The 68680-nt window shown below is 36.4% G+C and overlaps 1 protein-coding gene across 1 annotated transcript; it reads left to right on the forward strand.

Annotated features, from left to right (window-relative positions):
* The first annotated feature begins 10177 nt into the window (after positions 1-10177).
* Positions 10178-53725, forward strand: LOC106054768 (uncharacterized). The gene is made up of 3 exons (XM_013210780.2): positions 10178-11498; positions 40033-43064; positions 44909-53725. The coding sequence occupies exons 2-3, from the start codon at positions 40048-40050 to the stop codon at positions 47028-47030; spliced, it is 5139 nt and encodes a 1712-aa protein (XP_013066234.2). The 5' UTR covers positions 10178-11498; positions 40033-40047; the 3' UTR covers positions 47031-53725.
* Positions 53726-68680: the final 14955 nt, after the last annotated feature.

Raw genomic sequence — 68680 nt, forward strand, 5'->3', positions numbered from 1 at the left:
AAACAACCAGAAGAAAGAAAAGACTTGATGGGAAGTTGAGTTCTAATGTAGGACTGTCAATAGAACTGCAATTCAAACGTGTTGCGACAGAAGTGCTGGACAGATTTCATATGGAGATGAAGGGCAGATTTCAAAGGCTGGAAAGAAAATGGATACCTTTGGGTTTCTTCTTGAACCAAGACACCTGTTAGATGAAGACCCTCTTATGACAAACTGTGCTACTTTTCCTGTTTGTATGATAAAATAAATGGCAAATCGCTTTTTCAATGATGTCATTGATGCACGAGCACTCTTCATCAACAAACCAGTAATACAATCACCAATAGACATATTGAGGAAACAGGCTTTATACGGTAATTACGTGTGCTCAAACTTTGCAACCTCCTCCGAATACTGCTAGCTCAGGCCACTTCCATTAAGTCATGTGAGAGATCATTCTCAAAGCTCAAGTTCATCAAAAGCTATCTCAGTAGCAAAATGACACAAGAAAGGCTTATCATGGCTATAATGTCAGTGAAGTCACACATACTAGAAAGTATCGATGTAGTTGATGTTATAGATGTCTTTGCTGCACACAATGCACGACGTGAAGCGATATCAATTTAGATTTGTTACTTGTGCATTATTTAACTAATAAACAACGGTATTATTCATTAAAAGAGTCTTGATTACTTTTTGTTAAGTTTACTGATATACTGAACCAATTTGATTTGGGGGTTATATATCTTTGCGTACATTATCCCATGTCATATGTCGAATGTCAAAATGCAAGGGGCCCCCAAAGAGGTCAATCCCCCCGGGCCCCCTAATCCCTAGTTACGCCCCTGGGAACATTTCGCGCATCATCTTTTAAGTCTAGATAGAAAGGCCTATCTTTGGAATATTATAAAGTCTAGTCAGGGCCGGCTTTAGATAACTGGAGGTCGCGGCCCTTGGCGAAGTGAATTTGGTGGTCCTAAATCAAAAAATAAACAGCGAAAAAATAACATAACGCTATTTCTTTCAAACCTAGTGTATTCTAACAACTATAACATTGGGCAAAAGTCTCGCTATTTCTTCTCTTAAAAAAATGAATAGTTATGTATTGTTTGTTTCAAACTTACTTTAAAGCGTCGACCTAAAAAGGAAACTAATTCAGCTTATGCCACCATTTCATTTTTTTCACTTGTTCGAGATACCAAACAAAATAATTAATTACCAAGAGTTAATTAAATAATTGGATTTTTTTAAAAAATTCCTATGTTGTCAGGTAGAAAAAATAGTTGTGCAAATGTCAGATTGTTCCGAGATTGGGTGTGGGAGAAATAACGTGTACAAACTTTTTACCAGACAAACAGACAGACTGAGTTGATATAAACTTTGTATCTAGATGCAACTCTAAATGTGCATATTGTAAAATCTTTAAAGAAGTCTATTGCTAGTTGGTCTGTTGGTTTATTTTCCCTCAGTTTTGTATTCAGTTGTTTTTTCTCCAAGGACACCAGAATAGACTAAATTAACTAGATTTAGTCTTTTTTACAAAATTGCAGATGGTAAAAGCTGGTTGAGAGAGACATACAAGGACAACACATATTTATTATTACTACACTAGTTGATCCACAGCGTAGCATACGCCGCTATATAGTGACGGGTGAACATTTCCTGAAAGACACAGTTGTCCAAATGGGGTGGATTTGGGCAAACTCCTGTGAGTGAATGAAAAGAAGGAACTCTGGAGAGAGCAACATACAATTGTCCATGACTGAAAACAGGTTTTGGAAGATACAGGCATATCTTTTTGAACGTTTGGCCTTGTGCTTTATTAATTGACATGGCAAAGGCTAAACTAACAGGGAATTGGCAAATTTGAATCTGATGGAGTCAGGGATATCCTGGGAATAAGGACAGTTTGTGAGGTAGCAGATGCGATAGTTTTACCCAGTACGTTGCTGTGGATGCAACCGCTAAATAGCAGGGATATGGAGAGACGTTGACCCGGATAGTAAACTCGAGGAGGGTCATGCGGACGTTCTTGGAAGTGACTAGTGATAGTAGCGGGAAGTATTTGAGACATCGCCACAATTTCAGCCTCGCCACCATAAACGCGGAAGTATTCATGTAGGCAGCAAATTGTCGAGCAGAGTGTATGACTGTGCTTCCGTAAGAACAACGGACAGGGCATTGCCATAGTTATCCCAATGTTCGCAAACACAGCTTACAGCCATCTTGCGAAGTTTGAGAGCTTCAGTTTCGTCGATGACATTATTACGCTATACTTTTGTGGTAAAAAAAAAAAGGGGAATGTTAATGTATTAATGCTTTCAAAGATCATGAGTTTTTCTGTGCAAGAAGAGTGAAAACTCACACTATTTTTGTGTGTCCTATTATTCAGACACATTTTTTTTTGAAAAAAAAAAGCTATGACCATATTTTTATTTAAAATTCAAACAAAACAAAAACTCTCCACTATCTGATTTTTTTAAGCGTCTGCTCCTGGTTCTTTGAGATCACAGTTATGAAGATAATTCGTTTAGACAAGTGTGCTTACGTAATAGTAGGAAGTGGGTGTGAGTCTGGCTTGTGTGGAGTGTGTGTGAGTCTGGCTTGTGGGCAGTGTGTGTGAGTCTGGCTTGTGGGGAGTGTGTGTGAGTCTGACTTGTGGGGAGTGTGTGTGAGTCTGGCTTGTGGGGAGTGTGTTTGAAACTGGTTGTGGGAGTGAGTGTGTGAAACTGAGAGAGTAGCTTTTGGGGAGTGTGTATGTGAGTCTGGCTTGTGAGGATTGTGTGTAAGACTGGCTTGTGGGGGAGTGTGTGTGTGTTTGGATTGTGGGGAGTGTGTGTGAAACTGGCTTGCACTGGCGATCGCCCCCCCCCCCCGCTCCCACTCAGCATATACCTCATTCGTTCTGTCGGGGATTTCTTTAGTATCCCCATTCTCTAGAAATCAATCATTAATAGATTGATAATTGTCTGAAATTATGACCATTTTTTTTTCATCAGGTTATACAAGAACTGAACTTTGCGTGTGCGTGAGTGTGTGTGTGTGTGTGTATGCGTGAGTGTGTGTGTGTGTCAATAGCTGTAGAAGTACGTGACCTGAATAGTTCAGTCTGGAAGTTCAAGTCATTCTTAGCATCCATGCAGTGTGTCTGCTTTTAGTTTCAGCTGACGTAGCTATTTCTTGTGCACTTAACTTTGGTTTCGTTCTCTTTGAAACATGTCTGCAATGTTTCGGTAATTAGCTTTAACTGATAAGTGTTTCATCTTGCTATTGTTTTGTTGTTATTATTATTATTTTTTCAGAATTAGTTTTTGAGTTTTAAAGTTGATACATTACTTTTAAGATAATTGTCTGTATTCTGAGTTGAAGTCCTAGAGTTGAAAAAAAATTCCTGGATTAAAAAAAAAAAAAGGGGGGGGGGATATTGAAATTAGAGATTCCGTAAAAGAAAAAAGGACTAAAATGTTAACCATTATTTCCCGTAAGGACCTAAAGGTGAACAAGTTGGCTCAAGCTCTCTTTTAGAAGAACTCGAGAAACCCTATGCAGAGCAGGGACTTGACCACTTAATGAGATTGTGACGGGGGCGTTGAATGAGGAGTGTGTGACATGTCCTCCCGACTAAATGAGTCGTGCGACCCAAGGGTAGCAATAAATAGGGAGGCTAAAAAGAGTAAACGCAAACAAGGACGTCCTCGTATAACTTGACGCCACAGCTTTATGTGGGATCTCAGGGCAGTGGGCACCAGTTAGGAAAGAGGCTGCGAATATTAGAGACCTATTTCCGATGCGCGGACGGAGCAGGAAGACCCACGTGAAATTATGTAAAGTCTTCCTACTCTTACTTATAGGCCGTTAATAATCAAATTGTTGTTCGGCTTGGGGTGGGATAAAAGTCTCCAACAAGCAGGTCAAGGGTCGTGGAAATACATTTTCTTCCCTTTAAAAGAAAGAAAAAAAAAACATGCCGATTTTATACAGTGTGGTCAAAAGTTTCTAAGGGGCCGGATTGCTGAGCATCACTACTGTTAGCTATCTGTGTTTAATTTGTTTATGATAGAATATAGTTACATGTTTTAGTTGATTTTTTACAAAGGTTATATCAACTCTCTCTGTCTGTCTGTCTGTGGTAAAAACAAATGTGTAGGCTACACATTTTTTCTCCCAGCTTCAATATTGCACAATTATTTTTTTTTTACCTGACAACACAAGAATCAATAAGTCAAATTAACAAATTAGCTATTGGTAATTAGTTATTTTGTTTGGTATCTCAAACAAAGGAAAGAAACTGTACTTGACTGAAGTGGTGAATTAGTCCCCTTTATATGTCGTCTTCTAAGGCTTAGTTAACCCAAACAAATAGAAACAATAGATAACTATACAATCTTCCATGTTCATATGCTCTTTGCTAGCAGAGTGGTTACCGTGTTGGCTGTAGAAGCCTGAGAAAGCTATAGCCCACGTGTTCGAATTTAGGACGTTCACTTTTTTTGATAAATTCATTTAAAAACGATCACCCAGATACCCCGTTCTTTCTTATTCACCCCTTTCCAACTGGCCCAGGGAAGTGATAGGATCAGAGCGTTTTGAGAAAGCTAAAAGCATGAAATTGCACTAAACAAAAACAACTGTTTATTCAAGATATATTACAAATTTAACTACAATACTGATCCAAACTAATTGATATACTTAATATAAGCTTTATTGTTGTTTTTTTTTTAGTTTTTATTTTTTTTATTTTGCTTGTCTTATATTGCTGTGCATCCATGCTGTTAGCTATCTATGTTTATGTTAGAATATAGTTACATGTTTGAGTTGATTTTTTTTTTCCAGCTTTTCCTTGTGACGTGGAGAAATTGTTGAGATTCTAGAAGCTTCCAGTTTCTACACAAAAAGAGTAAATTAATGAAAAGGAGATAACTCTTTTATGTAGGAGAATATTTTTTAACTGAGGTTTGAAAAACTATGTATAAAGGAGACAAGCTTATTTCAGAGTCAAAAAAATTTAGTCTTGTAATTTTATAAGTTTCAAGCTTCATGTTAAATCCACTACTGTGAATTACTGAATTCGAAATATAAAGAGATTAAGTGTGTTTCATTTTTAGCGGCCCCCGAAAGGGTGAAAGACACTATTAGTTTTGTGTGGAATTTCTGTCAGTCCGTCCGTCCGTCCGTCCCGTTTAGATCTCGTAAACTAGAAAATATAGTGAAAATCCGACATCATGATATTTTAGACTTTTCAAAGTTCTGATGCAATGGCTACTTTTTTTCTTTTCTGAAAGTGAAAAATCTAATTTTTAAAATTAACTATGCAAACATTTTTTTCATAAAAATGCACCATTTTTACAACTATTCACTATTAATAATAACAAACACAGGAAGCTATTTATTAAAGGAGACGGTAACGTACCATATTTCTAACACATTTAGGCAAACGGTTTTAGGTTTTTTGTCAAAAATTTTTTTAGAAATGTATTGCTAAGTTATGTAAGTTCTGTCATACTAACTACTAAATTTACACACAAAAAAAAATGGTTACTATTTTTGTCATACAGAAAAAATCTATTTAATATGCATGTAAGTGAAACATAATTTAAAACAACAGTTAATAAGTAGTTTTTCACATTAATGCATGAACTACAAAGCCACTTTTGAACTAGAAGAACCTAACTAAGGATTTTTAGCGGCCCTGAAAGGAGGATGGACACTATTAGTTTTGTGTCCGTCCCGTTTAGATCTCGTAAACTAGCAAAGATAGTGCAAATCCGACATCACAATATTTTAGACCATTCAAAGTTCTGATGCAACGGCTACTTTTTTCTTTTCTGAAAGCGAAAAATCTAATTTTTAAATCCCTTATGCAAGCATTTTTTTTCATAAAAATACACCACTTTTACAACTATTCACTATTAATAGTAACAAACACTGAAGGCTCTTTCGAAGGGAAGACCAATCTCTACCATATTTTTAACACATTTATGCAAATGCTTTTAGATTTGATTTTTTGTTAAAAAAATATTTTGTTTAACATTTGTATTGCTAAGTTAAGTAAGTTCTTTCATACTAATTACTACACTTACACACAAAAAACTTTTTTTGAAATAGAAGACATCTATTTAGTATGCATATAAGTTGGACATAATATAAAAACCTGCCTGGGTGGACCACTGAGTTTGGTTTGTATCACTTAAACTTAGTCGTATTCACTTGAGGCCTTGAATAAGAGATTGACCTATAACATAACATTTAGATCAATTAGATAATCATTATGGGACATCAGTTAGGCCAGGTACACAGCTAATAAGCGTTCTGAAAATACAAAGGCATAGGAACCGTTGAGTTCCATTGGAAATGATATGTTTCTACAAAATTGTCTAACCCCCCCCCCCTCTCCTTTTTACAGTTAAAATGCGACGAACAGGAAGCTGCTCGGACCACGTTGGCAAGGGCTTAAAGTTTAAGAGCTTATTGCTCTTTTCATCTCTGGTACCTTTCCCAGCTGGTGCGCGGCCACCTAATTAATATTCACGTCGTACAACCCGCATATTTAATCGTCACGTGTTCTCAAGCGCCACCTGGGAAGGGACACGCTCAGCGGATGTCTACACCACTACATTCTCACTCCATAAATCGGAGAAAGAATGTCCACTTATGCATTTTTTTAAACAACTTAAAACCGCTGAGTTAACGGAACGAGACGTTTGCATTACGTTCATTTGTAGACAATGAACAATACATTCACTAGGTTCAAACTTGGCCATTTTTAATATCCGCCCCCCCCCTCGTGACCAAAAATATACAAAAAACGAGAAGAAATTGACTTGAAGTATAAGAAACACGTGGATCTAGTACTTATATTAATTAATGAGAAATTTGAAGCATTTTTTTAAGCGTCGGGAAAAGGCTTTATTTTTCTACTTAGAATGTGAGCAGCAATGTAGCTAGCTTTACCACCGACTCACATTTGTTTTTTTTTGTTTTTTTTTTGGGGGGGGGGGTAAATATTCTCATAAATCCTCCAATCTCTAGGCGTAACAATCTTTTATTCTCAGCACAAACAAAGAATGTCACCATATTGGTTTCCTAATGACGTAAATTTTTTTTTTTTTTTAAAGCCACAATTTCCTTATAAAAGAAATATCATGTTCCACCAAAAAAGTAAAGATCCGTTCAACTTTTCCAGGAAAAGTCTACATTCAGAGTTCCATTTTATAAACGCACAAATGTTAAATCCAATATATGTTTTCTTTGCAATGTCCTTCTAAATAGGACAAATCTTCACATACCGTTGTTGTTTTACAATTCGTGCTAACTTCCAGACCAAACAAAACGAGATCTATGAATTTTTTGTTTTTGTTTTACATATTTCGGGTAGTGAATGTTAGTACAAGCTATCCAAACCTCCCGCATGACTGCGAGGGGTGGCAACGGATAGACTTCGAACCTGGGACCATCAAAACCGTTAAGACGATGTCCAGAGAACATACCACTTGACAATCCAAATAAATTAGATTAAAAGTGTGATTGGTAAATAAGCTTATTCATTTGAATTCGTGTGCGCGAGGTATGTTACCTAATCTAGATTTAACGCGGGCCTGTTCATATGCTAATGGGCCAAGCTTATAAATATGTATAAATGAGTATAGTGCGAAATTTGTTTATATTGAGTACATGAACCAAGGTAACACAGATATGTTATAGATATGCATTAATGTTATTAAAAGTACGTTGTAGATGTTATATATAACTAGTTGTGTAAATTTGCGCATTGGCGCGATTGTGCAGCGTCGCATGAGTGACGTCAAGCATCGACGTTCCAAAGATATATTCCTTTACTAATTCTGGCAGAGTGGTTCAGCGCTTGGCTTCCGAACCTAGGGTCCTGGGTTTGAATATCGGTGAAGACTGGTATTTTGAATTCGGGGATTTTTTATGGAACCCCTGAGTCCAACCAACTCTAATGGGAACCTGAAAGTAAAGACGGTAGGTCATTGTGCTGGCTACATGACACCCTGCTCGTTAAACGTTGGCCAAAGAAACAGATAACCTTAACAATACTTAACATCACCTGCCCTAACATCATGTTTTGTTTGGTGTAATGCACAAATTGGAGGACAAATTTCCTTATGGATATTAAAGTTGTTTATTATTATTTTTGTTATTATTATTATAGATCGCAAATATTCGCAAGGTCTGAAAGGGGAACTTTACTTTTACTGTTTAATTCTGATCAACTGCGCCCCCTCCCCTCATTTTTATAACATCCTTGCACATAACGCAAATGTTTCTATGTCCATTTTGTGGTACCATTTCGTCGAACGCGGGACTTCTAGTCTGGTAGTAATTCCTAGTCTGGTATTAATTCAACACGACTGCGCTAATCTTAGCTCGCTGTCTACCAACAACTGATATATCTTAGAAGGCCAATTTGTGTATGTAAAATGCTATTTTTAACAAACTTGTAGCCTAGTTTTGAGACAGAAAAAAAAACAACACTAGGTATTCATCAACTCCACCGCCCTTCCCCCAAAATCTCATGTAGAGCTAGCAAAAAGTAAACGAAAACATAATTTTTTCCCCCTAAATTACGTGCCTTGTTATTTTGCGTGCTAATCTAAATGAAAGACACTACCAGACATTAACAACAGCTGCTATGTTAAGCCTTTCTATTCAGTGAAGAGTCTCTTATTGGAGCGCCTCCCTTTTTTTCTGTCACTTTCCTTTTCTCTCCTCTATTTCTAGTCTAAATAGCCAGCCTAACTCATATCACACTCATACTCGCCGGCTCCTCACCCATCTCCACACACTGTATTTCCGGTGGTTGAATTTTTTTTTCCTTACCAGAGTAAAAAAAAAATGGCAGACCGCCACATAACAATTTTTTAAAGTCCAGTCCATATGGCGGGCTCGTATATATATTATTCTGACACGTTAAAACGATTAAATAGTTGAAATGTACACACAATGTAATAAAAGAGAAGTATGAATGTATTTATATTTGGTCTAACAGTAAGTGCAAGCATACGATAGAAAGTAGGACAAGACTGTTATTAAAAAGGATATAAAGAACTAAAGTGGTGGCATGAAAAAAAAAAAATTCGGCCTAGAGCAACCGATGAAGTGTTTGTATGTGGCGATGCTCCTGTTAGCCGGCAAGCAATTATTTACTTAGTTCACGTCCTGGTAGAAATCTGGGTCATATGAATGTCAAGTTTTGTTAATGCTTTTATTTTGAATTGATATTTAAATGTTGATGTTGCCTGATGCATTATTATTATAAATAAGTGTTCCTTTACAATTAAGAAACAATTATAGACGTAATTATAGACGTATATTCTTTATAAATTAGATACGAATATACAAGAAAAAAATAATACAAAATGCAATTTAACTAATAATTAATAATGTGTGAAATCTATATTTTTCTTTTTACAAAAGATATTAAAAGGAAATATTTATGGAAAGTTGTTCAGGTTATAATTTCTGTTATGACTGTTGATTTTTTTTTCCATTGATAAATTGGGATCAAATAAAGAATGAATAATGGTCAAATTATTTGAAAGTTTAAAAGTTTTGAAAATTAAAAAAAATCTTATCAAAATAGGTTTTTAGGGATTTAAAAAAAATCAGTACCTTGTTAAAACTGAATTATTGTATTTTTATAATTAACAGTAAAATTGCACGCTAGATTTAATTTCTTAACAATAAAAATGTATAATTAAATTGAACAGCAAGCTAAGTTTAAAAAGCGTAGCATTTATAACATGTACAAAACAAACTGCCTCTGTAAAAAATAACACATGTCTATATAGATATACACTGTATTAACAATCGATAACTTGCGCTACGGCGAACTACAGCCTCGCCGTAACCTTTTGTGTCCTTATTAAGGTGAAGGACGTTGGCGCGAGAAAGAAAACAGATTACTCCGTCCCCAGAGAAGTTCAAACGTTTTTTATGGCTCTGCTTTTCAAGCGGTAGACGCTGCAAACAGAATTTTAGCAAGGTCGAGGACGAACGGTTACAAAAAAAAAAAAAAAAGTTTACATCGCCTGATAGAAGCCGACTGCGTGACTCGCAGTGGCAGTCTTTTTTTTTTCTCTCCCTCTCTCTCCCTAACCTCCATTCCCTTTTTGTTTATAATGAGAGGCGGGGACTGCTAGTTGACGTGAATGAAGAGAGAAAAGGGGGACCAGGGTAGAGGTTGGGGAAAAAAGTGCACGAAGAATGAGGACAAGGGCTAATATTCGCCCCGTCAATTTTGGCAGGCTATTTATTACGAGCAATGCGGGCTGCGGTGCACGGAAGGCAAAACTGAGTTAAAGCAGGTCATCTGTGTGTGTGTGCTAGTTCGTGTTAAGCCTTCGTGTCGCAGCAGTGTGTTGTAGGAATACTCGGCATACTAGGATTATTTTCCTGGGCCGGATAGTAGACGCCAGTAGCAGTTGAAATAAAAAAAAAAAAGGATTTCCTATGCGTAGTATGCAAGAAGATGAGAAAGTCCTGGCATTTAGATATAGATCTAGAAAATCTATATGATTTAGATTAATAGATCTTGATTAATCTTTTAGATTACAGGACTCTTCGATACATAGTGACGCAGATCTAGTCCAGATCCATTTTCTAAATGTTATTTATTGCCAGTAAAAGGAAATTTGAGACTTGTGACATTTGTGTGTGTACATAGAAACTTGATGTCAGTTCTTTATCAATACCATGGATTATTGCTCAGCCTGCTGGAAGACTATGTGTGTATATTGTGATCTAAGTGGAAAGAAATCAACTTAGATTTCAGTGGCATGAAGATCAAAGTCCTGGCATAGGTCTCGACTAGCCTATATTCTAGATGTACAAAAGTGTCGTGGCTAGACTTTAAAGAGATATACCTAGATATGTTTTTAGTGTGAAATATATATATATATTGTAAAACTAGAATCTAGATGTAATCATAATTTAGATTAACTAGATCTACTCTAGGTCTAGGTATCAGAAACAAGTTTGAAAAATCTAATGGCACGTGTCAAATGTGTTATCAATCGTATATGTTGACGTCTTAAGCCCATCATGCGTCAGATTAACATAAAAGGTTAAAAAGAGGATTATTTCGCATGGGATAAGCTGTGGATCATATCTTGACTAGATCTATATCTGTTATGTAGGCATGCTTTGCTCAATTCTGCTGTTGGATTATAAATCGGATTTTCCGAGTATTTGACACGATTTATTACATTCTTTCAACGACAGCATTTATCATTTATTGATGTTGTGAAAATGTGTAGCTGTAATATCTAGATTTCTAGATAGATCTATATAGCTAGTAACAATCTGGATAACTTAGCATTCAGTTGTTGAATATTGAGGATATCTACCAAACTGGCAACTTAGTGATATAGCACAGATCTACATCTAGCATACGCATCAGAAGCCATAATGTGCTAGATCTAGCATTTGTCGGTTCCAGAACCAGTGGCTCAAAGCTTACATATCTCTAGAAGTAGTAATGGCTACCTTGTTTCTAGGTAGGTAGAATAAAAAGCTAGAATCCAGATAATCTAGATCTATAGACATTACTTAATTTAATTCTTGCTATACTATTATTAGACTCTAGTATTATTTACTAGAATCGATGTAGATGGTAGATCTGGCATTCTTGGACTATCACTAGTATCACACACACATATATATATATATATATATATATATATAGAGAGAGAGAGAGAGAGAGAGAGACTATCCCTATATATAAAATAATATATATATATATATATATATATAAAGATATATAGAGACTATATATATATATAGAGAGAGAGACTATATAGAGAGAGATAGAGAGAGATCTATATATATAATATATATCTATATATATATATATAGAGAGAGAGAAATCTATATATAATATAGATCTAGAGACAGAGAGATATTATTATTATTATACATGTTATTAGAGAGAGAGAGATCTAGATCTATATTTCTATTATATATATATATATAGATCTATATTTCTAGATGGATACAGAGAGATAGAGGTCTAGGTTAGTAAGCCTAAAAAGTCTAAACGTTAGACTCTAAAGTATATGAAACATCTAGAAATATAGAATAATATATCTTCTAGATCTAGTCTACTTTAGATCTAGTACTTATGTAGATTCTCTAGATTTAGATTTAATGATTTAATGAAGATAACAGTTTAATTCTACAATCTAGATCTATATTAACTAGATCTATATATAGATATCTAGTTAATCTACCTATTTAGTTTGTGTTTGTTTTTTTTTAGTTTTACATTCTAAATCTAGATCTACATTTCCGTGTAGCCAAACTGGCATAATTGCACAAGTGGCATATAAAAAAAAACATCGACAATGTAGATTATACTATCATACATACAGACGTTACTTCAAAAAAGATGATGATTACTAGATCTAGATCTATAGTTATACTTGTGACAGACTTGTCTATGACTATGATACTCTAGTGACACTCTAGTCTATAGTAGTATGTCTATAGTACTATACAACTACAAATAGACTACACCTAGATAATAATTAAGATTGATATCTATACTTAATACTGTTACTATAGACACTATAGTATAACTGCAGAAAGTAAGGCGTTTGTAGATCTAGATCTATGTATGTCCCACATAGAAATCAAAACCGTTTAACAAATCTTGACATGAATGGTCCTTGGATACCCTACAGTGGCTACAGTAACGTATAGGCCTAATACAAGCTTAAGGCCCTAGGCCTAGTTGTAGAGTTTTGATGATGATCTAGTATCTAGAAATACTATAATAGATTTATAATCATAAAATGATTACCCATCTCATCTGTGTAGATCTACTATATCTACATCATAGATGATAGATCTAGAGTCTTCTAAATCTTATTCAGGATCTAGATCTTATTCTAGTAGTGTCTTGTCTCTAGATAATCATAATATTTTTAATCATAATGTGTGTGTGTGTGTGTATCTAAGGAACAAACCAACTTCACTATCTATAGACTAAATTCTACTAGTGAATTGATCTACTAATAAGCATTTCATTCTGTGCTGTCTCTGTAGTCTCACTCAGCATTAGGCTCAACCATTCTTTTATGTTGTCTTTCTTCCCATCATATTTTGCTTTTTTTTTTTTCTCCTTGTGTTGTATGTTGCACTTCATTACCACTCATGAGGATCTTGTGGCCATGAAAATGATTAGTAGGTCTGGTTTAATATTTTGTTAAGTCATGCATGCCTTCATTTGAGATTTACTCACTGTAGATCTATATGATGTCATGTAATTTCTTAAAGCATCTTAAATCTCATAGTCTATTACTTTTCTTTCCAACTGTGCCATTGAGTCCTATTTCTTATACATACAATCAGATTGTTATAGCCATAGTTTCTTCAGTAGAGCTATATTTTTATAAAGCTTATATCAATTCACTCTGTCTGTCTGGTACAAATCTGCTATACATTATTTCTCCCATTTACACATAATCGAATCAAGTTGAAACTTTGCACAATTATTCATTGTTGATGACACATGAATCAACAAAAATTAAACCAATTAGTTAATTAATTAGTAGTGATGAATCAATTTTGTTTTATAAATAAATAAATCTATAGAAATAGGGGAGATAAATCTTGCAGTAATGATATATATATATATACCCTGACAGTCTGTGAATTGATATGTATGTGTGTATTTAGACCTCTATATGGAAGTAATTATGCAGCTCTTTCCGTTATATAAGCTTTGTTTTGCTTTGTAAAGTATTTATTTCTATATCTAGTTGTGCCGATAATTCCATTGTCTTTTAAAGTATTTATTTCTATATCTAGTTTTAATTCCAAATAGTCATAAGGTTTTCAGTACCACTCCGATTATAGAAATCATTTCAGGTCAGGATTTATCATTTAAGATTGCCTTTGAAAATGTAATGAAAAAATATAGTAAAGTTCCCCTTTCAGGCCATGGGATCTATAGGGCAGATGATGTAAAGGTAAAAAAAAAAAAAAAACTTAATTATTAGATCATTTTAGTGAAATGTTCAGTCTTAAATACTCTGTTGTATTAGACAAAAAATATAAATTTACTTTACACAACTTCATATTTGTGCAATATCTACCTTCATAATGATTGGTATGAAAAATAAAATAAAATATTCATTTATCATAGTATTCTTTCATCAGTGTCATACAATAATGAGTAATGATTTCAGGTAATTTTTTTTGAAGCTGAAAGTCATAGTGCTTCCAGGACATTAGGTCCAGGCAGTTTTTGAATTCCGGCCAACTGTCAGGAGTACTGAGATATTCGCTGGTAAACAAATCTGGTAACTCATCTTTATTAACTATTTACCACAAAAGCAGATTCTTAACATCATCTTCTTTTGAACCATTAGCTTCTATGCAGAAATCAGTTGCATATGAAGTTATTACTACAAAAAATTCATACTAAATTCATTCAGTGTTAGAGTTCTTAATATTAGCCATGATTCATTTATTTGCCTCTTTTCACCAAAATTAATGAGTAATTAATATGCATCTTAGTGAACACATTGACAAGTCTATCTAAATAGTAAAATTTCAAGTTAGATATACATCCTTTTTTCGTTTGGTCTGATTCTTAGTTTGTGATTTCAGTTGATTTTCTGCTTAAATGATGTTTGTGTTTCAAAATACTTAGTAGTCACTGGCCTACATTACGCATGTATTCTTATAATACAATTAGTGCTTGTATATCAGTACTTACCAAGACCTCATCATAAATGTAATCTGCAGTGTTTAATCTTTTTATAGTCATTCTAACGTACAAAGGTTTAATCAACATGTACTTTTCAAACTTGATGAGACACTTAAGAGTCAGAGATAATGCTTATAAGATTACACAACACTGGCAGATGACATTTGTTGTTTTTTTTTTTGCTGGCTATTTAGAACCTCCAGATTAAAGTGCATTGTAAATGAGAGCCAGCTATTTCTGCTCCACGTCCACTTTTTCTCTTTGCTTGTTGGTGTTTTTTTTTTGTTTAAATATTAGAATATTTAAGCTTTTTAATAAAATTCATATACTTTGTATATATATAATAATAATAATAATAATATATATATCAGATGCCCTCTCTTCTTAATTTATTACATTGTTAAATTTAAAAAAAATATGGTTTATAATGTGACCCAGTGCAAAATGTGATATATGTTTTATATAATATATTTTTTTTTAATGATTTAGACATCCCTTTAATTTTCATGTCAGTCTTTATGTGTACTTATGTTGTTAAGACTAAATAATATGTATGGTCAACATGGTGATACATATATTTTTTCTACCTGCTGAACATGTTAATTTACCTTTTTTTTTTATCCTCTTTTGTTTCTATTTTTTGTTTTCAAGCATAAAAGTTGTTATTATTTTATTCCTTTTAAAGGTTTTAACTTCTGGTGAATTTTGATTCTCATAATTCATAGCTTCTTACTTTAATCTAAGAAATTAAATATTGATCTCATGATAAAAAAGTTTGCAAACCAAAAAAAAACAATATAAATATTAAAGCACCTCTAGTGATATTCAGTAGTAGAAAAAGTTGGGCTTTTCTTCTCTTCTTTTTTTTTTTTTTTCGATGACCTGTAGAAAAGAAAATCCTAGTATATCATGATATAAAAAATATTCAAGCCATATAAAAACTATTCAAGCTCTATCTTAAATAGCAAGTGTCGTTAAGCCTCCTGTTGTTATTTTATCTTGACTTTGATGTTTTTTTGAGTCTCACAATATGCATATTGTGCTGATAAGCCTCGTTCATCTGTTAGCTCTCTCTATTTTGTTGTTTTTCAGCTTTAGTAGCAATTTTTTCCCCCTGTCCACTGGTCTAGCTCTATTGTTGACATATTTCTTGAAGATTTGTCAAAAGAAGTCTTTATTCCATTTAACTTAGTTGCAGTGTGATTCTTGAAGTTGGGTGTTTGAAGTAAGAAATTTTCCTTTCAAGTCCTCAAATCTAAGGTCAACAGCTAACAAGGGTGTTTTGTGGCCAGTTTAATGACCGATAGCCTTTACTTTCCCCAACTAATTTTGGATACCCTTTAGAGTTGGGTGGATTTGGGTGTCCTAGAATTCTTGAAGTTCAAATTACTAATCTTGGAGACCCCTCGTTGGGAAATCAAGTGCTTCAGTTCCGCCACCAGGCCCCTAAATTTGGATGTGTATGAGATCTGAATTTTTTAGACATTATTGGTTGGGGGGGGGGGGGGGGCGAATATTAAACTTTTAAAAAAAAAATTGTGTGTGCTAATTAAAACTTGTGCTTCTTTTTGGTTTGTGGTAAGTGATTCACAAATTGTAGAAAACTAAATTAAAATTTTAGCAAGTACTGCACAGCTTTTACAATGTCATAGGACAATTTTGTTATATTTTGTCAGAGACTCTTTCTCCCAGTCTGTCTATCAAACCATTGCAGTTTGTGACATCATTTGACAATCTGTAAATTGTACATTAAAATATTTTTATTACAAACCTATTCAGTAGTTTCAACTGCTACACTACTAAACTTAACTGTGTTTAACAAAAACAACAGCAGCAGCAAATACTTTTGGTTTATAAAAGGCTTTGACTTAAATGCTCATTGCTTCTTAAAGCTTAACATGTAGCACACTGGTCTATAATGGTATGGTGCACTTCTAGCCTTTCATTGGAGAGCCCATATTGGGAGAAGATTGTGATATTCTGTTCTCGACAAATGAAGTGTAGCCTCTAAGCCCTCTAAAAACTAAGTCTACAATATAGTCATTAGTATCTAAGCCCTCTAAAAACTAAGTCTACAATATAGTCATTAGTATCTAAGCCCTCTAAAAACTAAGTCTACAATATAGTCATTAGTATCTAAGCCACCTAAAAACCAAGTCTACAATATAGTCATTAGTATCTGAGCCCTCTGAAAACTAAGTCTACAATATAGTCATTAGTATCTGAGCCCTCTGAAAACTAAGTCTACAATATAGTCATTAGTATCTGAGCCCTCTGAAAACTAAGTCTACAATATAGTCATTAGTATCTGAGCCCTCTGAAAACTAAGTCTACAATATAGTCATTAGTATCTGAGCCCTCTGAAAACTAAGTCTACAATATAGTCATTAGTATCTGAGCCCTCTGAAAACTAAGTCTACAATATAGTCATTAGTATCTGAGCCCTCTGAAAACTAAGTCTACAATATAGTCATTAGTATCTGAGCCCTCTGAAAACTAAGTCTACAATATAGTCATTAGTATCTGAGCCCTCTGAAAAGTCTACAGTAAAGTCATTAGCAAATAAGCCGTCTAAAAACTAAGTCTATGGAAAGCAGTTGTGATGATAAATTTAAAAGTAAAGTTCCCATTTCAGACCTTGCGATCTAGATCTATAGGGCAGATGATGTTAAGATCATCTATTGATAAATTGGGTAATAAATAAACTTTTCTAAAAGGCACGTGTTAAGTGTGATATATTTTTTTTATCAGATCTATTTTTACACATGCAAGCGACTTGCGGAAACAGTGTTGACAGTTTGTGCTTTGAAGTACTAGACAAAAAAAAAAGCTTCAATATGTGACATTTAAAATTGTTAAACCATATGAATGCAAGTCACCAGCACACTATTATCGGGCTATGCATTATGTTCATTATAGTCTCATATCGTTTGTAGATCATGTGACATTGTAAATAGTGCTGACTAATGTTGATATGAATGTTCAAGGCAGCCTCTATTACATACATTGCTTGGTTGATTGTTTTAACTAATGTGCTGAAGCTTTAAAAAAAGGAAAGAAAAAACTTTATTTTTATTTCTTTATTTCCCTTAATTGCTGAGCTAAAAAAAAAATGCCGAGTACTGAAAGGTATTTTTAATAACATGTGTTTTAGCGTAATTAGTGCGATTTAGCTAAACCCTAACACCCAACTCACCAAGGATATAGGCCTATTTATAGCAGCAAACATTTTGTTCCGGGAAGGATTGATCAATTTTAATCTGAAAACTTAAGCCATTAAACGTCTATGGTTGCCCTTATGGCTAACATTTCGATCATTCTCTCCTCCCATGACCTATACAGTGGAACAAGTGACCTATTAAATACTTTTTAAAAAACGCAAATGTTTTTGAGTGCTCTTTCCCTAATTTTTGTTTTCATAAATCAAGTTGCCTTAAGAATGATAAGTCCAACTAAACGACTATATAAAGTTTATTACGTACTATATGTATATATACTAATATATAGTATAATATGTACTATATAAAGTATGATTATAAAGTATTTATGTTTATCCTCATGTTTGTAACATTACTACATTAACTTAACACTCTGGAGTGAACTTTTCTCTGTTCATGCTAGATACTTTACATAAAGATTGTATTTTTGGCTTGTCCTGTCTATCAGTGTCATCAAAGAAGAAGAAAAAAAAGTAGATTTATTAGTTTGTAGTGACTGGTCACACTTGTTCTTGGGCTCGGTATGTACTAATAGCACTAAGTCGTGACCCGGTATGTTATCTCCCCACTCACATATGTAGGCTGTGACATATCAAGATAATATTATGTTGACATTTGTTACCAGTGAAAGTCTGACTTTGCACTGATAGCTGTATATTTTGAACTCTAGACCTTAAGCTGGAAAGCAGTCAGCCCTTTGTTTGAACAGAAACTGTTTCCTCGGCATCACCCGCCTCTAGCCTTCCCTCCCCCCCTATTCTGATCTATTTATTATGTATCCTCACTTTCTTGTAATGGGTTAGATAAACCGGCTTCATTGATTTCACTGGTGGTAGGGGCAAAGGTCATATGTGGGAGGGAATCGAGGAAGAAGTATGTCATTAGTTATTTATACGTCTACAGCAAAATCGATTCTTTAGGGCTTAAAGGTCAGATGGTGGCATGAGAAATACTTGGGGGGTGGCAATCATGGTTTGTTTTGTACATAATTGTGACATATATTTTGAACGGTGATATTGTCAGGAGTTGACAATAGTTTCGGCAAATAAAATATTTATCAAAAATAATGCTTAACCCTGACTTGCATTGGGCTGAAAATTGTGTGGTAAAAAAACCCTCATCATTTCAACTTTGTAAAAGACAAAAAGGGTTGTTGTTTTTTTTTTTAACAGCCTTTCTTAGTATTCTAAGAACTATCGACTAGGCTACACCAGAACTAGATAGGAAAAGCAATAAATAACACATTATTTAAATAAGCGTCTTTGAGAAGTGCAGCGTTAATCAATATCTGTCCATATATTTACTAGGCGTCAACAACCACGTCCTCCTTCCCACATTGAGTCATCGGGTATAAGCATGCATGATTCAACTTAACCCTATTCGTTTTCAGACATACGAAATATATAGATTTATAAATCATTGCCCGTCATTACCGAAGGTTGTTACTATAGTTTATCTTTTCCCGGTCTGCTTAGCATTCTCTTCCCACAACGAAGTACACAGGAAAACGCTAACACGATGTTTTTTGGAAGCTGTGCGTGAAACTATTTAAATTAGGTTCAAGGGTCAACGCAGTAGATGGGTTAGTCTGCGTATGTGTGTTTGCGTAGGATTTGTATCCGTTGATCTCATATTAATTTGTATATATTTACATAAAGTGTGTGTGGGGGGGGATAAACCATCTGTTTTTTTTTTATTCAAATAAAATGTTCATACTCTTTGTAGCATTTTATCACATGAATGAATTAAATAGCCTTTATATGGCAGTGTTAGTAAGCAACATTGATATTACTAATCATTTAAAAGGCGCTAATCTTTGAGGTACAGTACCAGGTTATGATATTAGAATGGTCATTTTGGCTTAAGGTTTCTAAATACTTGTTTTTTTTTGTTGTTTTTTTTATTTATTTATTTTTTACAAAGCCTATATCAACTCTCTCTCTCTCTCTTTCTGTCTGTCTGGGATAAAGCTGAACGTTTGTACAATTATCTCTTTTACCTGACAACACAAAAAATCAATTTAAAAAAAAAATTAGTTAACTATCTATTGGTAATTTATTATTTTGTTTGGTATCTCGGACAAGGGAAAGAAATCGTACTTGACTGAAGTGGTGGTACGAGCTGAATTAGTCCCCTTTACAAGTCGTCGTCTGAGTCCTTGTGAACACAGACACGAAGTACGCCTAGAGTATGGAAACAATACATAACTCTACAATCTTCTGTGTTCATAAGAACTTCACTAGCAGAGTGGTCACAATGTCGTCTTGAGCCACGAGTTCGAATTCAGGTCGCCCCCCCACCCCTTTTTTTTTTTTTTTTACAAATGCTTTTTTTTTTCTATTGTTAGTCTAAATCTATTACAAATTTACTTACATGACTGATCTAAACTTTTTTAAAAGTATTCTTAACTGTTATTTTCTTGTTAAACCACTATTATTTAAGTCATTGAAATAACTGTCCTTGTTTCCTTTTTTTTTTAAATACCTTCTTTAAAGAAAACTTTACGGTAGGGATTTGTGTTTCCCCGTCTCCCAATCTCATTTGCTTGTTAGGGCAACCAGCATAAATGAAACGACAAAGTTATTTCTCTTGATAGAAATTCATAGATTTTTCAACATTTCGTTTCTTTATTTTAAAATATACACTAAACCTAACAAGACGGTAAAAGGAAATTGAAAAAAAAATAAATCTTTCCTAAGTTGTTGTCAGTGACACCCGATAGTCTTCATAAACTAAGCGGCGTCCACTCCTCCAGAAACAGTCGCCCACCTGTGTCACTGTAGGGGCATTGAGCAATGAGTGCGTGTCAGGTGGTGTGACAGTGAAATAGCGGCTAGTCTTCACATTCTGGTGGTACACAACACGATGCTCATTGGTTTAGTATGTATTCTAATTTATATCCAAAGTGTCATTCTCAGGGCTGTTTTTATGTCTATTATTAGCATGGGTGCATCCCACGAGAGTAAATAACAAGAGAGGGGAAACTTGAGCTCCATAACCTTGAGCTCCATAACCTTGCGTCATCCTTACCAACTCATAGTAAGTTGCTCACATACATGAATGTGTTAGCAAGGTCAAGGTCTGTCGTTCACGTATAGCATGGAATTGCCAGTACAACTAAACCGTTGTCTAACATGTTTATTATACAACTTGAGATGACTTGAACAATCTTTTTCAATAGCAAAACTAAATATATTTTTTTTATTAACAATATTGACCAATTCAACTAGAGATGAGATATAGATCTAATAGTAATAAAATAAAATGATATTGAAACAAAATATAACTCAGTACAAAAAAACAACAACACGTCGTTACACTTTAGAATTCTGGAGTCGTTTGGTGTACTTAACACAGCCTACGACAGAGCCGCGTACAAGTCTAATTTAATGCTTTCTCTCTCTCTACAACTAACAGTAAATATTCTATTTCACACACACACACACACATTCATAACAACATTACTGGAAAGTTTCGTGTTTGCTTTTGAAACGTGCAGTCGGGTCATGGGCGACCGTAGACCAAATGGAATAGTGAACCACATTTTGGGACAGTGTAGCCTGGTTAAATTGCTTTCCCTCCACGGTCTCTTAGCTCTTTGAAGCTGTTGACTGCTCAGAGTACATTCTGTATGTAACACAAGACCCTGGCTAACCACTGCCTCCTTCTCCTCGCTATTGTCATCCTGGCTTCATGCAGACGTGACCAATCATCTGTCAACTTCGTTCTTGTATGTTTTTTTTTTTTAAATTCGAGACCACATGCGCTTTCACTAATACACACACGCGCATGGCACCAAATCTGCCTGGACAACAAGATCTAGTCAGATAAAGTGCACGAATGTATTCTAATGAAAATTGCTGTAAAAAAAAATATTGGGAAGTTTCTTTATGCGTGTGAAGATTTCATGTGATCACCTCCTCCGTATTATTGACTGGGTTATTTGCCATATTGGTCGGTATAAGAGAGAGAGAAAGTGAGGGAATCTGAATGGTGGTGACGACTGGTTGGAGTTAGTGTACTTTTAGCCACGCAGCGAGACTTCGATTCTCGCGTTACTTTACTTTTTTTTTTCCCCCATTTGTATGAAGCGCCGGCATTAACATAGGCGCTGATGGGAAAACAGAAGGTCTTAGTGAAATGGGGGGAAAGTGAAGACGGGGGTCGGGGTGGTTTAGACGTATTCACGTATGCTAAATCAGCTACGTCACGGCTCGTACTTTTAGAACGGGAATAACACCAAGAAGGTCACGTCTGACAAGATTAGAATAGGAGACACTGAAACAAAACAAGTTTGGGGGGGGGGGAATACAAAAAATACACAACGAATCTAGCCCATTAGCTCGATTCATACATGTACGTATTTTGTTGTTCATGTCTAAACACGGGCTCGCGAAATGTAGGCCTAAAAGCTCTCCCCACCCAGCACTCGCCATTAATCAGAGAGAATGGATTCGCAAGCTTGTTACATAACGGAATAACCTCTCTGTTGTCTTGCTAATGATGTCATACTGAATATCCTTTCTGTTGTCTTAAAATTGCATGTCATGACCTATGTACCGAAACACTGCGATGCTAATTGACGCTCGTGTAATTGCTACACAAAACAATATATCGTTATGAAGAGTCTTTATATAGTCTAAGCGAAAATAGCTTACACTTTACATTCATATCACGCTATCAAAACCGAAAACCTGATTTGTGAAAAGGTGCTCCCACTTTCAGACCTTGTGGTCTATAGGGCAGATAATGTTTCTGTGGCCTACGGTTAACGAGGGTGTCATGTGGCCAGCACAATGACCAACCGCCTATACTTTTCCCCAACTAATGTCAGGTACCCATTAGAGCTTGGTGGACTCAGAGGCTCCCAAGGTCCCGAAAATACAATTCCCAGTTTTTACCAGGATTTGAACCCGGGACCCCCGGTTCAGAAGCCAAGCACTTTACCACTCAGCCACCGCGCCTCCCCAATGACACTTGGTACATCAATAGTTATGATTAGTTCAATGATATCATAACCGTATAGCATTATTCTAACGTGTTTCTATTTGGTTATTGAAACGGAGGTATTATGTGGTTAAGATTGGGTTGTTGAAATTATTCTTCAGGACCCTGTCTGATCATTTAGACTCCACCGTATTGCACACACAAAATGTTTGCATCTCCAAATCCGGTTTGAACACATTTTTAAAACGATTTAAAAGTTTTAACAGTATAGTCTGAGTATAGACATATATACAACTTTCGTAGTAGACAAATAAATATAGTGGCATAGGTAAAAATGTTTGTAATGGTAATGGCTTAATGATGCGTCTTTCTTTCGCCCCCTCAGCACACAGCAACTCAATGAAGAAGCTCTTAACTCGTTGTTAATCAACTAACCGTATTGATAAATTACTAGCCTTTATATAGATCGTCGGTCTGCACGTCCCTCAATCCGTATCACAACAACCAGACTCTCAACAAATCATGCCATCTACATCTTTAATTAGTACTGCCAGTTAGTCTGTCCTAAATTGCCCCCCCCCCCAAAAAAAAAAAAAAAAAAAAACCTACAGGTCACTAAAGTCAGTATTCACACACCCTTATGTCTGTCATCAATACTGTTACAGTGTTATTAATTGCAACAGCTACTGCGAATCTTTCAACAACGTGCACTTTTAGTTTTTAAAAAATATCGTATTGTATGCACATACATGTTAACCTCTTTTATAACATGATTTAATTGGCAGTTCGTGTTGCATAGCTGCGCACTCCATATCCGTTCTGAAATTGAGAATCGATTGTCCAACTGTTTGTCGTATTTTTAAATATTGTAAAATTATAACAAAATGTATTTTAAAAATAACACAAGTAATTTAAAAAAAAAAAATCAATACGTACTTTATGTTCAAATAATATAGAAGGGAAATAAACATTCATATTTTATTGGCCATAATTTTGTAATAATTGTAGTTAATATAAATATAGGATCCCAACACATAGAGACAACATACAGACCAGATGTGTTCCTTGCATCTTCATTTTTTTTTTATTTGATGTCTCTGTGTATCAATGATTTGAGAGTGTAATTAGCACTAAATGGTAACTAATTGAATATTAAATACTTTTCAAGTTCATTAAATAAATACTTTAGAAAAAAAAAATGATCATATTAATAAATGCAAGACCTGGGTGTGGCCATATGCCAAAGGGATATTACCTACTGATAGTCATAAGACAAATACAATTTGTTAGTTCCCCTTTGCCCCATTTAATTAAAAAAAAAAACATACCTAATGAAGTGCCATTTCAGAAATGTTCATAGCTTGTGTTGTCTGGAAGCACGAGTGCACAATGTCAGCTCTATGTGATAATGAAACGTTGTCCAAGTGAGGGATTTCAATTTTGCACTAAGATGATGAAAGTGTGTAGTAGGAATTTACGCTGTTCGAGCTGTCCAGGCAGCCTACAAGCAGGACCAGTGTCAGGACTGCTGGCATTATTATTATTATTGATAAATGAGTTGAAAGTTGGAGAAACTTGTGAGGTTCCACCAAGAAATAAACAACTTTCCCTAAACTTCCTTGTATTTTGAACCTCTTGGGTTTACAATACTGCATCAATGCATGACCTATCGTCTGACAAGTCTTGCCTATTTAAAAAGACTGTTGGAACCCGAGCAAGCGAATCTGTGTCGTACTGGATATAATTAGCCGATGTCATTACGGTTCAGTTAGTTTCTTTTCATGACACATTTCAGTTTACGGGATGGAATTTCCTTTTTTTATTTAATTTAAATTTATTACTTTTTTTCTTATCACTGAAATTTCTGACTAGATCTAGTATGTTGTAAATCTAATTGCTAATGTAGATTTGTTGGTCGAATTCCTGACTTGTTTATTGACATCAGATCTTCTTTTTTTTTTTTTTTAACTTAGTAATTTTACCACTAAGAGGTTTAGAAACTGGAAACTGTAACTTAAAGAAATTGACTGATCTAGTTTTCAAAATGGCGCTTACAGTACACAAACGTTAACACTATTGGACAATGCGTTTCTTTTGCTTTAGTCACTGAGGCCTTGACATTGTCTCCAAGTTCATGGTCATCTCTTACCCTTGTTTTTACCGTGTTGCATAAACTTTGCACTACAGTTAGTACGTACTAGATCTAGTTTCGTGAACTGTCTAGAAGTAATTGGTTGACCCAGAGCTTATCTGTACCGCAACTTGAGTCGATGGGTTGAAATTAGCTTTAGTGGTGTACTTAATATGTAATGTACAGAATGAAGGCTTACGTTGTTAAGTTGAGGGGTTGGTGGTGGAGGTAATAAGATAGACATAGACGAATGGAAGGGCGGACACAACAGTTTGCTCATTATTTTATAACTTCACAATGACCGTAGGTGTAAAAAAAAAAGTTCCCCTCGCTGACTTTGCGATCTTTGCGATGATGTAAAGTTCATTTGTTTCTGTGGCCCACGGTTAACGATAGTGTCATGTAGCCAGCACAATGACCAACCGCCTTTACTTTCCCCAACTAATGTCAGGTACCCATTAGAACTGGGTGGACTCAGAGGCACCTAAAGATCTCGAAAATCAAAATTCTAGTCTTCACCAGGAATCGAACCCGGGACCTCGGTTCGGAGGCCCAGAGCTTTATCGCTCAGCCACTGCGCATCCCAATGGTAGGTGTAGTTCTTTATATTATAAAAAAAAATCATTTTCAATGCTGCCATTTTTTTTTGGATCATTAAAAAAACTGTGTGGTATTTGTGACTGGCTTCTGCGTTTCATTGTACCCTCGTTACTTCTATTCGTATCTGTCTCTGGGTTGTAATACCTTACCCTTTGGTGTGTGTGTGTGTGTGTGTGTTATCTATAACATTCTTGGAAGTTCTGGCTCTTAAAGAGGTTTATTACTTTTAGTCTCAAGAATTTTTTTTTTCCAAATGTTATCTTTTTTGGGTAAATTGAAAGTAGATTTATATTATTTAAAAAAAAAAAAGAAAACATTTTAATAGAAAATGTCATCTTTAATCTCTCCTTGACCTAGCCGTATGACGTAATTGTGGTGTTTACAGGTCACGTTGTTGTGGAAGCGACACGTCTCCCCCTCTTCTTCCCCTGTCCTGAATTTAAAAAAAACTTGAAGACGCGTGAATACGTAAACAACAAATCGATATTTCAACACATGAAAAATAAATCAACAAACAAGCAGAAGCCATGCTCTGTCCATCTCTCGCCATCTTGGACATTATCTTGTTAAGAAATAACAAGACCTGGACAGACATTTTTACCGACCCCCTAACTTTTGACATTCTATTTATTCCATCTCTGTATTTGGGCAGTGTTACGGTAGCTGGAGACTTTCAATGGCTAGATTCCCTCGAGGGTATTTATTAGAAACAAATTACATATAAAAAAAAAATACTTTAAAATAAACTCGCTTATATTATATTTTTAAAAATCAAGCTGATTTAGCCTGAATTCGAAGTCTGCCTCCATGATGGAAGTCCGATGTTGTTGTTTCTTCACTGAGCTATTCAAGTACTTAGGAAAATAGAAGCTTTTATTAGTCTTTTATTAGCGAACCACCTAATTTTCTACATTGATAGGAGTCCATATAAAACAAACTTAGTTAAATAATAGTAATTGGTTAACTTTTTAAATTGATTGTTGTCATAGACAATGAACAATTGTGCAAAGTTTCAACTTTATCCAACAATGGGAAATGGTAGAAAAAAACGTGTAAAATATTTTGACCAGATCCACAGACGGGAACGAGTTAATGTAAACTATGTACAAAGAATGATGGTTGTGTTTGTCACAAAGAGACTTGTTTAAGTAAAATGTTGTCTTGTTTAAAGAAACAAACGAGGTACCGGTATATGGTATAATGAATATATCAGGTAAAAGTAAATCCGTGAAAGTAAGTCTTGAAACATTGACTTCATAATTTGGTGAACCTGAAGATTGAGCTTGTAGTGTTTAGTTTGATCAATGAATGTGTCCACTGAATTTAAAAAAAAAGTCAGAATGAGTAGAGGCTGTAGTAGGAAGGAAAGAGGGGAACACTAAGTGTCTCTAATGACCAACTACTCACCAATTAACAATAAATGAGTAACATTAGAGTACTTGACATGTCATAGGAATATCTCATTAAGCCACAAGTTAGCTTCATACTTGACTAAATAAGTATACAATGTACTGGGGGGACACTAATGCACCAAGTGAAGTCAGATTAAAACAGTGGTTTCCTGACTTCATTAGAAGGAGGCTCCTACTTGTACAGTTGATCAACTCATTATGAGCAATTGACCTTTTTGATTACCGGTACTTACCCCCCCCCTCCCATCCTAAAATAAACATGACCAGTTTCTTATTAAAGGCTTCTAGTCTCGGGTCTCTTTCATCGCTGCACCTCAAAAGTCCTTTTCTATTCCCTGCATCTATTTTGGTTTCTTCACAATAGGGTGTGTTGGACCGAGACCAATCGTTATAGAAGGCCTGAACACTGACCTGCAACGTCACAACCTGTGGGCAGTTTAAACCAATGTCTCTTTGCCACGTCACAGCTCTGTCCACATGAGCATGTCATGGGACGAAAACAATATTTAGAACCGCTGCGTTCGCACTATATTTTTTTTTATTTCACCATTTTTTTTCCTCTTGTAATTTGAAGTCTGTAAAATAAAAATATTGTCTCGGATTTCAAGTAAAAGTTTGTTTTTTTTTCTTTCTGAACCTTTTTTGTTAATTATTCTTGTACAAGTAGCATCATGGGATGTTTTGTGATCAGCTTAATCGTTAGGACTTTATGTGTTAGTGTCGAGGTACCAACGTTCATTGATTGAATATTATTTAAAAAACAAATGTGCTACTGGCACTGTAGTGATGGATTTGTTAGTGGTTAAAATTACGCCGTTTGCCCACAAGGCGGGCTGTGATTGGCAGTGACCACTGACCAGGCCTACAGCACATTGTGTAGGCGGGACCGAGGAAGGAAGATGTGCTTCACATTATGCCAACATCGTTTGTAGTTTTTTTTTTCTTTAAAAAAAAAAAAAAAGTCATTTCCTCCGTCTCTTGTCATTTTTTTTTCATGCTGGAAATTATCTCCTCTTGGATTGCTAATGGAACAAAAGGTTGAAAGTGTGTAGCTGTATTGATCCTTCCATCTCTTGTTTTATTCTCGCTCTAACTCATTGTGTATGTTTCTCTAATAAAATGTAAGTAATAACATTGATTCTCTTTTAAATAATAATATATTTTAGGGGGGGGGGGGCAGATTCATTTCAAGAATCTGGACATTCCACGCGAGCACTTAATACGCGTGTGTTTTATGTGTGTTCGTTTTTTGTTCTTTTTTTTTTTTTTTTTTTGGAGCTTCTAATGCGATCTAGATGCTAAAGGTATGTGTGGATACAGTGTTTCATTGGTTTGATAGATTAATGGCACCTGTTCCCGCTAAGGCAAATCAATCTTTCCTGCAAGTAGATCTGCTTGTCTTAAACCATTGTGACAAGATGGCCGTTAACTGGACACGAAAGTGAAATTCTTCTTTACCTTTAGGCTGGCGTCTACCCAAGATGAGTGTGACCTCGAGGGGGAAAAAAAGTGGAGAAAAGGGTGGGGTCAGAGAATGGTGTACAGAAATGTCAAGCATTTGGCGTTTCTTATCCGGGCTAATTAAACAAGTAACATTCTTTTTTCCCCCATTCCTCCCCCATGAAGCTTGTGGTGGTTTATGGTTTCTCAATCTATATATGCTACAAATAATTGAAAAGGAAGGCTTTTATCATTTGCAAATTGTGTATTTGGTAACTAAAAGGAATAACATAGACACGTGTTCCTAGTGCAATTATTGAGTAATGACTTAGTAAAGTAATAATTTTATATAGCAAATAGATTTGAGAGCTGAGAATTTTTTTCTCCATTTTTACTGAACCTAAAAAGAAATGTAATTTTTAAAGCAATATTTAAGAAATATCTTGTACATTACAGACGTTACTTCAAATAAGAAAATAATTACGTCCAACCCATTTCATGTGTCAATCCAGTCATGCATGTTAATCAATGAATTAATCTCTGCTAGTCTGGTTTTCTTGGCTGATTCAGGCTACCCATTCCATTCTCTAATGGCTCTATGGTGTAAATATTAATATTTAATAAATAAATAATAATAGTATGTATCTTCTTAGTCTTAGTATTAAAATTCTATATATATGTATTTCCCTTGCGGTATTGAGAGCTACATTCAAGCCCTGTGCATGTCGTAGTGTAGAATAAAGCTATCAGCTACATGTAGCAATAAGTGTGACGACCTAAATTCAACTTGGATACTTCCCTATATCTTTCTGATCAATATAGCTGGTCGATATGTTGTAAAGGCCGGGTGGTGTGTGTGTGTGGGTATATATTCAAATGGTGTAACCGAGCTGATTACCCACCATGACCGTTGCATTGTCGCTCATGCTGGTTGTCTGGGCTCCAGAGAATGCACTTTATTGAGAACTGCACGCTTGAGAGACTCCGCTTCATGTCACGTGACTGCAAATAGAAACTTAATGACTATTTTCCAATGTTCGCGAAACTAGAACTTGATGAGTATAGTTCAATAACGAGCTTTAAAGTGTGTATATTACTTTGCTAATTGAATCTGTGTTGTAATATAGCAGCACCAAGCCACCTGCTTAATGTTTTTTCCAAGTTTGTCGCTAATTTAAGGAATTGTAAGCAAATTAATAGCAACCATTCATTGTTACCCAAAGTAGGTAAAAAAAAAAAGGCTTCAATGTAACAAAGCCAGTGTTGGCCTGCTGGCCAGTTTAACCAGCCCAGTGTCTATATGCTGTGATCCGGTCATGCATATTGGTAATACAAAGATCTAAGTTAACGGTCGATAGTATCCTTAAATAACACGAATGGAATGTAGAGAAAAAGGATACCTAGACGATTAAACGTGTGATTAAACTCAATGCTGTATTTGCTCTAGTGGATACATTGTTTTATTTTGTTGCATGCCAGCCAGACAGCTTTACACTTCTCGAATGGCTGACGATATCTAACGTTTTACTGAACCATGTTTACATGAGGTCCTTGCACAAGACTAGACGCTTTGTGTTTATGAAGCAAGAACAATTCTATTGAACCATTATGTCTGCTCGTTTCCTACCTCTCTCTCTCTCTCTCTCTCTCTTTCTCTCTCTCTTATTCACACGCAATGAGTGTTTCTGTATTGTTTGGGTAACCGTTGTCCACAGAGATTAGTGAATATACCAGGGTGATATCTCCTGTTACATTTTTAAAGTCCATTTAATCTACTGGCCAGCCTGTGATTTCAGTGACGATACTATTCCTTGTATTAGTTTAATTCAGATCTGAGTGGCGCATATCGACTTACAATGGCGGGACACGTCTGGCGTCCTTCACATTGCACTTTTCACTTTGTCCGTTTATTTGCATGCCCGTTTATTCGCACCCAAACATATAACTAGTTACATACGTTGTTAGCACGGTCTGTGAGATTCCCGCCTTGAAGAGTACTGGTGAACTCCTGTTCAATATTGATTTATGTTATATTTACGGCTGTAATAGTCTTCCTATCAAATAATGAAATCGTTGACTACGTGGTCTAAAATGTCACCCTTTAAAATGGCGCTATTTAGTGAAGATTTGCATACAAGAAACCTTTTTGATGTATCCTGTGTACAGAATGCGGAAGTATTGATCATCGAAACCATATGAACCATATATATTTTTTGTGCTTGTTCAGCACTATAGAATCAACTTTTTAAGCTTGTTCAGCACATAGAATCAGATTTTTAAGCTTTTTCAGCACTATAGAATCAGATTTTTAAGCTTTTTCAGCACTATAGAATCAGATTTTTAAGCTTTTTCAGCTCATAGAATCAGATTTTTAAGCTTTTTCAGCACTATAGAATCAGATTTTTAAGCTTTTTCAGCACATAGAATCAGATTTTTAAGCTTTTTCAGCACTATAGAATCAACTTTTTAAGCTTGTTCAGCACATAGAATCAGATTTTTAAGCTTTTTCAGCACTATAGAATCAGATTTTTAAGCTTTTTCAGCACATAGAATCAGATTTTTAAGCTTTTTCAGCACTATAGAATCAACTTTTTAAGCTTGTTCAGCACACAGAATCAGATTTTTAAGCTTTTTCAGCACTATAGAATCAGATTTTTAAGCTTTTTCAGCACATAGAATCAGATTTTTAAGCTTTTTCAGCACTATAGAATCAACTTTTTAAGCTTTTTCAGCACTATAGAATCAGATTTTTAAGCTTTTTCAGCACTATAGAATCAGATTTTTAAGCTTTTTCAGCACTATAGAATCAGATTTTTAAGCATTTTCAGCACTATAGAATCAGATTTTTAAGCTTTTTTAGCACTATAGAATCAGATTTTTAAGCTTTTTCAGCACTATAGAATCAAATTTTTAAACTTTTTCAGCACTATAGAATCAACTTTTTAAGCTTTTTCAGCACTATAGAATCAACTTTTTAAGCTTTTTCAGCACTATAGAATCAGATTTTAAAGCTTTTTCAGCACTATAGAATCAACTTTTTAAGCTTTTTCAGCACTATAGAATCAACTTTTTAAGCTTTTTCAGCACTATAGAATCAACTTTTTAAGCTTTTTCAGCACTATAGAATCAACTTTTTAAGCTTTTTCAGCACTATAGAATCAGATTTTTAAGCTTTTTCAGCACTATAGAATCAACTTTTTAAGCTTTTTCAGCACTATAGAATCAACTTTTTAAGCTTGTTCAGCACTATAGAATCAGATTTTTAAGCTTGTTCAGCACTATAGAATCAGATTTTTAAGCTTTTTCAGCACTATAGAATCAGATTTTTAAGCTTTTTCAGCACTATAGAATCAGATTTTTTAAGCTTTTTCAGCACTATAGAATCAGATTTTTAAGCTTTTTCAGCACTATAGAATCAGATTTTTAAGCTTTTTCAGCACTATAGAATCAGATTTTTAAGCTTTTTCAGCACTTTAGAATCAGATTTTTAAGCTTTTTCAGCACTATAGAATCAGATTTTTAAGCTTTTTCAGCACTATAGAATCAGATTTTTTAAGCTTTTTCTGCACATAGAATCAGATTTTTCAGCTTTTTCAGCACTATAGAATCAGATTTTTAAGCTTTTTCAGCACTATAGAATCATATTTTTAAGCTTTTTCAGCACTATAGAATCAGATTTTTAAGCTTTTTCAGCACTATAGAATCAGATTTTTAAGCTTGTTCAGCACTATAGAATCAGATTTTAAGCTTATTTACTATTTAGTGAACAGTGAACTTTCAATCTGGCGTCCTTGACATTGTTGATATTGTTTATTTTGTCTATGTAATTCAAAATAGCCCCCAATTTTCCTCTTTACATTACAACAATCCCTCTGTTTGGATGGATGGAATCTTGTACACATTATTTCTCTCATTTCCCATTCTCGAAAACGTAACTTGCACAATTATTCATTCCCCTTAACAAAGCAGAATCAATGGAAAAATTGACCAAGTTTGTTTTTTTTATCAACAAGTCACAATCAAATTCGTGTTAAATAGAGATAGCACCGGCTAAAGGGAGATAAGCCGTGTGTAGAGAATTAGGTCGTCGCCTAAATATTTGAAAATACCAAAAGATAACTATAAAACCGTATTTCATAAGCACTCGGTTAGATCAGTAGTGGTTAGTGTGTCGGCTTGAGAAGGCTTGAGCCCTAGAGTTTGAATACAAGTCGAACAATTTAAAAAAGAAATTAGAAAAGTCATCCCTTCCCCCCCCCCCCTCCTCCCCAGTCTTACTTCTCAATAGGCCCACACACAAATGATTTGACTATAACGCATGCTAAAAGTATAAAATGGCGCTTAGCAAAAACAATCTAGTAAAAAGTATTTTTGAATACCACAGATTTATTATTGTTAGTCTAGAATCTAGATCTATTACAAATTAATAAAATGATTGAAACTAATTGAGACAATTACACTTAATGAAAGCTTTGTTTTTAAAAAGGTGTTTTTTTAATATATTTTACTATTTTTTTTCTTTAGCTGTAGTTTAGCGTTATTTAAAGTAGTTTCCTCTCTTATTCTGCTGGGACGGTGTCAAGGCTACGACTGTTGAGTGCCTCTCTGTCTGTGGTATAGCGTCAAATGTTGGTGCAATTCAATCTCAGTTATGTTGGATGAAAGAAAATCTTTGTGTGCATTTATAACGTAGCTGGGAGGGCAATCTCGACTCTATGGGGATCAACACGGGCAAAGGTTTGAGATACATTCAGACCAAGAGTTGGCATACAAACTTACAGCACGCTGTCACGGGTCAACGAATTTATAAACTTTGTTCTTTTTCAAGTTTAACGTCGTTTTCTTTTTAAACTTATCTTTATGATAAGCCTTGGTCTATCATAACACGGCGTCACACTTCACTTCCCCCCACCCCTTAATACAAACACTTGAATGTCGCGATTAATTAGTCTGTATTTTTTTCCCTACTGTACTATATCTAGATCTTAAACTCTTGTTCAGGTCAAAATCTCACTTGTCCATTTTTAAGTACTGTCAAACTTTTTTTTTGTTCAAAGGTCAAGGTTGTTTTTTTTTTCATTACAGAACCAAAAAAAAAATATGGCCGAATTAAATATCAAGTGTCTATGGAGATCCGAATATGTCTTGACTAATCTTGTTCTATAAGGAGACCTAAATACCAGTCTCGCTAGCGTCCACCTTTAAAAATGAAAGTACGATTTTAAGCTAGTGTCATGGAAATTGGTTATCTCGGGACTTTGTGTCTAATGATACGTTGACAAGTGCGAGGATAAATAGTGATGCATGGGACATCAATTCAACGTATCTTGTATCTGCCTCGTTAATAACTCAATGACTACACTGGTGTTTGGATATTTGAGCACACATATATGTCTTGGTGTTTGTGTAGACAGATGTTTTTGATATTTGTGTACAGTTGTGTACAATGAGGTACTTCAGTACACTGGTGTCTTGGGTTTTCTGTTTTAATTAGTCGAACTTGTATGATGTAGTTTTTTTTGTTGTTGTTTTTTCTCTCAAGGAAGCGTACATTGCTTCTAGTATATTTTTATCATGTATCAAATTTCAGTTGGCTAAGAAAATTGAGTCTTATATTTCAAGTGTGTGTGTGTCAAAGAGAATGTGTGCACTTTAGAAATAGAAAGTTCAGAGCTCAAATCTCTAAGTACGAACATGTAAAACTAAATAAATAAATAAAATAGTATACTTTAAAAAAAAAGACATGATTAATTGTTGAATTGATTTTTAATGCTTATTTTTAGACAAATGTGCCGGGAAGCATACATAAAATTAAATGTCAAACACTGAACTAGTATTTATTGTTTATCTTGGTAGATCTAATAAGGAGGGGCATTAATTCAGGATCGTTCTACTATGTTAAGATGAAGGTATTGCCCTCTCTCTCTCTCCTTCTCATCAATATTATCATCATTTGTATGGATTATATGAAGCAGCGTTGCCCGGCCTTTTCGGCTTGCGGGCCGCAGAAATTTCCGACACGCATCATCGCAACAACAAAACAAAATGGTCGAGTTAATGGACTTGATGATGGCAGAAGTTTCGAAGGACCGTATATAATAATACCGTAGGCTTGACATCACTGATATAAAAGTTAAGGTCCGGATTTTTTTCCAGCTTAGCCCCAGCTAAGATAGACCTTTATACTTCAATAACCCAGTATAAGCAACACTCCTGTCAGTGCGGAGCATCCCCTGAAAACTGCTGCTTCACCATTGCACAGAGTGGAAATGAGCAAACAGCTTGACAAAAATCGTATTGCAGTAAAACATTTTTTTTAAAATGCTTTATGTATTTGCTAAGTTCTGAAGTCTGAGAACAAAAATGGGTCATCAGTCAGTCTCCGTTTCTTGTAATGAATACATAGGAATGTTTCTTGTTCTCGTGTTGTTTGACATTGCGTTCTATTGATAGCAGTGTTACATATCAGCGTGTATACAACATGTTATTTGTTATCTTGTAACGCACTTTTGGTACACACGCCTTACGCTGGACATCTGTGCCTTAGTGCAGGGGTTCCCATCCGTTGTTTTAATTACAAAAAAATATCCCTTGATATAAAGTGTTTTTTTCCAATATATCTATTGAGCACCTGACGCAGTTGTGGAAAGTAAAGGCGGTTGGTTGTTATGCTGGCCGCATGACATCCTCGTTAACCGTCGGCCAAAGAAACAGATGTTCTTTACATTTTCTGCCCTATAGATTGGAAGGTCTGAAAAAGATACTTTATTTCTTACAATACCTATTGAGTAGACTTTGAACTTTGAGATTTTTAAAGGGCACCTCTAATGGCTACCTGGGATTAGTTAGGAAAGTAAATGCATTTGCTCGTTGTGCTGGCCACATGACACCCTCGTTAACCGTCGGCCCCATTTGTGGCAAGGTCTGCAAGAGGAAAGTATTTTTAAACCAATAGGTTATGCTCATATTTTATTTCTTCTGGAGAATAGTTTCGTCTCTCCAATGAACTGATCTTCTCTCCAATGAACTGATCTTCTCTCCAATGAACTGATCTTCTCTCCAATGAACTGATCTTCTCTCCAATGAACTGATCTTCTCTCCAATGAACTGATCTTCTCTCCAATGAACTGATCTTCTCTCCAATATCTTGTACTGTCATTCTCTCAAATGAGGTCTTTGTTTAAGATTTTGTAAATTTGTTTCATTTACACTATATTACACTACATTATACTTTTTCAAAATACCCATTTAAACGTTTTCACACGCACGTTTTGTCTTGTAAATTGTTCCTTTTTTTGTTCAACATTAATACAATTTTATTTGAGCCTCTCTCCCTCCCAAGCCTGTCCACAGATTGCCTCCTAGGATACGCGCACTCCAGTTTGGGAACCGCTGCCTTAGTGCATATAGTACATATATTTTACAATCTTTATTGTTTGTAAAGTCCGTGCGTATCTTTGTTATGCTGCATGTTTAAGTAGAATCCCTTGTAGTTTAACCCTCTTCTAAAAAAAAACAACCTTTTTGATTGCAGACTACATGAACTTACAAGTCATCCTTTCTGAACTTGTCTTTGTTAGAACATTAAGGTTTTTAGCTCATTGTTCATAGGGACTGTAGTGTCGTGTGCAGTATTTATACAATATTTGTTAGGAACATCGTACCATTATAAGACATCAGAAGACTGCATCAACAGTAATTATAGGCTATTGCATGCCGTGAAAAAGTATAAACAATATATCCTGTGTCGCTTATAATCCTATTCCTATAAACGCCTCACCCTTTGCCCTACATATCATCATACAAACACGTATCCTTTGTACTATATTATCATATAAAAGTGGTATCCCGTCATATATTATCCTAAAGTCATCGTATCCCTCTCCTGTCATATATTATCCTCTATACAACATATCCCTTGTCATATATTATTCTATAGACATCGTATCACCTGTCGTATATTATCCTGTAGACATCGTATCACCTGTCGTATATTATCCTGTAGACATCGTATCACCTGTCGTATATTATCCTGTAGACATCGTATCACCTGTTGCACATTCTTCTATAAACGTGGTTGTCACTAAATAATTTCTGTTGTAATGCAGCTGGGCGCAATTGTTATTCAACTTGAATCCATGCATATTCACAAGCTGACACATTGACGCTAGGGTCATGAAGTGAACGAAACCACATTGTGCGCCAATTTGTCCTCGTGACATTACATCGGCGGTACACTCCTGTCTGCAATATGGCATGTAGAGATGACAGTTTCGTCTTACCATTGATAGCATTTGCTTATTTATTATTACCGGACCTGTTGGTAATTCCCTAGTGTCTAAATCTTGGGATTAAGTTTTCTAAAGCTCTTCGCGACTACAAATGAGTTTGAGATCCATATTGATTTTCGCAAACTTTGAAATTCTGACATAAAATAATGTTAGGACCAGTTCGAGAAGTTCTCTTTTTGTTGACTTGTTAGAAGTTCGATCTTTTTTTTTGGGGGGGGGGGACCGGTGGACTCTAGTTAGGGGCCAGTACTAAAGGATCGATACTAGAAGTTGCCTCTCTTGTTTCGAGGGCAGGATCTAGATGTTACCTCACTTGTTAATGACTGATGCTAGAAGCTAAACTCACTTGTTAATGAATGATGCTAGAAGCTAACCTCACTTGTTAATGACTGATGCTAGAAGCTAACCTCACTTGTTAATGACTGATGCTAGAAGCTAACCTCACTTGTTAATGAATGATGCTAGAAGCTAACCTCACTTGTTAATGACTGATGCTAGAAGCTAACCTCACTTGTTAATGACTGATGCTAGAAGCTAACCTCACTTGTTAATGACTGATGCTAGAAGCTAACCTCACTTGTTAGAACCTGTGCTAGAAGTTGGGAACCTGTACTAGATGTTATCTCTCTTGTTGCTTCTGGTGCTTAGAAGGTAGGTAAATCTCTGGCTACAAACCAAAGCATTGTGATCATTTATATCTTCATTGCTGCCAAAGCAAGCAATCTCTGCACTTTCACCAAAACTGGAACTGGGCGTAGAATTCTTTCTTTCTAGTCAGTTATGAATTATTTAAAACTGGAACTGGCCGAAGAATTCTTTCTTTCTAGTCAGTTCTGAATTACTTAAAACTGGAACTGGCCGAAGAATTCTTTCTTTCTAGTCAGTTATGAATTAGTTAAAACTGGAACTGGCCGAAGAATTCTTTCTTTCTAGTCATGGAACTGGCCGAAGAATTCTTTCTTTCTAGTCAGTTATGAATTGGTTAAAACTGGAACTGGCCGAAGAATTCTTTCTTTCTAGTCAGTTATGAATTCTTATTTTATTCTACTTCAACATGTCCCTGTGTTTGTTATTGATATCTAGACGTGACGGTCGGTGGTCCTATTTCACGACAAGCTTCACTACCTAGGTTAATGCCGAGATGGGTGTGGGGGGGGGGGGGTTGTTGGGATTAGACGTACATCCTCCACCCCACCTCCCATTAAGGGCTTTGTCTCGTGATAGCTTCACGTGCTCATGTCGTCACCAGTTAGTGCAGTGTAGCATGGTCCTTATAATGGAATGTTGAGAACACAATTCAGTGTATGAGCGATTACTAGATTCTAATGTAACGCTGAACCGCGTAGACAGCGATACCTCTCGATTCCTCACACACACCCTCATAAAGGGACTGCCCACCAAAATGACCTCAGCTGAACGCTATTCCCTCACTGGCAGGACACTTCTGACCAACGAAAGTCGGGGGTTAACTCTGGAATCGCTTCGGCATAGACATATTGAAATTTTCTTTTTCAACACGTTTTGAATCGATCTTGCTGCAGTTGATTCTCGCGAAAACATTGTGGAAGGTCCTACTTTTTTTTAAACATTGATAATAATGTCGATTTTACTTTATACTACACAGTTTATAACTTCAATTTAAACACGTCACGTCCCCTAACTCGCAATTTGAGAACCACTGGTCTATTGTAAGGCTAAGGTAAACCAACCACACACGTGACTCGAATCGGTACACTAAAAGTCTTTTTGTGTGACTTACTTTTGACTTGATTCCTAGTGTACCAAACCCAGCCACTGGAAAAGCCTCATGACCCAGTTTGCTAATAGATTCCAGACTCGTGGCAGTCTGGCATCACTCGTGGTTCTTGAAGGGCACTGGGTGTATCAATGGTCTGTTCTGGTCATGCTGGTGAACGGGCCGGATCTAAAAGTGCCGGAACGAATTTCGAGAGTATGTAAAAAAAAAAAGAAATAGGTAGGTGGGTAGTAGGGAAGCCATACTTTTTTTTTTTTTTTTTGTATCTTCTGAGGTTGTCACATTGTAGCTGTCACTTGTGTCCCCTCTCTTCCCTTGCAACAGTGAAGTTGTACATACCAATGATACGTTCTATTCACAAGTTTAAAAAGAAGTCATGCTATATATACACTTAGTCTTACAACAAACAAGCTTACTGTAGTCAAACTTCGTTTAGTCAACGCTTAGAGACAATGTTTCACTAAACATTTAGTATTCATTTTAGTAGCTACTATTATTAAAAGTGAGTTTTTTTTTTTTTTTTTTTTTTTGTGGTAGTATTTCATATGAATCGTCTTTATAAATGAGGAGAATATATCTACAGCAGCTTTGGTTCTAATGATTACTTAGCTCTGACAACATTTCAACGTTAATGAGAAGATGTATTCATTTCTCTGCCGTTGAGTATAATAAACACATTGTCCGCCTCTAACTTAACTGTTCCTCCACAAAACTACTTACTAAGCCCCAAGACGTTTTACTCTAACCCCTCATCCCAAAGTCCTCAAAGATAAGTTTTATTCTAACCTCTCATCCCAAAGTCCTCAAAGATAAGTTTTATTCTAACCTCTCATCCCAAAGTCCTCAAAGATAAGTTTTACTCTAACCCCTCACCCCTAAGTCCTCAAAGATAAGTTTTACTCTAACCCCTCACCCCTAAGTCCTCAAAGATAAGTTTTATTCTAAGCTCTCATCCCAAAGTCCTCAAAGATAAGTTTTACTCTAACCCCTCACCCCTAAGTCCTCAAAGATAAGTTTTACTCTAACCCCTCACCCCAAGTCCTCAAAGATAAGTTTTATTCTAACCTCTCATCCCAAAGTCCTCAAAGATAAGTTTTACTCTAACCCCTCATCCCAAAGTCCTCAAAGATAAGTTTTATTCTAACATCTCATCCCAAAGTCCTCAAAGATAAGTTTTACTCTAACCCCTCACCCCTAAGTCCTCAAAGATACGTTTTACTCTAACCTCAGTCCAGAGTACAGTTTTACTTGACTCCCCCAGTCCTCGAAGATACGTTTTATTCTACCTGCTCTAGGTCCAGAGACAGGTTTAATTTACCTCCCAGTCCTCAAAGATAAGTTTTACAATCCCATCATTCCCAAGAACTTTACCCTCACAGTCCCCTAAGTCAAGTCTTCATATGTACCTCTAATATTTGTTTCATGTTTATTGCTTGGTCAAAACTGTTTAATTTCAATAGCTGCTCTCTCATCCAAGGTATTGGACTGAATATTTATCTAGTATCTCTCTTTTGTCCCCAGGAAGGTGAGGTCACGATGGGTCAGCAGATCTCTGCAGCGGCTGAGAGCACTGGGCACCATCACGCCCACCTGGCTTTAGGTGAAAGTCAAGCGAAAATTGAGAGCGGGGATTCTGGAGCAAAGTCACTTCCACGCAGAGGTCACTCTGGTCTTGTCATCCCCACTGCATCTTTGGTTCCTGCTAAGGCAGATGGCTTTGGACCAGGGGATAAAAGTGGTAACAAGACAGACCAAGAGATTGGGAGGATGTCCATCCGTGCCGCCATAGATACGTTTATTGAGAATTGCTTGTCATCCAGCAACGAGAACTCTGAGAAACACATCGGTGATGAGCTTGATGGTGTGAATGGCCTTGGAAGATTAAATGAAGATTTTAGAGGTGTTAAAAACAATGACTTGAAGTCTGGAAAGAAAAGTCCCGGGGAGCACAGTGAAAGTGGTGTGGAGAGCATTAGTTCTGACAGCACAGACATTCAGGAGGCTTACCAAGAAGATGCAGAAGAAAAGCAGCTGGTGATAGATTGTGATGGCAGCTCAGAGACGAAGGTGAAAGTTGAGCCCAAAGAAGGCTCTCACAATTCCCCCTTGGATGGTTTAGTCAGGGCTAAATTTGAAAAAGGCAGAGAACCCAAGAAAGAAACAGAATCTGGAAAAAAGCCAATGTTTTCACCTTCCATGGAGAAGCAGCCATTCCCACTGTATGTGCAGGACCACCTGAAGAAGCCTGGACAAGACCAACAGGAAATTGATTGCCAAAGTAAAGACGCCCTGCAGCCTCAAGGCCAAAGTATCTCACTGGAGATGGCCAAAAAATCGAATGAATCTCCTCCACCAGGTGGTTCTGAATTCCCTCTTCCCCCTGTCCGTCTACAGACATTGATCGACAAAGTTTTAGATCAGTCACTAACCAATCAAGTCTTGGATAATTCTAACCAACCATTAGACTCCAAGTTGAAGAAGTTAGAGCGGCCATTGACAAGTGATGATAGAAATAAAGAAATGGTTTTACCTAATTCCAACAAAAAGGGTCCAATAAATGATGTTTTGGTGCCAGAAATTAAAGAGGCTATAATGACGGGTGATAAGAGGGAGAGCGACTCAAAGTCGTCTAAAAACACTCTAAGTTTCAAAGACCATATTGAGAAAGTTCTTATGGAGAGTTTTCTAAGTTATGAGGAAGAGGAGCAACAAGATGCACTGAAGCGAGGAGAAAACCCTGATGACATTTCCAAAGCCCCTGTTCATGAAGATCTAGACACTGACAGACAGAACACCAAAAAGGAAGCTGCTAGGCCTGGAGCAGAGAGACCTGTTAATGTTCAGGACATAGTGGACAGGGTCATTAGTCAAACCCAGGTCATTAGTAAACTTATGACTCCAGAAGGTCAAACCATTGTGCAGCCTCCACCTGTCACTGCGCACCATGCACAGCCTCATCCTGCACAGCCTCACCCTAGTAATAAGTACCAGAGCTCCTCCACTCCCACCAAAGCACTACAAGAAGCTCAGCGCTATGCTGTACACAAGGAGCAGCAGTCCAGTAACATTGGTAGGAAGAGGGGCAGGCCTCGGCTTGGAAGTCCAGGAATTTGGCCAGCTAATGACTCTGGGAAAGACGCCAAGGCTGCCTACGCTGAACAACGGGCAAGGGAATATAGAAACTCACAAGGTCCACAGTCTCATCACTTGCCACAACAGTTACCACACTTGCCAACACATCAGGACAGACTGGCTGGGACCTCTGTACATGGGAACCTTGCACGGGCACCTCTTCCTGTAGAGTATGGTCACCATACCTCCCCAGCTTATGGAATGACTGGGCCTTCTGTCTATCAGCATAGACACAGTCAACAAAGGCAGCCAGGGCTTGATCAGTCTCAGGCCTCAAAGTCAGGCATGCCACCAGGCATTGTACCTGCCAGTTCAGCCTACCACCACAGCAGCCAAGAATCATTCCACTCCAGGGGTGCCAACTTACAACAGCAGCCGCAAGTTCGGTCTCACCAACACCATGGGCATCCAAAGCCTCCACCTCCACTTATTCTTGCAGACAATATCAGTGAAAAGAACAGTCTAAGCCGCATTGTCCCTGTGTCACACATGCCAACTAAATCATGCTCCTGCCACAGCTGTGTGTCTCACTTCTCCCAGTCAACTGCACCACATGCTGGCCAGAAACAGGAGAGAACAGGGGAGTCCCAATCACACTATCCACCCTACCAGTTGACCTCCAGGCGCAACCTTCCACATCCGCCAGGGGCAGAATCCTTAAGGCCTGTCTTGACCATTTCAGGCCAGAACCCTTTCCCCACACATGCCATCATTCCTAGCTATGCCAGTGGCCACCGACAACATGATGGTCCACCAAGCAATCAACAGTCTGGCAATAGAGATAGTCGGTACTATGACAATAAAGGGAGAAATCCATCCCCTGGACATTTCCCAGCTTATAATAGCCAGATGACCATCAGACAAGATGTTGGATATTCTGAAAGTGCTAGAATGCCTGGCAGACTGGACACGAGATACCCTGATAAAAGTCCTATTAGTCGGCAGGACTCCAGGTATCCTGAAAATTTTCATATGCCCAACAGGCAGGAGTCACGATATTCTGAAAACAACCAGATTCCAAGTAGAGAGTCTAAGTATTCTGAAAATGTGCAGGCACTAGGCAGACAGGAGAACAGGTATCTCGACAGCGGACATGTTCCCAGGCAAGACACCAGGTACCCTGAGAACAGCCAGCCCTCAGGTAGGACTGAAGCTAGGTACACTGACCACATGCCCCGCCACTTGGAGCCCTATGATCTGACTGATCCTGCTGGACATGAGAAGGGTGCTCAGCCTATAATTGTGGACCCAGCATCCTCACCTGCTCATGTCAGATTGGCAGAAGTTCCAGCCAGCTCTGAAGGTGACCAGCCTCTTGATCTGTCTGTGAAACCAGTTGTTAGTGGCAGCAAAGAGTTGAGACGAAAACCATCAGATGTGGCTCTTCAAGTATCAGGACATGAAAGCAGACAATCTTATAGGTAAGGTTTTGTATGTTGTTGTGGTGTTTATTATAAAATTTTAGTTTGGGAGTCAATTTATATCAGAAATGCAAGTGTTCTATAATTCTTGATCTGCCAGGCGTATTCTAAGCTAAAATATTTGAAATTAAGTACTTCTTTCAGACAATGTCAGATAATGTAAAGGCTATCTGTTTCTATGGCTTATGAAGGTGTCATGTGACCAGCATAATAACAATAACCAATTTGCATCTACTTTCCCCAACTAATGTCAGGTACCCATAAGAGTTGGATGGACTCAGGGTTGTCCTAAAAATTTAAACATTTAAATAATCTGTCTTCACCAGGATTTGAACCCTAGACCAAATACTATACCACTCAGCCACCACATCACATCCTATATTTATGAAAAGTGGATCAGACATTGACAATTTTTTTTTTTAAAACTTGCTCACAGGGAGATCTTTATCAAAAGCTTTAGAGAAGTTAAATAAAAAATGGTTTCTATTTGCTCATTATCATCTAAACCTTTTGATAAAGGACCTACTAAGTCTATCAGTAAAATGAAGATACAAGGTCCAGTAAAGTTCTAGAGAGATGAGGTCCAAATGAATATCACCCTTCTTGTCCTTGACAACTGCTATTTTACATACCAAATTAATAAGTGCAATTGTTCTATAATCTCATGGGTACAATCAAAAGTCAAAGCTTCTCACTTTTAATAAACTGTCAGAAATGTCAGTCCACTTGTTCTGTTGTTTTTTTTAAATTTAAATCATAAAAAAAATCTTTGTTTTCCTAATTGTGTCCCGTTTTCAACTGGCATTAACTTGAGACTGATGTTTCCTGATGCTGAAAGAGACGTAGCTGGTGTATTCAGTTTCATAGTTTTACACTTCATATTTGTTTTGAATTGTATAACTTCTCCATTTAATAGTACTGTTCCTGTTGTTTCTATTCTCAGAGTTGATCTATTGTTATTATTGTCTTCAACTTCTGTTGACTACATTTAGTTTAAAGAGTGATACTGGTCTGTGCAAGCTAATTTTCACTTTAAAAATACTTTGCGCAGGCTGGAGACACTACAGTATTTTACTTAACAATTATTGTCATTATTGACTATGCTATAAACATAATAAGAGGGGGGGGGGTAGCAAAAGGAGAGAACTGTTCCATCCTTTGCCTCTTTCCTCATAATCTATTACTTGAGAATGAAATTCCAATAATCCTTGTTGTGATCACCATACCAAGTGCTCATGAAAGATAAGGGAATTAAGGCCTTTGAATGCTGTTGAAGTTTGTAGTGTATAGAAAGCTAGATGATTAAAGGGTACATCAAACCCACAATGCAATTTAAAGGTCAATAATTCTCTTTACTTGTCTGCAGCTACTTTGTTATACTTTGTATGCAACTCTCTCCATACGAGTGTTGAAATTTTTTACAGCCAGCTTTTTTTTTTTTTTTTAGTTTTCTAGAGTATAGAGATATTTTTAAAAAAAAGTTAAATCTCAAGATTTCAATTATTTAAATAATATATCTTGCCATTTAATATTCACACGTCTTTCTGTCTCCATCCAATCTTTCATCAGCTTCCATTTTTATATACTGCTCAGGCTTCAATCCTTCTATTGCATCAGTCATAACACTTCAAACATAAACTTTTGCTCTAATGACTCCATTTATTAAGACCCTTTCTAGAGTATTTTTGTCTAGGTTATTTCCTGTAAGCTTATGGAAAGGGGATTTTATAGTGCATCTGTGTTGGACTGGAATATTTTACTACTCAACAATTTTTATATTGAGTTACCAAAAAAAAAACGTTTTGAATCTCACATCATTATTTTAACCTTTATATATGTTTCAGAACTGTGACATCAGAGCTGCCTGCAGGAAGTAATTATTTGGACTATGAGAGAGGGCCATCAGGACATCACTTACAGAGGTTGGAGAACAGTGTTGACAGAATTCTGCCTCAGAACCCTCTCCCACAGTTCAGACAGACCACATCTCAGCCCGCATTGATGGACACAAGAGAACGCCACAACAATGCGCCACTGTCCAGCTTACGAGAGCGCCACTTGGCAGCCCCACAGTTGCTCCACCCTCCTGAGTCTCCAAGCCATAAAAGTGTTCGCCATGCTCTTCCAAGTCCCTCACTTCCGCCACCTTCCCAGCATGTCATGAACTCATCTGCTTCACCAGTTGGTCATCCTTACAGCAGCACCATGTCACCAGGTGGGCTTCATAGGCTAGACTCTTCACCCAATATTCAGCATTTCCACACAAGTGACTCTCATCTGAAACAATCAGAATCTGTTGCTCAGCGGCCGTCCAGTCATAGCTCTGACGTAGAGGCGTGGATTGTTCCATCTTCAGGACAGAGAAGCCCTTCCCCAGATGAAAGTGAGGCACAGAGAATGGGGGTCTCAAAGCATGAGCCCATCCAGAACATCATTGGCAGTCACCCACCCAGTGACATTTTGTATCTCATTTGTCGGCTGTGCCGCCAGACATACGGAAGCCCCTATGGTTTTAGAAAACATTTCAGAAACCAACATGGCTTTGAACCCAAAGCAGAGCACACTATTGTTCAGACTATCTCTGCCACCAAAACAGCAATGGCTAATAGTGTAGAGTCTTTACCTCAGTCTCCTGTGATAGAGTACAACAGTGCTTATGAAGATGGCAAACGCGACTTCACTGTTCAGCCCAGAGACATAGCTGGCCAGCCTAACTTTGTAGGTCTTGAGGACATTAAAAGTGATTACACTAAGTACTTGGAGTGCCCGGAATGTCAGCAGTTGTTCCGGTTGAATGACTTTGGCTCATACAAGCGCCACTGCCGCCAGCACAGTCTGCATCGTATGTCTGGCCCCTTTGCCTGCCATGAGTGTCAGAAGTGTTTCTCAGAGCCAAGCTTGTTGCAAGAACATTTGGAGACTCATTCCACTTTTACCACCAGTGTGTGTGGCATCTGCCAAAATTATTTCTCCTCTCCTGCATATCTTGCCGAGCATATCAAGGCTGCTCACCAGCTTGTGTACCCTGGTGACAGGCCGGATAAGGCGTCAAGTCTTAGCGATGGCAACAAAAGAATCAAAGAAGAACTTTCACCGCAACCTGAAGCTTTACAGTCAGCACCTGAAATCAGCGAATTAGGATCATCCCAGGGGAGAGCAACAGCAAACCACCTTCCTTTGACCAAACGCCACAAGCAGTTTTCCCCTGCCAACTATGCCCAAATGTTTACTGTGCACACCCCTAAAGGTCTTGAGATTGAGAAGCTTCCTGCTGATGGTGTGGTCACTACTGCAAGCCCGGATAGTAGCTATGATGACTGTCAGCCAGGAAGTGCTGGTGCTCAGGTGGACACACCTGCTGGTGAAAGTGAGTCTGCCAGGCTAGTAACTGGCCAAGGTGTCAAAGCACCTGGGTTAACTAAAACATCATCCAGTGATATTCTGAGGTCACAGAGTAAAGACGACACAGAGTCCAACTCGTCAGATTGCTCTGCCAACTTGGAGTCTCAAAGTGCCGAAGGAGTTCAGACCAACAGCTCGGAGGATATAGACAAATTTTATAAGCACAAGAAGTATAGTCGGTATAGGAAGAGATCCAGCCCAACCAATCTACCTGAGCCAGATAAGAAAATTGCCAAAATAGAAGAGAATTCTTCCACCAAGGAGCCAGGTGCTTCGATAACCTCGTCTGCCTCTGTGACTTCAACTTTTAACTCGGGTGTCACATTACAGGACTGTGAGTCATCCTGTCAGCAGTCAGAGGACTCCAACAGCTCCAGCTGCTTCAAGTCTCCCTGTGACGACGTGAAAAAACAGACTGGTGCCTCTGCAGATAAGGCCAAGTCTAAAGTAGAAGACGCAGCAAAGACTGGCTCTGAAGACGCTGGGACTAAATTTAAATGGGACAGGTTGACACGTAGTCAGGCGGGAAAGGCCTTCCAGCCAGTCAGCTACACATCCTCGTAAAGTCATCCTCAGTGAGTCATCCATCTAAGCATCCAATAGGATTACCTCTGCTAAATATACCTCATCCCTTACCATCCCTGTCAGAAATGTTCATTGTTGATTCATCATCTACTGCTGTTAAGTTACAAGACCAAAAAGAAGAAAAAAAAGTTTACACTTCTGAGAATATTTAAACAACCTTTCATTTATGGCTTCCTGTAGGATTACATATTGTGACTTAAGGCTTAATTTGTTCTCAATATAGCCTTCCCCTTGTGTTGCACTCAATAGGAACCATCACCCAATAGGGCATAATTTCAAGGTTCATAACTCATCCATGTTGTCCTATTGAATCTTCTAGTCATGTATTGGCCCTTACACAACTCATGTAAAATCACCATCACTTTTTCAAGGATTGGCCATCACAAGGACCACTTCATGTGTAGCAAATGAGAATGTTCATACAGTGCTGGATAGTTCACTAGTGGCGATTAGAATTCAGACTTAGTTTTTGTTGTTTGTTTATTTTTATGTATAAAAAAATTGTATATAGGTTATCATACTTAGTGGTGCAATTGTGTTTTTTGTCATTCTTTTGTTTTATTGATCTGGATATTTTTGTTTAATGGAACAATGTTTCATGTTATAGTCAGGTATCAATAATTCTAACCTCTTACAGCCAAAACTGTCATTAACTCTACATTCATGTCATTTGTTATTTTACATGTAGTCACGTTTTTTTTTTTAAGTACAGAAAAAGCTGAAAATTTTTATACATCAAACTTCCTTAGTGATTATTTTACTTTAAAGTAAGCTGAAAATGTTATAATAATAAGATGGGGAAAGGGCATAATCTACTTTTAAAATACACAGCTTTATACCCATTTTAAAAGCTTAAAGTGAAAGCTGATTACTATTATTAAATAACAACCATTTTAATGGAAGGTTTGTGCCCAGACACTATGTTAGATTGTAAGTAAAAGCTTAGAAGGCTGTAGGTTTGTTTTTTTGTTTTTTTTGTGTGCATTAAGTTTCACCCCCCACCCCTTTTTTTTTCCTCAATAGTTTTGAGAAAGGCCAAGCTTGGAAGCACTATAAAAAAAAAAGTTTTCTCATTATGAAATTATTTTGTATTGCCATGATACCCACTCTACAAAAGAAATAGGAATTTAGTGAACTCAGCAAGCTTAGGGCAGCATGGAGACACTAGACAGAAATAAAATAACTAGCCCAGTGAAAACAGTTGAAATCTGGAAACTTTGGAATGTCAACATATGAAATTTGTGCCAGTTGTTTTGACCTACAAACGGGAGTGACTCAAGATTTCGTTATAACTCTGCTAGTTTAAACTGACGCTGATTTTTTTCACCCAAGTTACATGCAAACTTCTTTCATGACTATATATTTATAGAACAAAGGTTCTTTCAGTACATTCTAGTTGATGTGCAGCTTTGTTTTCAAATATTTCTCAAATTACCAACTTGCTATAGCCTAAAGCTTGATAGTCTTTAGGTGACTTTTACCACTACCACCCAAATTTTGCCTTAGATAGAGATATTATTATTACAGACCAGTTTCTTATAAATCAACATATAAATTAACATAAACAATCACTGATATGCCCAGTATGTAGACATAATTGTTAGAGGAAATTTGTACATATTATATATATTTGACTGTAAGAAATTTTTCACATAACACTTTTTAAAAAAATTTACAAGTTAAGCAAAAAGAATCTAGTGATAAACAAAGCAAAAAAAAATCTTGTGAATAAACAAAGGAAAAAAAAAATCTAGTGATAAACAAAGCAAAAAAAAATCTTGTGAATAAACAAAGGAAAAAAAAAATCTAGTGAATAAACAAAACTAAAAAAAATCTTGTGAATAAACAAAGGAAAAAAAAAATCTAGTGAATAAACAAAACTAAAAAAAATCTTGTGAATAAACAAAGGAAAAAAAAAATCTAGTGAATAAACAAAACTAAAAAAAATCTTGTGAATAAACAAAGGAAAAAAAAAATCTAGTGAATAAACAAAACTAAAAAAAAATCTAGTGAATAAACAAAGCAAAAAAAATCTTGTGAATAAACAAAGCAAAAAAAAATCTAGTGTATAAACAAAGCAAAAAAAATTTAGTGAATAAACAAAGCAAAAAAAATTTAGTGAATAAACAAAGCAAAAAAAAATCTAGTGTATAAACAAAGCAAAAAAAATTTAGTGAATAAACAAAGCAAAAAAAATCTTGTGAATAAACAAAGCAAAAAAAAATCTTGTGAATAAACAAAGCAAAAAAAAAACTAGTGATTAAACAAAGCAAAAAAAAATCTTGTGATTAAACAAAGCAAAAAAAAAAATCTTGTGATTAAACAAAGCAAAAAAAATTTAGTGAATAAACAAAGCAAAACAATCTAATGGCATTTTTTGAAAATACCAGTGTTGATAAAAAGGAAGTATTTGATACTCGTCCAAAACATGCTATATATATATATTGTATATGGGCTCATAAAGGAATGCATTTGATATTCGTTACTGTCTTCATCAAGAAGAAACCCAAACATGACCAAAGCACAGGTCAAGAATTTATTTATATTAGTCTATGGGTTGTTAGAGTTGAAAGGGAAGAGAGTTGGGAAATTACAATGACACATATGTCATAAGAGATCCATGATCACTTTGAGGGAGACCTGCAGTCAGTTTACATTTATTGTTGGGGTGGTGAGTCTTAATAGAGAAGTTGCAGAACTCCATAATATGTACCTATATACTACAGACAAAATCAATATCAGAAGATTTACTAGTTGTTGTAGACAGTCATTGACATGTAGCACCAAAATGCTGGTAGACAGCTAAATCACTGTAGGCGTATTATATTTTAACTTGAAATAACTTCTTTGTGAGCAAAACTAAATATATATTTATATAGCTTTTATTAAATTATTGATAAAATCAACTTGTGGTGAAATGCAATAAATATTCTAGACTTTAGGAATGATATAAAATGTTATTTTAAAGAAAATCTAACTCACTACAATAACACTTCTTTTCAGTCTTGCGTTCTAGAGTTGTCTGTCCTACCTCAGACGACAATACCATCTATCTTGCATCATTCAGAACCAATCGCTATCTTCTTCCCACTGTCACCATAGAAACACACACACACACACTCCATAACACTGGTAAAGAAAACAAAATGTGCCAAACAGGAAACTTTGTATTTCTGTGAACTGACATGTTTCTTTGCTTATATTTTGATTGTTGACCATTTTGGATGAACCCTTGCTGTGTATGTACACACCAACATTGCCAAATAGTTTAATTCATTTCAATGTCTTTTCATGTGCATTACTTTGAACTATTGAAGCTATTGTCATTGTTGTTATTTTCTATACAGAGTTGTATTTATGTCGAATAGGATAAAAGAACCCCCTCTCTTTTAACAAAGTTTTGAAAGAAAAGATATATATTTCAAGGTTGTATAGGCCTACTACTTTATTCTACCTTACACCAATCAAGTGTTTTTAGTCTAGTCAGTAACTTATGAAATACAGAATACGAGACTATAGTTTCTCTAAAGATAAATCTTTTCTGTTCATTTTAACCCTGTCCATTCAACTCAGTTCATATTTACTTGTCTTTTCAGATTTTAAAGTTTAGATTTTTTTAAATGTATTTATTTTTAAAGTCTTATAACTCTTACTGTTTTCAGATTGTTTTCATATTGAAATAGATTACTTCCCTTTCTTATCAGATCCTTTTTTTTATGAAAAATCACATGAGGTTTATTCAATTATTAATGATTATTTTTTATTTATTTTTAACGCCGCATTTCTTTGTACGGGATATTTTGTGTAAGCAAATTATAAATTTAATATTACTGTTATAAAGTCGCAAACATGTCTTGGTCAGAGTTTGTACTGGTTGTATTTGATTTATTTTGTTTTCTTTGAGTTGTGCACAAGATCGTTATCAAATATCAAAGTTGTGAGTGTGCATAACAATAGTGTGTACTATTTCAATGTTCTCTAGAATTGATCAGGACAAAATCAGAAGAATTTATGAAAATACATTAACCTAGAGGCTATAAAATTTTCAATCTGTCAATAAGAAAAGAGATACTGCTTTAGGAAGTACATTTTCTCTTTAAACTAGAAAACCTATGATTTAAAGTTTTTAATATTGAAGAAAAAAATTGATTCCATTTTTTTTCCAAAAGTTTACATGATATCAACTTAAAACTAGCAGGATGCAATGTGGGATTCAGTGCATTAAGTTTCTTGTTCAATGTAGTCTCAGGAGAAGCTCTTGTGTTGGTCTCAACTTGGTTTAAAGTTTTTAATATTGAAGAAAAAAATTGATTCCATTTTTTTTCCAAAAGTTTACATGATATCAACTTAAAACTAGCAGGATGCAATGTGGGATTCAGTGCATTAAGTTTCTTGTTCAATGTAGTCTCAAGAGAAGCTCTTGTGTTGGTCTCAACTTGGTGGGAAACATTCATCTGGCCTTCTCCTTGTGTCTTTACATTTTTACTTTTCTTTTTACTGAGGGGAGGGGGGGGAGCTGCGGGGATCTCTTTTCTATAAATTTAGAAAGTGTTTCAAATCTGGAACTAGTTTATACTGCCTTTTAGAGAGTCTATGGTGTGTACAATGTGTTCCACGTTGAGACTTTGGTGTGTATATAATGTAGGTTTTCTATTGAGGCCTTGTATCTTTTATTTCCAGAGTGTCATAGATTAAAAAAACAAAACAAAGCATTTCTGTGTTAACATCTAGGGTTTTGTTGCATGATTTCCCCATCCCTTTTTTGCCATTGTTTCTAAATCATGTAAAAACAATGAGACTTAGTGTGTGTGTATGTCCTTACAAGATTACTACTTACTGTTACACAATCAATGGCACTATTTGCTCCTGATAAGCTGTAATTTGTTCCTGAGGATAAGTTGTAATTTGTTCCTGAGGATAAGTTGTAATTTGTTCCTGATGATAAGTTGTAATTTGTTCCTGAGGATAAGTTGTAATTTGTTCCTGATGATAAGTTGTAATTTGTTCCTGAGGATAAGTTGTAATTTGTTCCTGAGGATAAGTTGTAATTTGTTCCTGAGGATAAGTTGTAATTTGTTCCTGATAAGTTGTAATTTGTTCCTGAGGATAAGTTGTAATTTTTTCCTAAGGATATGTTGTTATTTGTTTCTGAGATGAAGTTAATTTTTTCTATCCCTAACAGTTGTGCTTTAGTCTGAGGTTGTGGGGCCAGATGAAAACATTGACCTAACTTGACACTCAGTTGGTTCCTAGCAATGATTATTTATTGAACCAAATGTTCATATTGTTGTGTCATAGTTGACAAGAAACTCTTAAAGTTTCAGTTTTGTTTAGGGCCACAGTTTTGTATTATTGGGTTTATTGCTACAGTTCAGTTTTAGTTAGCAGTACAGTTTACCCTACATAATCTAGGTTTATCCAGGTTTAATAAATAAGGTTTTAAAATGAGGTGTAACTGTTCGAGGTTGACTGGGTTGTGCAACACGTGAACTAAAGGTTAGATAATGATGTATCAATCTACTTCCTGGTGCTAAGGATTAACACAGATATTCTTATATATTAATCTATTTCTTAAAGACTACCCAGAAATCTGAAAGAAAAAGGTTTTCATAAAAAGTTTTATACAATTTCTATATTGTTATTTTTTTTTATTTTTTTTTTTATCAACAGGATTCTTAAAATTTTATATACAAATATGTGTATTTCATTAGTTAAGAAGTAAAATCTGTCAAGATTTTTAAGATATTTTTAAACTGAACTCATTTCAACAAATGTAAGTCTTAAAGCTTCTGTTTATTTGGTTAAGTTTCCAAGTCGAGTTCCTGTCGTCTCACAGCTTGTGGTTGTGTATACTTGTTTTTGAGACTTGATGTGTATATTTTTGTTTTATGAAGACACATTTTGTCCTATTTTCAGGTATCAATCTAACCCTCAGGTCCTAATCAGGTCCTTAAGTCCTCAATCATAACCTTTATGAATCATGTCTTCAGATATCAATCAGGCCCTGATCATTCCTTAGGTATGGATCATACCATCAGGGATAATGCCTTTAGTCAGTGATCAGGCCCGAACTCCTCAGAGCTCATAGAGATGTATCTCAAAATTGTGTTCTCTTTATTCTTCTTTTTTTTTTTTGTTTGTTAACTGGTAATAAAAGAAAGTGAGATAAGTGGATCTCCACAGTTTTATCTCATGTTCTCATCTTGTCAAGACACATCCACCTAGGGGAAATGTGTTGTGTCTTATTGCATCTCCTGCCTCATTTCACTGTGTTCTATGTCTCCACTGAGTTGCTGTTTGAAACCAGTCAAAAGTGCCTGGCCTGTACGCAAGTTGTGCATGTGATATTTTGAATGGTAGCCATGAGATTCATGACTTTTTTTTTTTTTTTTAATTCAAGTGCCATAACTCTTTTTTTTTCTTCTTCTTGTTGCATTGTTTGAAATAGTTTGAATCATATCATTGATAACATTGAGGGCTCACTGCCATATATAGAGCAGTGACATTGGCTTTTGGTCATGCAGCTGTGTAAAATGTTGTTAGACTATTTTAAATGTTGATGTTTGGCTGTGTTAAATGTTGATGTTTGACTGTGAATGCTAACATGTTGTACTTTGTAGCTATTTCAAACAAAACAATGTTTTCATTTTAATAAAAGTTTTATCAAGTGTTCACTTGTTGCTTTGTGTTCTACTCTTTGACTTGGTCAATAATGTGAAGGTAAATGTCAGACTTACAAACAAACATAAAGGTCAAGTCCTTATTGAGTTGTAATGATCCTTTGGGTTAGTGGACTATCATATTGAGTTAAAGTGGCCCTTCAGTTGTAGTGGTCAATTGGGTTAGTGTACTATTATATTGAGTTGAAGTGGCCCTTGAGTTGTAGTGGTCAATTGGGTTAGTGTACTATTATATTGAGTTAAAGTGGCCCTTGAGTTATAATAGTCCATTGGGTTAATATATTAATCTGTAGTCATCCCTTGGGTAAGTGGAGAAATGTTCATTATTTCTGTGGATGACAGGACTATATCGTGTAAGACGCCTCAAAAAGTTTCTCATTAAAAACAAAAAAAAGTGTTCACTATGACGAAGAACTCTATTTCTCCCCTGCAGCAAGGAAACTTTGAATGATAATGAAATCTAAATGTTCAACTATAGTTGTTTGAATCTGTTGCCGTAGACAGGAAGTGACCTTCTTATAAAGTGAAAGAGAAAAAAAAAAGTCTCATTATACAGAGGAGTATAATGAAGATTGAAATCCTGATCCAATGACTGTACAGAAAGATAGACCCCTCTACCCACTGAAACAAGGACGTCCCAACTCCAATAGAAAAAGATATGACCATGTTGAAATGGATTTGTGAAACATTATTGAGATTTTCAACAACACACGCCCAGTTAAACAAAAGCTCTCACACATTCTAGGAGCATAAATGATATTTATATAATACTTTCAATACTTCTCATTTTCATCTGGTAGTTAAAGACAGAATCGTGCAATTTTACAAACTGTTATTGCTCATTGCCGAACTAAATTCACTTTATATCTTTATCAAAGAATGAAATTTAGTAAGAAAAATGAAACACAAATGAATTGGTATCATCAGTATACTTTTGTCCATACTTAGAACTATAAATAGAATATAGTGTTTAAATAAATAAAGTTCACATGGTAATATGCTGCTGAAAATGTATACAATGTTATAGTTAATCTTTTAGTTTTCTAGTACATGTACACTACTGTCGTGTGTCAAATGGTAAATCACCTGGCTTTCCAATCCAGGTGTAGACTTGGATTTAAACTTGCGAATTATTAAAGGGGGGGGGGGGGGGGTCCATGAGTCCTACATTAATGTACTTGTTAACCGTCGTCCGTAGAAACAGAATGCACAAAACCAACAAGTTTACAACACCAACTAGAACCATGGAGGAAATAGCTGCCCTGGTCTCTTTGGAGGAAATAGCTGCCCTGGTCTCTTTGGAGGAAAGAAGAGAAAAATAAAAACATGTCCCAATTAAAAAAAAAAAAAAAAAAGTATCCTTAGACAGTCACCCACTCAAATCCAAAATCCACAAGACTGGCACCCAAAACCAACTTAAAAGAATTTATTTTGTTCAGGAATCACATAACCTTAAAAAGAAATACCACTTAGGAACTATAGGCCCTAACTATTGAATCAACGAAGCAGCATAATAGGCCTACTTTTCATCCCTGGCCCCAAAACCCTCCTATAGAACAAAAACTATACTGAGAACTGCCAGATCTGGAGTGGAAACCACTGCGCGGTTCATCTCAGATATAGGATTACTGTTCTGAACCCTCCGACATGATAAAAGAGAACGAAGAAGTAGAAGAACGAAGTTTACAGTTCCCGGAAAATGTAAGGCTTCTAGACTGTTCAAACGATGAAACAGTCGATATTATTTTTTTTTTAAATTATTCATGCACATAGTGATTGCCCTTTGATGTATGAAAACACAATGAATTATGAATCTACTTTTATCGTAGCAAATGTAATCATCGTTACCTATTATATCATTTACTGTTATATGTAACAAATGTATGCTCATGCAGTTGCTATCTTTCGTCTTCTGAATGCTTTTCCCCTTCATTAATTAATTGCAGGCCTATAGACCTTAATCTTATCTTTTATATTACAGATGTTACTTCAAAAAAAAAAAAAAAAGATAATTATGCCTACGTCTTGGGCATTTCATGTGTCAATCAAGTCGCGCATGTTAATCAATGACTTAAACTCTGCTAAGTCGTTCGTTTTCCTGGCTGATTTAGGCAACCCATACATTCTCTAATGGCACTAGGGAAGAAGGAGCACTCGTACAAATCTGTTCTACGTCTAAACGTATTCCATCTTGTTGGTGTAAGAAGTATTTCCATGATTTCACATTGCTGCATTTTCATCTCATAACCTGTTGTTGTTTTTTTTTTAAATACTGGGTTATAGTGACATTTCAACCTTCACGGGGAGATTCCCTTCATTCAAATCATCATCAGTGTGACCACGTAATACCAAATTCTTTCCTTAAACAAAAAAAAATGAAACTCTTATAACTATCTTCTCGAATAAATTACACATGTTTGTTAAAAAATGAAGATGTAGCAGTGGTGTAGCTAAAGATTGGGGGGGGGGGGGGGGGGGGTCGGGGGCTTGACCTCTTTAGGGGCCCCTGCATGTTGACATCATGACATGAGATAATGGCGTAATATTTAATATAAAAACAATTTTCGGACATTCATTTGGGGCACCCCTCAAGAGGTGGCCCGGAGGGGGGGGGGATTTTCTAATTTGGATTACCCCTCCCCTTCCCTAGCTATCATGATGGCTTACAAGTCGGGTAAGATAATTAGAGAGTTCAATTCTGCTCGGTCATTGGTGTCCCTGGCTGATTCAGATAATCCGTTCCATGCTCTAATGACACTATAGTTACATAGTAGGAGCACTTATTCGCTTTAGCATATGGAATAAGAAATGTGCCTTTATGTTTTTGTCATTCCGAACATTTTATTCGATTTTGTTTTTGTATTTGTATGTTAATGTTCAGTGTCCTATGTGGTGTCCCTACTTTAATGCTTTGTCTTCTGTCCTAACGTGTCTCTAAATTTAGTGATTTTTCTGTTGGTGTTAACGTTAGTCAAATATGAATATTCGTTTGCTTAAATCTCACGGCTCTATTTTGCGTCTGTTCTAGTTTCTTGAGGAAAGCCAATGACGTGGCAGAGTTTAAGTTACTGATTAACACTGATGCTGAAATTGGCACATAAAATATGTCGGCCGTAATTATCTTCACTGTTGAAGTAACATCTGTAATCTATCAGATAGAGCAGCGATGCCCAAACTAATTCGAATTGCGGGTCATTTTAATTTCCGTCACTCGTGTCGCGGGCCACATGATCGAAAAGTTACAAAAACTAAATTGATCTGAAACATTTTTTTTTTAGAAACCTGTGGATCTAGTACTTACATTAGTTAATGCGATATCTGAAAGTTATCTCTTTTTTTAAATGTCGGAAAAGGGCTTCATTTCTCTACTTACAAATTGAGATTGAATTAGCTTTACCAACGACTCATTTTCTTGTCTCTTTTAGCTAAACATTTTTACCTATCCTCAATGTCTATGCGTAGTTTAATTTTTTTTTTTAATTTGTGCTCAAAACCAAGAATGCCGTCATATTTGTATTATAGTTCCGTTTATTTGTTGTTGATGTTCTTTACAAATAAAATATTTTGGCTAAACATGACTTGTTATCATGTTCCACAAAAAAAAAGTAAAGATCCGTTCACTTTTCCTGGTAGATTCTAAATTCTGAGTCCACTTGAAGTTTCTTCGGCTCCATCATTTCCTAATCGTACAAACGTCAAAGGTCATAGGACCAATCCATCGGTGCCCTAATGTAGGTAAGATACATTTTAAAACCTTTTTTTTCTGAAAAAAAAAATGGGGGTGTACACTTTGTGCCGACGTGTCGACGGGCCGGATAGAACCATTTCGCGGGCCGGATTTTGGCCCGCGGGCCGTATTTTGGGCATCACTGAGATAGAGGATGGACATTCCAATATTTGTCTGACCAAGGTTTTTTTTAACTGGCTATTGAAGATTTTCACATTCTACTTTTGTTGTAATATCTTTCTGTACATAGTCGTTGTTGAAAATTACGATCAAAGCTTCGGATAAAGGTATAAAAAATGTGTACACTAAATAAAAGCATATTTTATCGTAAGGTAAGGGAGGTAATCGCATAAAATTCGTCAGTCTTAAGTTTGAACAAAATAATTGTAGTTATTTACCTTGAAATATTTAACGCCATTTCATTATAGTTGTGAAACTCAACATGACTGTTCTTAACTTCTTTGTAATTTCTTCTTTCAAGTTAGTTCCGTTAAGATAAGGAAAGCAGCGAATTCCGACTTTCCACATTTACTCAAAAAAACATTTTTTTTATTTCCATTTTTTTTCCCTGTGGCATTACCTTGTTCAGTCATTTTTATTTTATTCAATCTCCATTTACCTAGCAGTCTTTCTCCTGTCAATACTTAGCCTCAATGTGATGCCCGGGTGGAAACGGTCGTTGGAGGAGACGATTAGGCCAACACGGAAGCTGAAAAGATTGAAAAGACTCCACATCGGAGTGCCTAAGGACCGAGTCCATTGCACTGGGGAAGGGATGAGATATGGTTGATACTATTCACATACCCATTCTCAAGGGGCCGTTTTATAGCGGACACCTGCACAGCTGATGTGGTAAAGAAAATGAATAGCTCCAATCGCACTAAAGCATTATTGTTAGTCTGGATCTGTTAAAAAATTAATTTATACATGATCGAGTCAAAATAATTGATACAATTTCAGGCAATATACATTTTTTTCATAAGTTTTTCTTTTGTTTAAATATTTTTCTTGGTTTAATTTTGTTTTTTTGTGACGATACGGCACGCGACAGTGAAATTTAAACTACCTTACGGCCGCTGAGCCTAAACGAAGCTGGGCAATACTGCATTCAGCTAGATTGACCATTGTTAGTTTGTGTAACCAATAAGCAGAGGCGTAGTGAGAGAAACATGGGTCCGGAGCAAGAAATTTTATTGGAGGCCCCCCCCCCCTTTTTCCATTTTCCATGAACATCACATAGAAATATAAATAAATAAATAGAAATATAGAAATTATAAATAAAAAGTATTTAATAATGATATAACAGAAATAACCTTAGAATGTATTACCAAACTAAAATATCTACAATATTTTTTGAGGGGCCTCTCTGCCTTAGTGGCATCATTTTCATTCTTGTTCCCCCCCCCACACACACACACTACGCCTTTGCCAATAACATAAGTATTAAGATCTCTAGGTCTACTTGAAATAAAATTTGTTAAATAAAAACAATAACCTAATAGCAGAAATAATATTAATAATAATTGTAATAATACGAGAATTATTAACAAAACAAATTCCACAACAAAAAAAAAAGGAAATTCGGAAAAAAATGAAATTAAAAACAATCCCAACTTTAAGCGAGTTTTATACTGGGACTGTATGGTCGTGTGACATGCGCTCTGGGCTGTCCTTGGTTGGTCACGCTGATCCCGGGTAGTAAATAAAATCAAATCTGAAGAAACATCCGAAGCGTGAAAAATAAGACTAAAAATGATTCACTGTAATCTAAACTTTGTTGACACTTTGACTTTTGAAATACAGTTTACGTTCTTTAAGAAGTAGCTCTAATAGAGATGGCGGAAATCAGATTTTGAAATTAATAAACGAAATAAATGATTAAAAAAAACAAAGAGGAATGGAGAAAGACGGTCGACAAATCTTTCAGGTGCTCCAACGGTCCAACAGACTAATGGATAGGTAAAGTTAAAAAGACTAAATAAACAATATCACTGTGAAAGTTCACTGTTGCCAACTAAACATTAAAGATTACTTTCTGTTATGGATTGACAACAAACTAGAGCAGTGGTTTGGACATTTGATAATACAGTGCTGAAATTATGTTTTTAAATACATAGTGCTTACTACCGGATACACCAAACAGCTTGATATTTATGCACTAGCCTTGGTATAGGAGAATCTCCAATAGCTATTCAGGCTACTGAAACCAATGTCTGTCTAATCAATTCTTAACTATTTTAGGATTTCATTAATCTCGAATTTTTCAACTCCGCAAAAAGAAGAACGATAAGCAAAAATTCATATAAACAAAAGATTGCTTAGGAAAGAACAATAATCGTGCTTCACCTTCTCATTGTGTGTTTACAATGAATTATATTTATATTAGTTTTATAGTTATAAATGTAACTTGCTATTTATTTCTAAAACATTGTCCCATGTCTTAAATTTCACGGATGCTTGAGACGTTTAAGGAGGTTGTAGAGCGTGGCTTAGTAAGCTGGGATCTGCAGCTAATTGGAAATCATTTCTTGCAGGGAATCCTTGTCTCTGAATAAGGAGCTTTGGTATCCGTAACGATCCGAAATCAATTAGCGTCGGTCGACAAATTGCTCTTGACGATTCAAGGAGACACAAAAGACTCATGCCTCTGAACCTCGCGGGAACGAAACGTGAGGTCACTGTCTTGGATTGAAGTTAAGTTCCCCTATAGGCGGAGAATTCCATGGGGATTTAAAGGCAGGGATTTTTTTTTATTGATGTTGGTTTGCAGGTAGTACGGCGACAGTCTGTGCATGCTTCCATCAAAATGTCATTGGAACTACGTAGAAATAGGGATGACATTTCAAAAGAAGCAATCCCGACCTTATCCATAGGGATCTGAACTCTACACCTTCTGTTCTTCAGCCAAGTGCTGTGCCATTTTCAGCGATTCAGTAATGATTTGGCAAGGCTGGCTTTACGCATCGCACATTTGACTGGTCCAGGTCGTACTAATGGTACCCAGAGTACCTTCTGTCCAACCAGTGAATAAGACATTGTCTTTTCACACCAATCCCTTAGTGCCGTCTCTCTCCATTCCTCTCACTCTTTTGCTTTGCTTTTGCTTTCAATGATAGTCCCGTCCTTTTTATTGATGTTGTCTTCACATCGCTTTCTCTGTCTGCCTCTTCTTCTTTTTCCTGGTGCTGTTCCCTGAAGGAAGGTCTTTGTGAGCCTGAGGATCTTTTGATATAGCCATACAGTTTTTGAGGTGTTTTTTTTTATAGTGGTAAGCAGGTCATCGTGTGGGCCCAGTTGTGATACTGTTTCGAATTTCCGCTTTTTTTGTGTGTGTGCTGTCTTTGTAAGTGCTACCTTCGATGACGTCTCACTTCAATGGCAAGGATCTTCCTCTCTGGCTCTGCAGTTAGCGTCCAAGATTCGCAAGCATACATGTCACTAGGACCAAGGAGCGCGTCAGTTTGACTTTAACATTGCGGTCTATGCCTCTGACATTGTCAAACCAATTAATGATATGTTATTAGCCAGTTCAAATACATACAACGGCGTAGCTAGAGTGGGAAAGGAGGGGGGAGAATTTGAAAATCCCACTTGAGGGGGGCCTCCAAATGAGCGTTTTTTACATTAAAAATTAAATATTATGCAAAATGCAGGGGCCCCCAAAGACATGAAGACCCCCCCCCCCACCGGGCCTCCAAACGATGGAAAATTCCTAGCTACGCCCCTGAATACATATAATGTATTCCTCTGTTTCTCAGTGTCTGGTGATGTCATGGAGTGAAAGTCTAACGTTTCTTCTATAGTGAAATTATTTTGTGCTCAATACGGAAGAGATTAGAACATTAGATTCGGCAGGGCTAAAACGTGCACTTCAAAATAAGGTCGATCTACATAGACATAAATAAATATAGACTGGCCGATAAAAGAGTTTTATGAAACGAAAATTTGTGACTTCCAATTTTGTGTACTTTATTATACAGCAGTGTAGTTTTTGTTTAATCTCTAAGACTGAAGATCATGCAACTTTTCAGAATTCGGAAATCCGACAACAATAGATATACATGTTTTCAAGTAACATGAAGTTAATTTCCTTTTTCCAGTCTATATGTATGTATGTCTATGGGTAGATCTATATAGACATTTGTTAATGCTTGTCAGAACTTCCTTTCTTGTGTACACCAGATACGCCAAAAAGTGAGCTATTTATAGTTTCTCAGCCATGTCCGGAAATCTCCGCCTAATACAAAATAAGCAGAAAGTTTGTTTGTTTTGATTGATACACACGATTGTTACAGAAGCTGTTTGAATTCTTTGAATGTGAAACTAATGAGATGTTCCCTTATCGGTCTTCAGTGCCCGCTGTCTTGAGACCAACGGTATGTCACGTGGGTATGTCACGTGGGGTGCCAAGAGTTCGTGTCAACGGAGACCAAGTGGCCCTTGGGATCAACGCGTTATCGTTAATCCGAAGCAATGCGCTTTAAATCCTTTCTGTACAGTTTTTACAAAGGGGCTTTGGCGTCGGGGCATTGACCCCCGTGCCCACCTCGATGGTCTGGCTCGATACGCCAGGTCACATGTACACACTGTGCTTAGTGAGACGTCAGTAAAACAAATACTTACACACGTGTGCAACAGTTTATTTTCTACAATGTAAGATTCAGCTTGCAAATTCTTCATCGGGTCAAACAAACAAACAAACAAACAAAAAAACAAAAAAAAACTGTTACCGGGCATCGAAAACCGTTTTAACAATTTTCCTAAAAATGGTAACAGTTACTGTATATCTTTGCTAAAGGATTACAAGTATTGGCCACACTGAGAAAACTATAGTTGGACCTTTATACATTTTTTTTCGAAATATTATCTTCTAAAATTAAATTTAGTCTAGACATACCTCTTTTTAACAGACATACGTCATCGGGTATGTCCGGATGTAGGCCCTAGTCATTAAAGAGTTTCAGTAATAAATAGACGTAGGTAAACAGTCTGGGTCTATAGGCCTATCATTAGAGTTGTATATACCTTGCCTTACCTATCCCTTAGTCTGTTGGATGGTTAGGGCACCACGCATGATTTGTTGACCATCTTTCTCCCTTCCTATGTCTTTTGCCTTAGAACTTCTCTCAATGGCAGGGCCGTCTATTCTTTTCTATTTTATATACTCGAAATAAATTTATACATGTGGTAAACCAGAATTTTTTTTCCGTAGGGAGAGGAGATTGGTATGGGGTAAAACATGTTCTTTTTTTAAAATCTATTCTGTGGCATTTTTCGTCTCGAGAGACAATCTTTTTCCTTTCCAACTTCTTGTGTGACTAAAGAGGCCAATCCTTGATACACAGCTGCGGTCAAAGGTTGGACATCTGTAATATTAAGAGTTAAATAATTCTCTTAAGAAAAGTCATCAGTGGAATTCTTCTTTTTAAAACTTTTTTTTCTATGTTACTTGTTGTTGTTGTTTTTTCTTTCTTGCTTTCAAAATTTAATGTTGGACTTTTTTTCTGAAATAAAATGTTGCAAAATTCTGCCACATAAAAATATAGGTCAGTTTTCCACGAATTTTCTAAACATGCACTCTTTCATCTTTACGTATTTCTTTCTGCATTTCATTCTTTCTTCAGAAAAAGACCCTCGGCTTATACTCTTCTTAAAAGATTACCCATAAAATTTTAGAAATTATTTTAACATTTTTAGGGTTTATTTAGATTTTAAAAAAAAATATTTGAATGTAGATGCAGTAGTTTAAAGAACTGGTTGATTTTCATAGAATTATTCCGTTTAAAGTAGAGTTTGCTACGTTTTTTTTAACCCGTGTTTTGTGTTTTTAAGTTGTTTTGTTTTGTGTTTGTTTTTTCAGGATGCCGTTAGTCTGTTTTTCCCTAGGTACAAAAAAAAAGTTCTCGTCTGCTCATTCAAGACCAATCGTTACAGAAGGCCTGAATAAGTCACAGGTCTGTACGACGTGGCAACTAGCTATTGGTCTAAACTGCCCACAGGCTGTGACGTTGCAGGTCAATGTGGAGGCATTCTAGGCTATAATGAGTTGTCTCCGCTCATTGAGTAGTACACATATAAAAAGCAGTCTTCATTTGCGTATTGTGTAGTCAGTGTCAAAATACCCAGATTCTTCCTATTTGTTTATATTTTATTTATATTGTTCATACCCTCTTACCTACACATTTACTATTTGGCAGGACAAGAAGATCTATTGTCCTGCTAACAAAAATCACCATTACAATATACTAGTCGACCGGTGGCGTAGCATACGATACGCCGCTATTTTGCAGGGCCCCCTTAGGCCACCGCAACATATGCGACCGCAGTGGGCCCCGCACTTTCATAGGACCCACGTTAATTCTAGTTGTATAAATTATTAAACTAAACCATTTTATAACTTATAACAGATTTCCCGCGGCCGCCTGATTTACCAGGAGCTCCTTGAAATCTCCTGAAATTACAAAATATACGAAAAAGTCCTACAAATATCAGGATATTATTAAAATCTGTTGAAATTCAAAAAAAAAAGAATAAAAAAAAATATTAAAAATCCTGAAATATATAGACAAAAAAATGTCACTTTGCGGTGCCGTTCAATATGGAAAACGCCAATCCTACGCGCGATGAAAAAAAAAAACACGACATTATGCAATATCCGTAAATGTGGAATCTGGTTAAAGAAGCTTCTCGCGCCTCAATCTAATGAAGAATTACTTGAGGTCAACAATTCTCGAAGATAGATTGAAACAATTGGAAATTCTTGCTATTGAGCGTGATCTATGTAGGAAAGAGAATTTGTATGATATACTGTATGGCTTCGCTACACGCAAGGCTCGTAAAGTAATTCTGTAGGTAGTAAAGAATGAATAAAATGCAAAGACGAATTTATTTTCTAATACAAATTCTTAATTTTCACTTATTATCCGTATCCCTACCCAAACTTGGCCCCGCGAAATCCTTTTCGCATAGGGCCCAACAACGGTTGAGTCCGGCACTGCTATTTCTAGGTGTATAAATTATTAAACTAAACCATTTTATAACTTATAACAGATTTCCCGCGGCCGCCTGATTTACCAACAACGGTTGAGTCCGGCACTGCTATTTAGTGACGGGTGGACACAGAGTAGATTACTTGTTCTCCCCCCCCCCCCTCTTCGCTTTTTTTTTTTGCCGCTAAAACTACGTTAGGTAGAAATAAAATGAGTGATCTTTCCATGACTTCTTAGTCACAACGGTTAAGTCCGGCCATGCTATTTTGTGACGGATGAATACTACTTGTTCTCCCTTCCTCTTTTTTTTTTTTTGAGTAGGGTAACTCTAGTCCGTCCGACTTGCAGAAATAAAAGAGTGATCGTTCCTTTACTTCTTGTCCAAACTCTTGAGCCATGAAGAGAATTATATATATTGATAGATAGATGATTTTTTTTTTTGTTGGCCAGCAATGGTCAAATTTCAAAATTGTTTAGCACAGTGTTTCACAAACTGTTGTGCTCCAAAGCGGGACCCTAGTGTTCCGCGAGGCCGAATAGGTGTTCCACGAGCTAATGGAAAGATTAATTAGTAGGCCACCACGTGAATTAATCTCTCTAAAAATAATAAGCAGTGTTTCGCTAAATACTGAAAATGTGCGAAATGTTCCGTTAAGGAAAAAGTTTGAGAAACACTGGTTTAGCAGGCGAGAGTTGTTTTCGTGTGGCGTTGCGACGCATAGACAGACGAGTGCGAGGGTGCCAAGAACGCAGGTGAGGGGGGCACAATGGGGGAGAAATGTCGTCGACATTTAAGTTGTGGTGTATGGAGTGTCTTGGAAGGGTATACCTCTAGTGATCAGGTAGTCGTCCCCTCTACAGAGGCTAGCTTGGCTCCTGGTACACATTGGGCACCCAACTCTCAACTGTGGCTCGGTTCAACGTCACCTACAAATCGTTCAGAGACAATTTGGTTAACCCGAGAGTCTAGTTGGAAGACTGAACAGGAAGAGCCGAATTCGGGAAATGGTTACCCCTAGTACTCCGCAAGAGAAGAGTCCCACAATAGCGGGTCCGATTTACGAAACTGAGTAAATTCATGGCCTTACAAACTAAAATTTATATATATTTTTAAAATATGCATTTTAAATATTAAAAAGAAGGAAAACGGGATCAAATTTACAAGCACTATATTTCTTTCTTCTACAATGTAACATACTTTTTACATAAAAGTATTATTATTAATTAGTAGATTTTAACAGAAGTTTTCCAATAAGTGTAAGGGCCTCTAGAAAAATCATGTCCTGGGCATCCACCTACTCAAATCCGGCCCTGTCTATAGGGCATATGATGTAAAGGTCATCTGTTTCTATGACAGACGGTTAACGAGGGTGTCATGTGGCTAGCACAACGACCAACCAGGCTATAGTCAATGTTTCTCTAGTCCATTGTACTTAAAATAGCGAAAAAGTTGTTACAAAGTAGTAACGCTGTTCACGAGACTGCAACAGCAAGAAGAATCAATGAACTTAAGAAGCTCTGAGTAACAGGTTTCTTGTGAATGACTTTAAATATACGAAATAGGTTGTCAATAAGTTGTCAGTCATTTTCCTGTTACTGATGAGAAGACATTAAAAATAATGGATTAAATTCGAATAAGGAATACAATCAACCAGATCCAAACAGATTGAAAACCGGACATTGGCACACTTTAAACCAATAACCGACTTGTCCGATGACATGACCCAAAACAGAAGGACATGCCCTCCTTTAGCTGGACGCCTGTTAAACCTGCTTAATACTGATTAATTAAAAAAACATTATTTAATATGATGATCTGACTTGTAAGACTTGTATGTACAATCATTCGAACTTTTAACATCTTTCATAATAAAGTTGGTCACGGTTGAAATTTCAACAAAATAAATAAATAAATAGTCGTATAAACAGTGTCAGAAGTAAACACCACAATCCGAAATCTCAATCATAACTTAAGTTCAAAGGTCACGTTAAAAAAATGTCACTAGTTTACTTTTTCTCAACATCAGTCAACATTTTGTTCACTTTCTCCGTTGTCTTCCCCCCCCCCCTCCCCCCACCCAGTGTAGACATATCTTAGATTATCCCAGCGATAAAAGTATGTCTCTCGGTCTGGGTGACACCTCATTGCCAGGGCAAACTAGTCTGTCAACATACACACACACACACACACTCACAACACACACATACCCAAGCCATACAAACACACAGGCATGCACAATGGTGTCCGCTTGTCGTGATTTCTTTACACGATGTTACAAAATTGGTTGCAGCAGTGCACACAATGAGCTAAGGCGACGGAGGCTATTGAACAGAAGATTTCAGAAGATCAAAGAATCTTGACAACTTGTTTACGGCCTGTACTATTCATAGTTTAGAAACTACTCCTACAGCTAGTGTTCATCACTAAGTCACTGCTTATTAAAGAGACTCACTGACAGCCCAAGATATCAAAAGAAGCGATAGGACACACCCTGCGGAAACCAGCTCCCAGTGTTGCAAGGCAGGGACTTGATTGGAATCCGCAAGGAAAGAGGAAAGTGGGCAGACCCAAGCAAACCTGGAAGAGGTCAGTCATCAGTGAAGCTGAGGGTACTGGAATGACATGGGAGCAGAAGAAGAAAGCTGCTCAGAACCAAGTTCGGTGGAGAGGTGTGTTTGCTGCCCTGTGCTCCTCTGGGAGTGCACAGGATTAACTAACGTCGCACTTTTCTGTCGTGAAAGACAACCTTTGTTCCCCGAATAGCACCAAGTGTTTTATTAATATTATTTAGTTTCTAGCAGTAACTCCACTAGAGACGGGCCAAAGCCCGAATGAAACCAAAAAAAAAAGGAGATTTGGTGACTTTGGAGATGTGGATAGCTACTCTACCCTGTGGTAACCCATCAGCTACAGAAACGCCAAACAGCAAACTAGCAGACGTCGCGGGAGAAGATGGAATGGAATGACACCGATCAGTGAAAGCGAGAACAATCTGGAAGCCGACAGTCCGAAGTCCATCGTCTCCATCAGGATCATTCGCACCATCGGTATGCAGATGCCAAGCAGATAGGCAAGACATGTGGAGGGATTTGCCGAGAAGGAAGATGGTTGGTGGCCTATATCCCAGGAGGAGCCACAGGTAGAAATGAGATGACTTGGCAACAGTGATTTTTCAATATGGCGTCCTTGAAATTGTTTATTTTTGTCTATTAATGTCAAAACCGTATCTTCTAAATTGCAGAAGCTTCTTCAAAACAGAAGATAATTACGTATTACGAATATCCATGTGATAGTCGTGCATGTCAATTAGAGACCTCTGCTTAGTCATTGGTTTCCCTGTCTGATTCAGGCAACCCATACTATGCTATAACCTTTTATTGTCATACGTTTTTCTTTTGTTTCCAATACATCGCCCCCACATTTTTTTAAAGAACAAACGCACGATTCTATCCCCCCCCTCCCCTTTTTTTTTGCTTCTACTCTTAACCAGAGTGCACAAGGTGTAAATGCATAGTTCAATTGAACTCCAACGATTTTCCATGTGATGCGGCACTTGACTAGGATCTAGAAAATGTATTTGACCCGCGTGTTGAAAAAGGCTGTGCACCATTGCCGTACTCATTGACAAAATTCCCAAAGCTGCAAGTTTGTGTTGTTGTTTTTTTTAAATGCAAACGTAAACCCAGAAAACTAACTGACAAATAAATATTTTTCTGAGCCTCACCTGTAGCACACAGAATTGAAATTGTAAAAAAAAAACTCATTTATCTCAGAGTGTGTTCTTCAAACCTCGTATTTTTTAAAGTATAACCCATAAATTTCCTGTACCATCAACTTAAAGTATAACCCATCTATCTTCTCTCTAGGAATTGTAAGGATTAACAAACACGAACACACATACACGTACAACAGGTTACCTCCCTTACCGCCACACCTCACGCTAGTCTTCATTCTTTGAGTTCGCCAGAACTTCAGGGATTCTCATATTCTTAGCATTAAGATCTCATGCTTTAAAAAAATACTTTAAAAAAAAAAAAAAAAAGCTAATACGAACTGTAAATATATCAATTAGTTTGGATCAGTCATGTAATAAAATGTATTACAGATCTACTGATCTAGACCAACAATAATAAATCTGTGCGATAATATTTTACAAATTGTTTGATTTCATGCTTTTAGCTCTCTTGCTCCTCTTTGGGCCAACGTGCTAACCACTCTGCTAATGAAGTACT

Source organism: Biomphalaria glabrata, chromosome 11 (genome assembly GCF_947242115.1).
Source record: "Biomphalaria glabrata chromosome 11, xgBioGlab47.1, whole genome shotgun sequence".
Taxonomy (NCBI): Eukaryota; Metazoa; Mollusca; class Gastropoda; family Planorbidae; genus Biomphalaria; species Biomphalaria glabrata.

What these genes read in the sequence shown, in the direction of transcription:
- LOC106054768 (XM_013210780.2), top strand. Translation starts at nt 40,048, where the DNA reads ATGGGTCAGCAGATCTCTGCAGCGGCTGAGAGCACTGGGCACCATCAC. An exon ending in GAAAGCAGACAATCTTATAG is followed by an intron (nt 43,065 to 44,908) that starts GTAAGGTTTTGT and finishes TATATGTTTCAG; the next exon opens with AACTGTGACATCAGAGCTGC.